Source organism: Pseudophryne corroboree, chromosome 2 (genome assembly GCF_028390025.1).
Source record: "Pseudophryne corroboree isolate aPseCor3 chromosome 2, aPseCor3.hap2, whole genome shotgun sequence".
Lineage (NCBI taxonomy): Eukaryota > Metazoa > Chordata > Amphibia > Anura > Myobatrachidae > Pseudophryne > Pseudophryne corroboree.
Window position 1 is genome coordinate 988,767,754 of NC_086445.1, and position 72,089 is coordinate 988,839,842.

General features: G+C 46.5%; 1 protein-coding gene across 1 annotated transcript; it reads left to right on the forward strand.

The window, feature by feature from the left end:
* The first annotated feature begins 2,978 nt into the window (after positions 1 to 2,978).
* Positions 2,979 to 18,808, forward strand: LOC135028690 (uncharacterized). The gene is made up of 6 exons (XM_063953796.1): positions 2,979 to 2,988; positions 5,472 to 5,497; positions 5,629 to 5,682; positions 15,901 to 15,922; positions 16,958 to 17,566; positions 18,702 to 18,808. The coding sequence occupies exons 1-6, from the start codon at positions 2,979 to 2,981 to the stop codon at positions 18,806 to 18,808; spliced, it is 828 nt and encodes a 275-aa protein (XP_063809866.1).
* The last annotated feature ends 53,281 nt before the right edge of the window (positions 18,809 to 72,089 follow it).

Consider the following 72,089-nt stretch of genomic DNA (forward strand, 5'->3'; position numbering starts at 1 on the left):
GGATATGACACCGGAATTCTCCTGGGAATCTGAAACTTATTGTCAGGATTTTCCCAAACTTTTTCAAAAAGAGCGTTCAGTTCATGATAGGGAGGAAACTTTACCTCAGGTTTCTTTCCTTTAAACATACAGACCCTTGTATCAGGAACATTAGGGTCCTCCGTGATATGTAACACGTCTTTTATCGCCACAATCATGTACTGAATGCTTTTAGCAAGTTTTGGATTTAATCTGACATCACTATAGTGGACACTGGAGTCAGAGTCCGTGTCGGTATCCGTATCTGCTAACTGGGTAAATGAACGCTTTTGTGACCCCGAGGGGGTCTGAACTTGTGACAATACATCCTCCACGGATTTTTTCCATGCCTGGCTCTGAGACTCAGATTTATCTAATCTCTTATTTAACAAAGCCACATTCGCATTCAAAGCACTCAAAACATTTACCCAATCAGGAGTCGGCGGTGCCGACAGGGTCACTCCCACAGCCGTTTCTTCTCCTACTCCAGTCTCCTCCTGGGAAGAGCACTCAGCCTCAGACATGCTGACACACAAACACACTGGGCATATAGGGGACAGACCCACAGTAAAGCCTGTCAGAGAAACACAGAGGGAGTTTGCCAGCTCACAGCCCAGCGCTTATCCTGGTTCTGAAATCCCTTATATAAAGCCTCAGACCCGTTAGAGCTTTTATAATTACATATACAGCACCAAAATAACTGTGCCCCCCCCCCCCGTTTTGCACCCTGTTACTTGTACAGCAGTGTAGAGGAAGGACCAGCGTCTCTGCAGCTCTGTGAAGAGAAAATGGCGCTGATGAGAGCTGTGAGGGCTAAGCCTTGCCCCCTTAATGGTGCGCTCCAGCCCCGCTAATTTTTTTAAATATTCATACTGGCGGGAGTTCGGACTTAAAAACCACATTGCCAGTCCATATTGAGGATTTTTATGCTGCCCAGCCCCCCCCCCCCCCGCGCCCTGCTCCCTGTAGTGCCGTCTGTGTGTGGGAGTATGGCGCGCAGCGTGGCCTCTGTGCGGTACCTCAAAGTTGTCACTGAAGTCTTCAAATCTTCTTCTACTCACCCGTCTTCTGGCTCTGTAAGGGGGGGTGACGGCGGGCTCTGGGTACGAGCATCTAGGCGTACCTAGCGTTCAGACCCTCAGGAGCTAATGGTGTCCTGTAGCCAAAGAAGCAGAGCCTTGAAACTCACAGAAGTAGGTCTGCTTCTCTCCCCTAAGTCCCACGAAGCAGGGAGTCTGTTGCCAGCAGTTCTCCCTGAAAATAATAAACCTTACAAAAGTCTTTTTCAGAGAAACTCAGGAGAGCTCCTCAGAGTGCATCGAGTCTCACTGGGCACAGAATCTAACTGGAGTCTGGAGGAGGGGCATAGAGGGAGAAGCCAGTTCACACCCCTTTTAAAGTCTTAAAGTGCCCATGTCTCCTGCGGATCCTGTCTATACCCCATGGTTCTTGAAGTGTCCCCAGCATCCTCTAGGACGTAGGAGAAATATTGGCTAAAATTATTATTATTATTATTATTATCCTTTATTTATATGGCGCCACAAGGGTTCCGCAGCGCCCAATTACAGAGTAATTGACCTTCAGGCTGTGTATATTCGGTGTATATGAAACATAAATGCATTCTGTGCTTAGACTTTGGTCCCATCACCATGATATCTCATTATGGTATGCAATTATTCAAAAATACGGAAAAATCCGATATCCAAAATACTTCTGGTCCCAAGCATTTTGGATAAGGGATACTCAACCTGTATATAAAATTACTAACGTTTACCTGAGGCTTCGCCCAGGTGGATATTATTTATTATTGCTCTGCGGAACTAATTAGTGCCATCTAATATTATGCTGTATATGTCATTTTGTACACATTGGGGGTAATTCCAAGTTGATCGCAGCAGGAATTTTTTTAGCAGTTAGGCAAAACCATGGCCCTCATTCCGAGTTGATTGCAGAGATTCATTGCATCGCAAACGGACCGAAAACAAGTAAACGCGCATGCGCAAAAGCGTAAATACGCATGCGCGAGCAGAGCGATACGACACTTGTGCAGAAATACAACAAAGAAAACTGCTCGTAACACAGAAACGAAAACGGGGAGTGGCGAAGGCGTGACAGAGGCGCGACTTCGCATTCTGACGACATGGGCGTGAAAGTGGGCGTCTAGTGTGGGAGTATGCAACTAGCAGTAGGCGTGTTTTTCGCAAAACTGCTTTTTCGCAATGAAACTTAACATAGCAAAGCCTCGCTATCTTGCTGCAGCAGCCGAGTAGGTCTGCAGTTACTCTGCATTTGCGAACTAGTGTTACAAGTGTGTATGCACTAATTACCTGTTAATTGGAGAGCACATTCATCTGTTGTCCAATTACTTGCTAAACACTGCTCTGCTGAAGTACTTCAAACAGCAATTCTAAGCACCTATAAATCTGTCACGCTGCCAAATATGGCTTTTATTTTTGTTCAAGTTTTGTTTTTTAAAAATTATGTTAAGTGCATTCTTTAATGTTTTAAATACTACAAAATGCAAACAACTGAAATTAACCAAACTTATAAACTACATCAGCAACATCTAAACTACATAAAATGTTACCTTTGTATATCCCAAATATCAGGACCAACATAATGCAGCATACACTTAACATAAAACTTTTATATTTGTTTTGAATATCTGTCAAGGTTTAAATTTCTGTCCTGTTGCCCATAGTAATACCAAACCTGAGTTGTGTGTTTTTTTGTAATATGGCAATTAAAGTGTGTTGCAAGTCAAACCTGTTGCATTTTTCAAGATGCAATTTTTTTTTGTTTTTTGTTTTTATTTTTTTCCTTGTTCCCCAAGTGTCTATATGCTTTGCTAAACTTTCAAGGACTAAGATTAACATAATGCATTAACTTAAATAAAGGACACATTTTTTATTTTAACAGTAATTTATTACTACTGTAATATATTTCGAGATCAAAACAACATGGCTACAGGTGAGTATCACAGGCAAAGATGGACCAAGCAGCAAGCAGATGGCATTGACACAAATGACATAGCAGAACTCAGTACTAGGGAAACTCCAGCTTCTGACAAAATAATATTTTGGGAAAAAAAATAATAATATGGTGTAAACACCCTGCCAGACAAATATATTTGGGGAACTGAGAAAGATTCATGAGCCACCACACACACACAACAATACACAGCACACTAGGATGAGGAAGATGGCTCTGGTGGACTTGGAAAAAAGCTCACAGGCTACAAATATCTCAAAAAACAAATAATACATTTCACTAAGAGGGAGTTAGCCATTCTGGCCACACAAGCCTACACAAAAAATACATAGAGACAACATGTAAAACATGGGTGCTGCCCATCTGGAGAGACATCACTTTCTTCTTTTTTTCCCCGCCTGATGCTGTTCTTCTTGGCTTGGTCTGCGGAGCGACCTTCGTGGGCCCTGCCCAGTGGGATCTTCTTCCTGGGCAGGGGCAGGGGAGGGAGCCGGTGTGGCTGGCTCTCTGCCACTGTGGGCAAGGGAGACAGCGATGGCCTGGAGCCCTTGCAAGATGTTATTTGCAAGGCTTTGGAATGAGGAGGCAAGTTGATCTTGTCCCTGCCTGATCTCTGCCAGACCTTGGCAGAGTTGAGCCACACCTTGCTCCACACTGGTTCTGTGCTCAGTGAGCCGGTCAGCTATCTGGCTTACCTCCCGGATCATCCTGTCCTGAAATGCATTTAGGCTCTCACCATACCTAGCAATTTCAAGCAGGATCCCTGGGATAGCAGAGGGTTGGGTGGGGGGGCCAGTTGGAACCTGGATAGGTGGGATTTGGGGTCCCACACTACCCGAGCCACTAGGTCCCTCCACCTCAGCCTCAGCCACATAACCCTCCTGTGCTGTGTTATGTGCAAAGCAAATAGAAGAATGTGTGGGAAAAAGAGTAGAAAAAAATAATATGAGACTTTTGTATTTTACAAAAAATCCAAAATAAAATATGTGTGTAAACTTACCTGGCAAGTCATGTGCCGTCAGGATTTCAGGCAGGTCCGTGTCCATATGAGACACTCCTTGCCCCTCCTCATAACTCACAGAGTCCATCGCTATCTCCTCCAACTCTGTATACTCCACAGCGACAGCTGGTCCTCCACCTGTAGCCCTTGAGGCATTCCACTCCGCAGCCCTCTTGCCCTTCAGGCGGGATTTGAAGTCGGCCCAACTACATATGTTTTGAAAAATAGGGGCAAGGTAGAGTATTAATATTTTTGGTAATAATATATAGGACACATGTTCTGCTTTTGTTTGCTATACACAACATCACATGTAACTACCTTTTGAAGACTACTTAGCACAGATAATGGACTGCCAAGATGCACTTACCGTCGTCTAACTTCCTGTGATGTTCGGACGATAGAGCCGACTTCATTCACAGAATGAGTGATGTCCCTCCAGATGCGTTCTTTCGTAGCAGCACCCATGTTTTTCGGTCCTCTATGTATTTTTGACATGGCCTGCATGACCAAAACACGCAACTCCCTCTTAGTGAATGGTGGCTGCCTTTTTTTACGTCTTGAAGTAGCCTGTGAGCTTTGGTCCTGTTGCTCCTCACCCTCTTCCTCGTCACTAGCAGCTTCTGTATGTTGTTGTTGTGTGGCTAATGCTGAATCTCCCTCAGTTTGCCCAGTATGTGTGTCTGGAAGGGTAACCCCACTTAACTGTTGGGTATCAGAAGCTGGAATGTCTCTAGTACTGAGTCCTGCTTCTTCAGAATCCGCAGAGGCGGATTCCAGCATTCGCCGCTGCAATGCGATACGTCTTTGTGCCAATTCTGCCTGCTGCCGCTGCAAGCGGTCCATCTCTGCTGCTAAAAACTCACGAGTAGCCATGTTGGTAATGACATGTTTGGACGCACAGGTGTGTAAGTTTTTATAGGTACGTGCGCAGCGTAAATTCACACAGGTGTAAATTATGCTAATAGTGTGACTGATTGTACTGCTTATTTAAGGGCCTGGTTTGCAAGCTGTGTGAGTGGGTGTATGATGAAAGTAGCTGGTGTGTTTTGTCAGAGAAGGTGGTCGTCTTTTGTACTTTGCAGAGTGAGTATTTTTTGCATTGTCAAGCATACAGATGTCCGTTTATTAGCTTATAGCATGTAGAGCGTAGTGCGCTTTTTTTGCGAAGTTTCGTTTGTGAGTATTTCTTCATTAGTCATTTGTAAAGGCAAGTATGTTTGGTGGTGCAATGGAGGTGGGTTTCTGTATTTGGGAGGATATATGTTTGTTATTTAAAAGGATTAGTATGACATATGTTTTTTTTTTAACCTGTACTTTACAGTGTGTATGTTATATTTGTTAGCCAGTTTTTTTGTGCTATTAGCCTCCTTGTGTGTCTCTTGTAGGTGTCAGTTATTTGGAGAAAGTATCCTTATTTTGTTTGTGGGCAATTAGCCATTTTTATTTTTGGATTTATCTGCAGCAAGTGACTTGCCATTAATTGAGCAGGTAAGTACCCTATCCCTGTGTTTTTTATTCTTTTTGGTAATTGTCTATATGATCTCTTAGCCTCCTTGTGTGTCTCTTGTAGGTGTCAGTTATTTGGAGAAAGTATCCTTATTTTGTTTGTGGGCAATTAGCCATTTTTATTTTTGGAATTATCTGCAGCAAGTGACTTGCCATTTATTGAGCAGGTAAGTACCCTATCCCTGTGTGTCCTGGAGTATGTGTGTGTAAAAAGTGTGTATCTTATGTTTTTTGGCACATTAATGTTTTTTTGAAATATGATTTTGGATGTTTCCAAGTTTTTATTATGCTCAAAGTAGGGCTGGTCTTGGCTGTAATAGCTACTAAAGGGACCCCTTTTTTAATATTTAGGATCTAATTATAAAACTCAGTTACATTATTCATACTTAGTTGTTATAATATATATTGTTGCTGTTATTATATGGGTATGTTTGTAATCTTTCAAACTTTTGTAATTGTGATGTTAACCTATGTTTGAAATACTTAGCTATTTTTTTTTTTCACTTTTGTTTCCAATTTTGAAATTTTGTCCCGTCATTTATTCCTGAAGAAATGTCGTATGCTCCTGCAGTAAGTTAACACCCATACACTTTGACTTTGATTATGGATGACAATGTGTGTTTTGAATAGAGATGAGCGCCTGAAATTTTTCGGGTTTTGTGTTTTGGTTTTGGGTTCGGTTCCGCGGCCGTGTTTTGGGTTCGAACGCGTTTTGGCAAAACCTCACCAAATTTTTTTGTCGGATTCGGGTGTGCTTTGGATTCGGGTGTTTTTTTCAAAAAACACTAAAAAACAGCTTAAATCATAGAATTTGGGGGTCATTTTGATCCCAAAGTATTATTAACCTCAAAAACCATAATTTACACTCATTTTCAGTCTATTCTGAATACCTCACACCTCACAATATTATTTTTAGTCCTAAAATTTGCACCGAGGTCGCTGTGTGAGTAAGATAAGCGACCCTAGTGGCCGACACAAACACCGGGCCCATCTAGGAGTGGCACTGCAGTGTCACGCAGGATGTCCCTTCCAAAAAACCCTCCCCAAACAGCACATGATGCAAAGAAAAAAAGAGGCGCAATGAGGTAGCTGTGTGAGTAAGATAAGCGACCCTAGTGGCCGACACAAACACCGGGCCCATCTAGGAGTGGCACTGCAGTGTCACGCAGGATGTCCCTTCCAAAAAACCCTCCCCAATCAGCACATGATGCAAAGAAAAAGAAAAGAAAAAAGAGGTGCAAGATGGAATTGTCCTTGGGCCCTCCCACCCACCCTTATGTTGTATAAACAAAATAGGACATGCACACTTTAACCAACCCATCATTTCAGTGACAGGGTCTGCCACACGACTGTGACTGATATGACGGGTTGGTTTGGACCCCCCCCAAAAAAGAAGCAATTAATCTCTCCTTGCACAAACTGGCTCTACAGAGGCAAGATGTCCACCTCATCTTCACCCTCCAATATATCACCGTGTACATCCCCCTCCTCACAGATTATCAATTCGTCCCCACTGGAATCCACCATCTCAGCTCCCTGTGTACTTTGTGGAGGCAATTGCTGCTGGTCAATGTCACCGCGGAGGAATTGATTATAATTCATTTTAATGAACATCATCTTCTCCACATTTTCTGGATGTAACCTCGTACGCCGATTGCTGACAAGGTGAGCGGCGGCACTAAACACTCTTTCGGAGTACACACTTGTGGGAGGGCAACTTAGGTAGAATAAAGCCAGTTTGTGCAAGGGCCTCCAAATTGCCTCTTTTTCCTGCCAGTATAAGTACGGACTGTGTGACGTGCCTACTTGGATGCGGTCACTCATATAATCCTCCACCATTCTATCAATGTTGAGAGAATCATATGCAGTGACAGTAGACGACATGTCCGTAATCGTTGTCAGGTCCTTCAGTCCGGACCAGATGTCAGCATCAGCAGTCGCTCCAGACTGCCCTGCATCACCGCCAGCGGGTGGGCTCGGAATTCTGAGCCTTTTCCTCGCACCCCCAGTTGCGGGAGAATGTGAAGGAGGAGATGTTGACAGGTCGCGTTCCGCTTGACTTGACAATTTTGTCACCAGCAGGTCTTTCAACCCCAGCAGACCTGTGTCTGCCGGAAAGAGAGATCCAAGGTAGGCTTTAAATCTAGGATCGAGCACGGTGGCCAAAATGTAGTGCTCTGATTTCAACAGATTGACCACCCGTGAATCCTTGTTAAGCGAATTAAGGGCTGCATCCACAAGTCCCACATGCCTAGCGGAATCGCTCCCTTTTAGCTCCTTCTTCAATGCCTCCAGCTTCTTCTGCAAAAGCCTGATGAGGGGAATGACCTGACTCAGGCTGGCAGTGTCTGAACTGACTTCACGTGTGGCAAGTTCAAAGGGCATCAGAACCTTGCACAACGTTGAAATCATTCTCCACTGCACTTGAGACAGGTGCATTCCACCTACTATATCGTGCTGAATTGTATAGGCTTGAATGGCCTTTTGCTGCTCCTCCAACCTCTGAAGCATATAGAGGGTTGAATTCCACCTCGTTACCACTTCTTGCTTCAGATGATGGCAGGGCAGGTTCAGTAGTTTTTGGTGGTGCTCCAGTCTTCTGTACGTGGTGCCTGTACGCCGAAAGTGTCCCGCAATTTTTCTGGCCACCGACAGCATCTCTTGCACGCCCCTGTCGTTTTTTAAAAAATTCTGCACCACCAAATTCAAGGTATGTGCAAAACATGGGACGTGCTGGAATTTGCCCATATTTAATGCACACACAATATTGCTGGCGTTGTCCGATGCCACAAATCCACAGGAGAGTCCAATTGGGGTAAGCCATTCCGCGATGATCTTCCTCAGTTGCCGTAAGAGGTTTTCAGCTGTGTGCGTATTCTGGAAAGCGGTGATACAAAGCGTAGCCTGCCTAGGAAAGAGTTGGCGTTTGCGAGATGCTGCTACTGGTGCCGCCGCTGCTGTTCTTGCGGCGGGAGTCCATACATCTACCCAGTGGGCTGTCACAGTCATATAGTCCTGACCCTGCCCTGCTCCACTTGTCCACATGTCCGTGGTTAAGTGGACATTGGGTACAACTGCATTTTTTAGGACACTGGTGAGTCTTTTTCTGACGTCCGTGTACATTCTCGGTATCGCCTGCCTAGAGAAGTGGAACCTAGATGGTATTTGGTAACGGGGGCACACTGCCTCAATAAATTGTCTAGTTCCCTGTGAACTAACGGCGGATACCGGACGCACGTCTAACACCAACATAGTTGTCAAGGACTCAGTTATCCGCTTTGCAGTAGGATGACTGCTGTGATATTTCATCTTCCTCGCAAAGGACTGTTGAACAGTCAATTGCTTACTGGAAGTAGTACAAGTGGGCTTACGACTTCCCCTCTGGGATGACCATCGACTCCCAGCGGCAACAACAGCAGCGCCAGCAGCAGTAGGCGTTACACGCAAGGATGCATCGGAGGAATCCCAGGCAGGAGAGGACTCGTCAGAATTGCCAGTGACATGGCCTGCAGGACTATTGGCATTCCTGGGGAAGGAGGAAATTGACACTGAGGGAGTTGGTGGGGTGGTTTGCGTGAGCTTGGTTACAAGAGGAAGGGATTTACTGGTCAGTGGACTGCTTCCGCTGTCACCCAAAGTTTTTGAACTTGTCACTGACTTATTATGAATGCGCTGCAGGTGACGTATAAGGGAGGATGTTCCGAGGTGGTTAACGTCCTTACCCCTACTTATTACAGCTTGACAAAGGGAACACACGGCTTGACACCTGTTGTCCGCATTTCTGGTGAAATACCTCCACACCGAAGAGCTGATTTTTTTGGTATTTTCACCTGGCATGTCAACGGCCATATTCCTCCCACGGACAACAGGTGTCTCCCCGGGTGCCTGACTTAAACAAACCACCTCACCATCAGAATCCTCCTGGTCAATTTCCTCCCCAGCGCCAGCAACACCCATATCCTCCTCATCCTGGTGTACTTCAACACTGACATCTTCAATCTGACTATCAGGAACTGGACTGCGGGTGCTCCTTCCAGCACTTGCAGGGGGCGTGCAAATGGTGGAAGGCGCATGCTCTTCACGTCCAGTGTTGGGAAGGTCAGGCATCGCAACCGACACAATTGGACTCTCCTTGTGGATTTGGGATTTCGAAGAATGCACAGTTCTTTGCTGTGCTGCTTTTGCCAGCTTGAGTCTTTTCATTTTTCTAGCGAGAGGCTGAGTGCTTCCATCCTCATGTGAAGCTGAACCACTAGCCATGAACATAGGCCAGGGCCTCAGCCGTTCCTTGCCACTCCGTGTGGTAAATGGCATATTGGCAAGTTTACGCTTCTCCTCCGACAATTTTATTTTAGGTTTTGGAGTCCTTTTTTTTACTGATATTTGGTGTTTTGGATTTGACATGCTCTGTACTATGACATTGGGCATCGGCCTTGGCAGACGACGTTGCTGGCATTTCATCGTCTCGGCCATGACTAGTGGCAGCAGCTTCAGCACGAGGTGGAAGTGGATCTTGATCTTTCCCTAATTTTGGAACCTCAACATTTTTGTTCTCCATATTTTAATAGGCACAACTAAAAGGCACCTCAGGTAAACAATGGAGATGGATGGATTGGATACTAGTATACAATTATGGACGGGCTGCCGAGTGCCGACACAGAGGTAGCCACAGCCGTGAACTACCGCACTGTACTGTGTCTGCTGCTAATATATAGACTGGTTGATAAAGAGATAGTATACTCGTAACTAGTATGTATGTATAAAGAAAGAAAAAAAAACCACGGTTAGGTGGTATATACAATTATGGACGGGCTGCCGAGTGCCGACACAGAGGTAGCCACAGCCGTGAACTACCGCACTGTACTGTGTCTGCTGCTAATATATAGACTGGTTGATGATAAAGAGATAGTATACTCGTAACTAGTATGTATGTATGTATAAAGAAAGAAAAAAAAAACACGGTTAGGTGGTATATACAATTATGGACGGGCTGCCGAGTGCCGACACAGAGGTAGCCACAGCCGTGAACTACCGCACTGTACTGTGTCTGCTGCTAATATATAGACTGGTTGATAAAGAGATAGTATACTCGTAACTAGTATGTATGTATAAAGAAAGAAAAAAAAACCACGGTTAGGTGGTATATACAATTATGTACGGGCTGCCGAGTGCCGACACAGAGGTAGCCACAGCCGTGAACTACCGCACTGTACTGTGTCTGCTGCTAATATATAGACTGGTTGATAAAGAGATAGTATACTCGTAACTAGTATGTATGTATAAAGAAAGAAAAAAAAACCACGGTTAGGTGGTATATACAATTATGGACGGGCTGCCGAGTGCCGACACAGAGGTAGCCACAGCCGTGAACTACCGCACTGTACTGTGTCTGCTGCTAATATATAGACTGGTTGATAAAGAGATAGTATACTCGTAACTAGTATGTATGTATAAAGAAAGAAAAAAAAACCACGGTTAGGTGGTATATACAATTATGGACGGGCTGCCGAGTGCCGACACAGAGGTAGCCACAGCCGTGAACTACCGCACTGTACTGTGTCTGCTGCTAATATATAGACTGGTTGATGATAAAGAGATAGTATACTCGTAACTAGTATGTATGTATAAAGAAAGAAAAAAAAACCACGGTTAGGTGGTATATACAATTATGGACGGGCTGCCGAGTGCCGACACAGAGGTAGCCACAGCCGTGAACTACCGCACTGTACTGTGTCTGCTGCTAATATATAGACTGGTTGATAAAGAGATAGTATACTCGTAACTAGTATGTATGTATAAAGAAAGAAAAAAAACCACGGTTAGGTGGTATATACAATTATGGACGGGCTGCCGAGTGCCGACACAGAGGTAGCCACAGCCGTGAACTACCGCACTGTACTGTGTCTGCTGCTAATATATAGACTGGTTGATAAAGAGATAGTATACTCGTAACTAGTATGTATGTATAAAGAAAGAAAAAAAAACCACGGTTAGGTGGTATATACAATTATGGACGGGCTGCCGAGTGCCGACACAGAGGTAGCCACAGCCGTGAACTACCGCACTGTACTGTGTCTGCTGCTAATATATAGACTGGTTGATGATAAAGAGATAGTATACTCGTAACTAGTATGTATGTATAAAGAAAGAAAAAAAAACCACGGTTAGGTGGTATATACAATTATGGACGGGCTGCCGAGTGCCGACACAGAGGTAGCCACAGCCGTGAACTACCGCACTGTACTGTGTCTGCTGCTAATATATAGACTGGTTGATAAAGAGATAGTATACTCGTAACTAGTATGTATGTATAAAGAAAGAAAAAAAAACCACGGTTAGGTGGTATATACAATTATGGACGGGCTGCCGAGTGCCGACACAGAGGTAGCCACAGCCGTGAACTACCGCACTGTACTGTGTCTGCTGCTAATATATAGACTGGTTGATAAAGAGATAGTATACTCGTAACTAATATGTATGTATAAAGAAAGAAAAAAAAACCACGGTTAGGTGGTATATACAATTATGGACGGGCTGCCGAGTGCCGACACAGAGGTAGCCACAGCCGTGAACTACCGCACTGTACTGTGTCTGCTGCTAATATATAGACTGGTTGATAAAGAGATAGTATACTCGTAACTAGTATGTATGTATAAAGAAAGAAAAAAAAACCACGGTTAGGTGGTATATACAATTATGGACGGGCTGCCGAGTGCCGACACAGAGGTAGCCACAGCCGTGAACTACCGCACTGTACTGTGTCTGCTGCTAATATATAGACTGGTTGATAAAGATATAGTATACTCGTAACTAGTATGTATGTATAAAGAAAAAAAAAAAAACCACGGTTAGGTGGTATATACAATTATGGACGGGCTGCCGAGTGCCGACACAGAGGTAGCCACAGCCGTGAACTACCGCACTGTACTGTGTCTGCTGCTAATATATAGACTGGTTGATGATAAAGAGATAGTATACTCGTAACTAGTATGTATGTATAAAGAAAGAAAAAAAAAACACGGTTAGGTGGTATATACAATTATGGACGGGCTGCCGAGTGCCGACACAGAGGTAGCCACAGCCGTGAACTACCGCACTGTACTGTGTCTGCTGCTAATATATAGACTGGTTGATAAAGAGATAGTATACTCGTAACTAGTATGTATGTATAAAGAAAGAAAAAAAAACCACGGTTAGGTGGTATATACAATTATGGACGGGCTGCCGAGTGCCGACACAGAGGTAGCCACAGCCGTGAACTACCGCACTGTACTGTGTCTGCTGCTAATATATAGACTGGTTGATAAAGAGATAGTATACTCGTAACTAGTATGTATGTATAAAGAAAGAAAAAAAAAACCACGGTTAGGTGGTATATACAATTATGGACGGGCTGCCGAGTGCCGACACAGAGGTAGCCACAGCCGTGAACTACCGCACTGTACTGTGTCTGCTGCTAATATATAGACTGGTTGATGATAAAGAGATAGTATACTCGTAACTAGTATGTATGTATAAAGAAAGAAAAAAAAACCACGGTTAGGTGGTATATACAATTATGGACGGGCTGCCGAGTGCCGACACAGAGGTAGCCACAGCCGTGAACTACCGCACTGTACTGTGTCTGCTGCTAATATATAGACTGGTTGATAAAGAGATAGTATACTCGTAACTAGTATGTATGTATAAAGAAAGAAAAAAAAACCACGGTTAGGTGGTATATACAATTATGGACGGGCTGCCGAGTGCCGACACAGAGGTAGCCACAGCCGTGAACTACCGCACTGTACTGTGTCTGCTGCTAATATAGACTGGTTGATAAAGAGATAGTATACTACTAATATTATATATACTGGTGGTCAGGTCACTGGTCACTAGTCACACTGGCAGTGGCACTCCTGCAGCAAAAGTGTGCACTGTTTAATTTTAATATAATATTATGTACTCCTGGCTCCTGCTATAACCTATAACTGGCACTGCAGTAGTGCTCCCCAGTCTCCCCCACAATTATAAGCTGTGTGAGCTGAGCAGTCAGACAGATATATAATATATATAGATGATGCAGCACACTGGCCTGAGCCTGAGCAGTGCACACAGATATGGTATGTGACTGACTGAGTCACTGTGTGTATCGCTTTTTTCAGGCAGAGAACGGATATATTAAATAAACTGCACTGTGTGTCTGGTGGTCACTCACTATATAATATATTATGTACTCCTGGCTCCTGCTATAACCTATAACTGGCACTGCAGTAGTGCTCCCCAGTCTCCCCCACAATTATAAGCTGTGTGAGCTGAGCAGTCAGACAGATATATATAATATTATATATAGATAATAGATGATGCAGCACACTGGCCTGAGCCTGAGCAGTGCACACAGATATGGTATGTGACTGAGTCACTGTGTGCTGTGTATCGCTTTTTTCAGGCAGAGAACGGATTATAAAGTAAACTGCACTGTCCTCACTAGTAAACTCTCTCCACTCAGTCTCTACACTTCTACAGTAACAGTACTCCTCCTAGTCAGCTCCAGTAAATCTCTCTCAGTCTCTTATAATCTAAATGGAGAGGACGCCAGCCACGTCCTCTCCCTATCAATCTCAATGCACGTGTGAAAATGGCGGCGACGCGCGGCTCCTTATATAGAATCCGAGTCTCGCGATAGAATCCGAGCCTCGCGAGAATCCGACAGCGTCATGATGACGTTCGGGCGCGCTCGGGTTAACCGAGCAAGGCGGGAAGATCCGAGTCGCTCGGACCCGTGAAAAAAAACATGAAGTTCTGGCGGGTTCGGATTCAGAGAAACCGAACCCACTCATCTCTAGTTTTGAATTTATGTTTTTTTAAAAATATTCTTACCTTCATTTTAAGTTGGTGATGTCGATTTTTGTGGTTGCTGAAGCCCTCCCACCCCAACCCACGGAACCACTCCCACCCCAACCGCTGCCAGCCCTCCAACCGCAACCGGCTCCTCATCAACCAAGGCAACGGAGGCGTGCTAGGCCACCAATTTTCCGTACCCGTGTCCTCCTTTTTGGCATGCCTGATGATGTGGTTTTGCGAAGATACAGGCTGCCACCTCATCTAATCCTAGACACTCTCTCCATAATAGAGAGTGATCTTGAACCTTCAATTCGGTATCCTACAGCAATAACACCATTGACACAATTCCTTGCTGTGTTACATTTTGTTGCCACTGGTTCATACCAGCATGTGGTGGGAGATCTGGTTGGCATGTCGCAGGGCCAGTTCAGTAAGGTCCTACGGCGTGTCAGCCAGGCTTTCATCAAGCGTGTTAAGCAATTTATTGCTATGCCTTTGGATCTTGGTGCCCTAGATGTGGTGAAGCGGCAATTTGAGGAAGGTGGTAGTCGCTTCCCACATGTTATTGGGGTTGTGGATGGCACACATGTAGCTATTGTGCCACCAAGACATAATGAAGAAATTTATAGAAACAGGAAACTGTTTCATTCTCTGAATGTAATGGTTGTTTGTGGGCCATCCCTCCAGATCCTGTCCCTGAATGCGAAGTTCCCGGGGAACTCCCATGATGCCTATGTAATTAGACAATCAGGGATATGGCAGAGATTAAGATCGAGGCAAGGACAAGACATGTGGTTATTGGGTGAGTTTTTATTTTTATTTTTATAACAATAATATTTTTCAAATATAATATTATACTTAAAATATTTTCTTCTCATCAAACAGGAGACCGTGGATATCCTTGCACCCCCTGGCTCATGACTCTTTACCGTAAGCCCAGGCCAGGACCACAGACGGCATTTAACTCCGCGCTTACTGCCACTAGACAGCTGGTGGAGCGCACAATTGGTGTCCTTAAAGGACGCTTTCGTGTGCTCCACCGCACTGGTGGCGACATCATGTATTCGCCGGAGATGGCAAGTAAAATAGTGGTCCTGTGCTATCCTCCACAACATCGCTGTAAGGAGTCGCGTGGAGCTTCCTCAAACAGAGGAATTGCCTGATGAGGAGCCAGGGGTTGGGCGGAGATACGGTGGGGGGAGTGTTTCCCGGAGGGGCAGTGAAGTAAGGGCACGCATTGTGCAAGAATATTTCAGGTATAGTTTATATTATTTTATACATTTTTAAGATAGAAAATCACTGTCTGTTTGTGTTAATTGTGCTATGATGTCATTAAGGTAGCTATTGAAAGCTCATTGTGTAATTGTTTTGGTGTGTGTGAATATATTCTTATTTGTTTATGTAAATATTCTAACATGTTAACCTTACAATGTGTGTTTTTGCTTTCATTTTTTTTAAGTTGGTACAAAATTTTAGTCAAATTTTTTTAATTTCCATTCTGTTTTCTTGAAATTATCCAACAACATATGATACTAAATGTTGAACACTTTGTGACTGTGCAGCTGATTGCTCATACAAAAAGTGGTGAGTACACTGGTTTTTTAATTTTTATCATAAAAGTGTGTGTGTGTGTGTGTGTGTGTGTGTGTGTGTAATTGGTGCGTTTATTGTCATACACTTCCGCGACTGCGTATTACCGCTCTAGCGAACACCCGTCTACTCTTCACAGCACTGCAGCCAGCAATAAAGTTTTGTCAATGCACACATCAATAAAGTTTATTTAAATGACAGCATATATTTTTGACCAATCACATGCCAACACACACTATAAATATATGGCCAAATAAGGAAAACGCCATTGCCATGATGCGTGCAGCACCTTTTACCAGGCGGGAGCTCCGCGTACTGGTAGCGGTGATGGACCGCCGCGTAGGCCGCGTAGGGCGCTTTATCCCAAATCGGGTTAAGCGCGAGGCCTACGCGGAGGCCCGCCACCTACTGAGGACTCGCGTCCGCAGCAGGCGGACCATCATCCAACTTGAGAGGAGATGGAGTGATCTCCGCAGGAGGACTCCTGAACTGTTGGCGGAGCTCCGCCAGCAAATACGCCAACTACGTGCACGCAGTAAGTTACATTACATAACACAGAGATTATTAGCATACACTGTGCAAATTTACACTGAGTGATAGTATGTAAATTGCCACACTGACTGAACTAGTTTAATAAATATGACAGTGTGTGTGGTTAGGGCAAGCAGTACTGACTGTAGCAAAGTGATTCTAAACAAGTGCATGTTGTCCTGAATTGCTACACAGGCTGGAAACTGTACCACATAACTTGATCAGTGGTGTCAATATAATAAGGTGGGTTGAATAGAGATCTGGTGATGTTGCCTATACCAATCAATATGACTCAATGGAATAGATTCAGTAATGAGCTTCAAAAATGTTATGTATAATCAGATTGGTTGCTATGGACAACATCAACAGATTTAATTTTTTACAAAAATATAAATTGTTAGCCCTGTGTCTTTTACATGGGACAGAACAGTGTAATTGTCAAATAGTGTTTATTAAATTTGACATGCAACACAAAATATAATACATATATCATTCTAGGACTACCACAACGGCAAGCTGCTGCAGGGAGGCAAGATCAGGCCCCTTCTCAGCCCCCCTCCCCTTCTCAGTCCCCCTCCCCTTCCCAGTCCCCCTCCCCTTCCCAGTCCCCCTCAGCTTCCCAGTCCACCTCAGCTTCCCAGTCCCCCTCAGCTTCCCAGTCCCCCTCCCCTTCCCAGTCCCCTTCTCAGCCCACCTCTCCTTCTCCTTCTGTGCCCCCTTCTCCTCCTTCCCAGTCCCCTTCTCCTTCTCCTTCTGTGCCCCCTTCTCCTCCTTCCCAGTCCCCTTCTCCTTCTCCTTCCAACTCCCCTTCTCAGCCCCCCTCACCCTCTATTGGCCAAACACTCTCTCCGCCCCCCTCGCCCTCTCAATCAAACCCACCCTCTGAAATAACATCCCCAATCCCTCCTCCTTCCCCCATCCAGCCTCCTTCCCCCATCCCTCCTCCTTCCCCCATCCCTCCTCCTTCCCCAATCCCTCCTCCTTCCCCCATCCAGCCTCCTTCCCCCATCCAGCCTCCTTCCCCCATCCAGCCGCCTTCCCCACCCAGTGAATGGGCAGAAGAAGCCCCTGAAGGAATTAGTGGGGTTCATCATGTTGCAGAGGAAAGTAAGTGTTTTAACATTTTAAAAATAATGTTTACCTACTTACACTTACAATGTCAAAACATGCACTGTTGTACTGTTGGAAATCTTGTACCAAGGAAAAATATTTGTGTTATTATTCATGGTCTACATGTTTCCTTGAAATTTTTGTGAGTGTCATTATATGTACAGTGTTTATGTGTGCAATGTTTTGTGTGTCCACTCTAGGTCGACACTCATTAGTTCGACAGGGTTGCCAGGACAACATGGTTTATATGTGCTCGGTTTTCAGGCTAACATTTATACCTGAGTGGAGTTTAGTATGTTGTTAGTCTTTTACACTTGTGCCTGTGTATTCATAATGTTTGCACTTTCAAATCACATGCTTCACTTTGTTAGCCAGCCTAACAACACAATGATTTGTGGTGTGAAAGTTAGACTCACAAAATGCTTATTGTATTTATCCAAACCTGTTTGACCTTATTTAGTATGGTCGGCTTTCAGGGAGTGTGGGCATGCTAGGATATGTTGTCCTTCTGAAGATGTTGATATGCAGTGTGATGATGCAAGGCCAAACACCCCAAAATTGAATTCTCTTCACTCCAGATGTGAATGAATGCCAACATGGTGTAACATTTACTAAGATGGTAGTTCTCTTTTACATGGGATGTTGCCCATAGCAACCAATAAGATTATACTTGTATTTTTTTTGTCCACTTCTACAAGATAATATGTATAATTTGATTGGTTGCTATGGTCAACGTCCCATCTTAAATAGAACTCCCGTAGTAGTAAATGTACCCCATGGTGTGGTACACTTTCTTTAAATAAACAAAAAAACATTGCTGAGCAGGCTTGTGTGTTGTTCTGCTACTGATTTATCCTTAAAACAGCCATGATGTAGTCACTTAGGCATTAAAGCAGGCCTGTCCAAACTGCGGCCCTCCAGCTGCTGAGAAACTACACATCCCAGCATGCCCTGACACAGTTTTGCATTCTCTGACCCCAAAACTGTGTCAAGGCATGCTGGTATATGTAGTTTCACAACAGCTGGAGGGCCTCAGTTTGGACATGCCTGCATTAAAGTGTGCTTTGTGCCCTGCTTGTATAATAGGTAATGTGAGTAAGTTAGTAATGTTTTCTTTGACTCTTCTTTTCAGATGCTGCAGTTGGAGATCCCACCAGTTTGCCTGCACTTTTATTACGCCTAAAAGCCAATTTAAGGGCTGTAATTGCCGACATAGAGGCAATCGAAAATTTGTTATAATTTTCTAATTTTCATTTTGTTCTCATTTTAATTTCTTTAAAATAAAAAAATAAAATAAAAAATTGTTGAAGTTAAGTGGGTGTTGTGTTTATTTATGCGTGGCGTGCAGAAATTGGTGACCTTAAACAGTTCACACATCTTACTTAAGATTAAATTCTTAAAAATACAACACCAAAAATTAAAAAAAAAAAAAAAAAACATTAGGAGGTTATGGATTCTAAATACATGAAAACACATTTATTCACACACTACACATATACACAATACTTCAAACATTTGCATTGGACCAGGAAAATTTCCCATATCTATATTTGTAAATTTTAAACATCAATGTTTATGGCCAATTATGGCTACAAAGTGTTCTTCTGGTATTCTTTGGAGACTTAATTGGTCAGGACCATTGTCATTAATTACACTAATTGGTTTCGTAATTGAGGAGGGCTTGTGGACTTTTAACAGAAAGGTGTAATTCCACTGAATAGGGAAAAAAACCCATTGTGGAGCGTTTGTCCGCAAAAGTGTGCACTTTTAAGATGGATGTGTAAATCTACTAAAACTTTGGATTTTTACGATGAAGTATGTGTTAATGCGATGGTTTCGCATTGCTGCGATGGTTGCGCATTGCTGCGATGTCATTTCGCATACGCCCACTTTGTGTAATACTGCGTACGAATTAGCAAAGAAACGTTGGGGGCGGAATTTCGCAATTTTGCCACATGTTCGCAATTTTGCACATACCTTGTGCGAACGAAAAAAATAGCGAACAACTCGGAATGACCCCCCATGTGCAGTGCAGGGGGGACAGATATAACATGTGCAGAGAGAGATAGATTTGGGTGTGGTGAGTTCAATCTGCAATCTAAATTGCAGTGTAAAAATAAACCAGCCAGTATTTACCCTGCACAGAAACAAAATAACCCACCCAAATCTAACTCTCTCTGCACATGTTATAACTATCCGTTCACATGGTCGACCATGTTATGGTCGACAGTCATTAGGTCGACCACTATTGGTCGACATTGACATGGTCGACATGGACACATGGTCGACACGTGAAAATGGTCGGCACATGAAAGGTCGACACATGAAAAGGTCGACATGGGTTTTTTAACTTTTTTTTCTTTTGGGGAACTTTTCCATACTTTACGATCCACATGGACTACGATTGGAACGGTAAAGTGTGCCGAGCGAAGCGGTAGCGGAGCGAAGGCACCATGCCCGAAGCATGGCGAGCGAAGCGAGCCATGCGAGGGAACGCGGTGCACTAATTGGGGTTCCCAGTCACTTTACGCAAAAAACGACACAAAAAAAGTTAAAAAACTAATGTCGACCTTTTCATATGTCGACCTTTCATGTGTCGACCATTTTCATGTGTCGACCATGTGTCCATGTCGACCATGTCAATGTCGCCCAATAGTGGTCGACCTAATGACTGTCGACCATAACATGGTCGACCATTCATACCGGAACCGTTATATCTGCCCCCCCTGCAGTGCATATGGTTTTGCCTAACTGCTAAAAAATTTCCTGCTGCGATCAACTTGGAATTACCCCCATTGATCACAATAAGGCCCTCATTCCGAGTTGTTCGCTCGCAAGCTGCTTTTAGCAGCATTGCACACGCTAAGCCGCCGCCTACTGGGAGTGAATCTTAGCTTATCAAAATTGCGAACGAAAGATTAGCAAAATAGCGAATAGACACTTCTTAGCAGTTTCTGAGTAGCTCCACACTTACTCGGCATCTGCGATCAGTTCAGTGCTTGTCGTTCCTGGTTTGACGTCACAAACACACCCAGCGTTCACCCAGACACTCCTCCGTTTCTCCAGCCACTCCCGCGTTTTTCCCAGAAACGGTAGCGTTTTTTCACACAATCCCATAAAACGGCCTGTTTCCGCCCAGAAACACCCACTTCCTGTCAATCACATTACGATCACCAGAACGAAGAAAAAACCTCGTAATGCCGTGAGTAAAATACCTAACTGCATAGCAAATTTACTTGGCGCAGTCGCACTGCGGACATTGCGCATGCGCATTAGCGACTAATCGCTCCGTTGCAAGAAAAAAATAAAGAGCGAACAACTCGGAATGACCACCTATGTCTTTGTAAACAGTAGTTGTAGTTTTGCCTTTAAGGATTAACACAAAAATATTTTTGGAGCTACTAACTCCTGAGCAAGCAATCTAAAGCTGCCTGTGGGAGAAGCAGCTGGTCCTGAGATCTAAGCCTGCAGCCCCCAGCGTTTTGTCGGGGTGTGCAATAAATGCATAGTAATATATATATATATATATATATATATATATACACTGCTCAAAAAAATAAAGGGAACAATTAAACAACACAATGTAACTCCAAGTCAATCACACTTCTGTGAAATTAAACTGTCTACTTAGGAAGCAACACTGATTGACAATCAATTTCACATGCTGTTGTGCAAATGGAATAGACAACACGTGGAAATTATAGGCAATTAGCAAGACACCCCCAATAAAAGAGTTGTTCTGCAGGTGGTTACCACAGACCACTTCTCAGCTCCTATGCTTTCTGGCTGATGTTTTGGTCACTTTTGAAAGCTGGCGGTGATTTCACTCTAGTGGTAGCATGAGACGGAATCTACAACCCACACAAGTGGCTCAGGTAGTGCAGCTCATCCAGGATGGCACATCAATGTGAGCTGTGGCAAGAAGGTTTGCTGTGTCTGTCAGCGTAGTGTCCAGAGCATGGAGGTGCTACCAGGAGACAGGCCAGTTCATCAGGAGACGTGGAGGAGGCCGTAGGAGGGCAACAACCCAGCAGCAGAACCGCTACCTCCGCCTTTGTGCAAGGAGAACAGGAGGAGCACTGCCAGAGCCCTGCAAAATGACCTCCAGCAAGCCACAAATGTGCATGTGTCTACTCAAACGATCAGAAACAGACTCCATGAGGGTGGTATGAGGGCCCGACGTCCACAGTTGGGGGTTGTGCTTACAGCCCAACACCGTGCAGGATGTTTGGCATTTGCCAGAGAACACCAAGATTGGCAAATTCGCCACTGGCGCCCTGTGCTCTTCACAGATGAAAGCAGGTTCTCACTGAGCACATGTGACAGACGTGACAGAGTCTGGAGACGCCAAGGAGAACGTTCTGCTGCCTGCAACATCCTCCAGCATGACCGGTTTGGCAGTGGGTCAGTAATGGTGTGGGGTGGCATTTCTTTGGAGGGCCGCACAGCCCTCCATGTGCTCACCAGAGGTAGCCTGACTGCCATTAGGTACCGAGATGAGATCCTCATACCCCTTGTGAGACCATATGCTGGTGCGGTTGGCCCTGGGTTCCTCCTAATGCAAGACAATGCTAGACCTCATGTGGCTGGAGTGTGTCAGCAGTTCCTGCAAGATGAAGGCATTGATGCTATGGACTGGCCCGCCCGTTCCCCAGACCTGAATCCAATTGAGCACATCTGGGACATCATGTCTCGCTCCATCCACCAATGCCACATTGCACCACAGACTGTCCAGGAGTTGGCGGATGCTTTAGTCCAGGTCTGGGAACAGATCCCGCAGGAGACCATCCGCCACCTCATCAGGAGCATGCCCAGGCGTTGTAGGGAGGTCATACAGGCACATGGAGGCCACACACACTACTGAGACTCATTTTGACTTGTTTTAAGGACATTACATCAAAGTTGGATCAGCCTGTAGTGTGTTTTTCCACTTTAATTTTGAGTGTGACTCCAAATCCAGACCTCCATGGGTTAATAAATTTGATTTCCATTGATCATTTTTGTGTGATTTTGTTGTCAGCACATTCAACTATGTAAAGAACAAAGTATTTAATAAGAATATTTCATTCATTCAGATCTAGGATGTTTTATTTTAGTATTCCCTTTATTATTTTGAGCAGTGTATATATATATATACACACACACACACACACACACACACACACACACACACACACAATTGTAAAGCTCAACGGAATTTGCTGCGCTATATAAGAAACTGTTAATAAATAATATATATGCAGTAATTTTTGGCTTGAAGTGCCTGCATGCGCCGAGTGTCAAGCATCTGGTTTTATCTTTATTGCTTCTCTCCCTAATGTCACATCAAGATCATACAGACCTCAGTTTCTTTCTAGGTTACTAAGCTATACAATAGTGAAAACACCATCCAAATTCATCCAGTAGTTTTTTGTGTGATGTCAGAATGAACAGACAGTCAAACAGACAAAAATTCAAAATATGTTTTTCCTGTCTCTAAGAGCGGCAATGGGCCCAGGTACTGAAGGGAGTGTAGCCAAATCCAGAACGGCGTGGCTACGTCACCTAAAAAAAAATAGGACTGGTTTTTCAGCCACACATGGGACACCGGTTGATGTACAGGGGGACTTTTATCCCCCTCAGCAGTGCTGCAAAAGGGGAAAATGTCCCCTTTCACGAATGACCTGCGCTGGGACCTCACCGGCCCCCTCCAGCAAGCTCGGACCCGTGTAATTAGTATCCACTCCTCCCCCACTGCCAGAGTATACAGACCACCAGTCGATGACTGTCGACCACCTGTCGATCACTGTATGTGGGAAGCAGTGTAGGATGCAAGTGGTAAAGGCGTTTGTGGAATGACATGGTCTCACGGAGGTGAGGGGAACATGTCCGTGTCTCACTGTGGCACTCTAACACAGTAACAAGATGGCGCTGCACATGCTCAGAAGTACATACTGCGGCCATCTTGGTTAGGAAATGAAGCCTCCCTAAGTGAGCCGAAATGGAGACAATACAGTACCATTCTCTTGGCTTCAACCGTTTTTATGAAAATACCTTACAAATCTTAAAAATCAAGCTAATATAAATTTCTATACATTTATTTTTATGTGCCAACCATTGCAGAGCTTTCTTTTTTTTTAATCTTGCTAATATCTGTTATAAGGCATTAGCCCCACCATGCGGAATCTTTGCTGAAAATGCAGCATAAACCAATTTAGATGAAAACTATATTGTGCTGAAAGTTACACAGGATACATAAATCACTCTGTGACACGTGAAAACCAAACCAGATACACCAGGGAATTCACAACATGGGTTAAGAAGAATTTTATTACTAATTGGGATATAAATCATTACAATGAGGTGAGATAAGAGCGGTAAGGGCACATATTAAAAGCACAAAACGTGATCCTAACTATGCCACTGTGTGCCATCTTCCGCCGGCGTAATTGTGCAGCGCACAAGCCTTGGAGCATGGCAGGCACATAAAATAAATGTTTATTTACAATTGCCTGTTCCGTGATTACTTTCACTGGGCCCATTTACTGTGACACGTTGTTACTCTCCAGAATTGTATTACGGTACATTGAGGCTTGATAAAGATCCTGTGTGGATTTCCATAGGAAAGAGGTCGACTGATAAATATAATATACTAGGTGCTTCATCGCGCCCTACGGGCGCTCTTCACACCGTTGCAAGGGGCTACGCCCCCTTAACCCTTGCATGCCTTTCTGGGGTTCAATATTTGTATTATATGGAGTATTACCTGCATTCCTTTGTTAGTGGTTAAATATTGCACAATGAAAGGGCGTGCGATGGTGAAGGAGGCGCAGCCCCTTGCGACGGCGTGAACAGCACCTGCAGGGCACGATGTACAGAATGTAGCGGGAGCGGGGGGGACTGCGGATGGTGTCTGTAGATGCTGCGGGTGGAGGGAAGGCAGAAGTGGGGGTGGGGCCCGGATGGGGAAGGTTCGGGAGGTGCTGCGCGTGGGGGAGGGGCAGAGGAGTGGGGAATGCAGATGGGGGAGGGGTCCGGAGGCACTGAAGGTGGGGGAGGGGCAGGGGTGCCACGGGTGGGAGAGGGGCAGGTGTGGGTATGTTGTGGATGGATGAAGGGTTCCGAAGGTGCTGTGGGATGGGAAGGGACGGGAGTGCCGGGGGTGGGGTAGGGGACCGCAGGCACCATGGGTAGGGTAGGGGCAGGTACGGGTGTTGTGGCGGATGGGAAAGGAGGTCCGGAGGTGCTGCAGGTGGTGGAGGGGCAGGTACGGGGGTGCCATTGGTGGGGGAGGGGTGGGTGAGGGGGGGACCGCTGATGGAGGAGGGTGTCTGCAGATTCTGCGGGTGGAGGGGGGCAGGTGTGGGGGGAGACATATAAGGGGGGTGAATGGTGGAAGGGGCCTGGAGGTGCTGTGGGTGGTGAAGGGGTGGAGGAGTGGGAGCCACGGGTGGTGTAGGGGGTCTGGAGACACAGCATGTGGGGGAGGGGTGGAGTGCCGCATGTGGTGGAGGGGAAGGTGTGGAGGTGTGGTGCATTGGGGAGAGGTCTGGAGGCGCTGCGGGTACTGTATATGCCATAAAAGGTAGTTGGAGGGTATGCAGTAACAGGGCCAGGACAGGGGTGACAGGGTCAGAACAGGGTTGACGGGGCCAGGACAGTGGTGACAGGGTCAGAACAGGGGTGATGGTGCCAGGACAGGGGTGACGGGGCCAGGACAGGGGTGACGGGGCCAGGACAGAAATGATAGGGACAGGATAAGGGTGACAGGGCCAGGATAAGGGTGAAAGGGCCAGGATAAGGGTGGCAGGGCAAGGCCAGGGGTGACAGGGACATGACAGAACACAGGGCACGGGAGAGATTGGTATTAGGGACAAAACAGTGGTGACAGACAGATGTGTCTTACCGGAGTCACTGCTGCTGGCTGCTGCTGTTCCTCTCCAACCTGTTGGGATCTGCTGCTGCTGGAGACTTGGCATGGCTGACTCTCTCAGGCTGGATTCCTGCTTCCTCTGCCCGTCCGCATCCCTCCCCCCCTCCTCAGTCACACACCGCAGACCTCGCGCAGCTGCCGGGCACTGTGGTAAGGTGAGACTGGAAATGAGCCCCAGGAGATGCTGCGGCTGGAGGGAGGAGGGGGTCATAGCATGCACGTGGCGCGGACCTCACGGCTTCCGGGCACTGTGGTAAGGGAAGACTGGGAGTGACTGGTTAGCTCCCAGGAGACGCTGCGGCTGGAGGGAAGAGTGGGCCAGAGCCTGCAAGCAGCTCGGATTTCTGCAGCACTACCCGCTGGCTAAAGTGTGTGAAGGAGCTGGGCGCACCTCGCTGCGGGTGGCAGTGCTGCAGCTAGCGGTGGGGTTGCTGGGGCTGGAGATAACAGAGGCAGTACGGAACCTGCACAGCGGCAGGTGCTTCACTAAACTGCAGCTAAGAAGCGTGGAGTGTGCCAGAAAGTGACGCTCCTCCGCACCAAAGAGACCATGCTGAGTATGCCGATGTGGGGGGTCAAGCACACAGTGAGCCGGTGCCCGTCTGTCTGTATGACATACCCCTCACACACCCCCATACCTCCCAAATGTCCCGATTTTCGCGGGACAGTCCCATTTTTTGGGGTCTGTCCCGCTGTCCCACCCGCGGGTCGCAGTGTCCCGCGGTGGTGGGGGGGATGGGGGGGGGGTCAGTTGGAAAGCTCCTGTACTCGCTGTTCTGCTTAGCAGTGCAGCGGTGAATAGTGGAGACAGAGGGAGAGGGGGCATCAGGGGGTACGGATTAAGGGGGGGTCCCAGCAGCAGAGCCGGATTAAGGGGGGGGGGGCACGGGGTACGTACCGTTGGCCCCACAGTTTTAGGGGGCCCCCTGGCTCGAGTAGCTCTGTTCCAGCTCAGAAGCTCCCCCGTCCTGCCAGCAACAGCAGCATTGTGCTACAGTCAGCACACGCTGCTGCGTATTGGCAGGTCTGTGGTGTTGCAGGGAGGCAGCAGTCTCCCTGCTTTCTTCTCCCTGTGCGGGTGTGTAGGGGGAGCGACCACCTCCTCTGGATTTAGCCCTAGCTGAGGGGCCAAAATCCCATCAAAAAAATAAAAATAAAAATCGAAATTTGCATAAGGGGGCGTGGCCGCCCGGAAGCGATTAGGCCACGCCCCCAACCCACAGCAGGCACAGCAATGAGATAGGGCTCCCCTGTCACAAGTGCCCTGTGCCCCCCGGACTCATAATCAGCCCCTGGGAGCATGCCAGCAGCTCACAGAGCGCTGGGCATGCTCCCTCACTGACGAAAACGGGGCCCTCCCGTGAAGCCACGCCCCCTTTTCGCCAAGTGTATTTCCCTCCTTCTGCCTGGAGAAAGCTCCTGCGTTAAGATGGGAGGTATGCACCCCTGCCTGTGCCATGCCCAATGCCCATGCTATCTGCTTCTGCTCCTAGTCTCCTGTAGATTTGGCCAGATCTCTGTGACTCATTTGACTAACTCCGCCCAGTGTTGTAACTCCGCCCAGCGTTAGCAAATGAATCACAAGGTCACAGAATAGGGCTATTATATAGGAGATATCATTTAAAATGTGCTGGCCTTGCTGATGGAAATCAGGAGACTGCACTGACACAGGCGAGGACCAATATAGAATGTCTGGCTAGTTGCATATAGAGCCACTAAGGAATGGTCATACTGTACTGGCAGATTCACATTCACCAGGCTCTAGAAAGACTTTACCATACAATTCTGAGTAGGGATCACAGCAAAAAAAAAAAAAAAAGAAAAGAAAAAGAAAGAGCCAGTAACTTTGAACCTGGACAAATCCATGTTGCACTGCAGGTAGAGCAGATGTAACATGTGCAGAGAGATTTAGATTTGGGAAGAGGCGTGTCCAGCTTTTGTGGGCTACTTGCAAAATCAGCCAGTATTTACCTTGCCTGAGAAAGAAAGAAAGAAAGAAAGAAAGAAAGAGATAATAGAAGCTTTTGCACCCCTTGTATTGTCCTGGTGCACAGTGGCTTGCTTATTTTGCTTTACTCCCAAGTCAGAATAAGCCTCAAAGTATGGGTATGATTTTTTTAATACTGGAAATATGTGTGTACATGCGGTGGTATATGGCAAAGTAGTATACACGCCAGAGGAATGTTTCTGACCTAACAAGCAGGCCAATGTCTTAGCCAGTAGTGTGGTTTATTGAGAATTGCAGGTACACCCATTATCACTGTGTTTGCACTGGTTACGTTATGAAGTAGAGCTTGTAGCAGGGTGGGGTTGCAGTATCCCCTCCCCCCACCCAACACAGTGACTGTAAACAAGATGCGAGTAGCGTGCACGATGCACGCTACTCGCAGTAATGCAGGTAAAACTGGCAAATATCTTGGAGCTAAGGGATAGACGTTGGTATCCCACTATGTCACTCTACACAGGAACAAGATGGCACTGCCCAAGCGCATCTAACTCCGTGGCCATCTTGGTTAGAAAATGAAGCATCCCTGGAGGAACTATATCGGAGTCTGTGCAGTAGCGTTCTCGCATTCTATCAATACCAACATGTATTTCAGGGCTCATTTGTGCTGGAACATACAGGAAAGAACACAAATTTTGCCTACAGGGGATTATTCTGAGTTGGAGATTGGGCAACAGTGGGATGCATAGGTCCATATACATCTTACACTCACAATTCACAGAATTGTGACTGAGGTAGATCTGAATGTAGATCCATGATATACAGCAGTCAGAAGGCTTATCTTTTGAAAGTGCTAGAATGCTGATTCAATGAGATGCTGTGACCGGACTGTCCCGTACGACAGCCCTCACCGCTTCACGCCCCGTCCCCAGTCACAGAATGGAGATTTAGGTCACAGCGGACCTGGCCACATAGGGGATTCCTGCTTACCATCAGTAACCGCCTGTTACTGACTCCACCCACTGCGCAGTGGGCAGGTACTACACTGCCACCACCAAACTCCTAACCTGCCGTGGCATCTGGAACCACAGTTCTGCTCTGTATGCGTCGACACGCCATCTTATCACACCTGTGTGGTGCTGACGAATCCCCACTAGTCGCTTGACTAGGCCTCTGCTGGTAGCTGGCGGAAGGCGGAGCTTGGAGATGCTGGGTACTCCCTGGACAGCCAGAAAATGGAGCTAGGTTTGACCTAGCTCTGTAGGTCACAAGATGAAGCGGTCGTCTTGAGGCAGATGATTTTTTTTGCTCAAATAGCCTTCAAAAAGACTCTTCCCTATTGCTAGGGGCAACAGCAATACAGCAAGATGTTACAGCAGAAAGTAGTTGGTATAATACAACTCTGGAGCTCACAGACCTCCTCTTTTTATACAGTAAAACCACACCGCATCTCAGGGGGTAGTTCCCCCCTGAGTCCTTTCCATCCAATCAGGATATCTTACAAAATATAAATAAATTATATTTTAAAAGGATATAAGTGCATGACGCAATTTCCTCCTTCCAGTCACACACAACGTTTGGTGCCATTTAAACTCTATTCCTTACCACCTGGGAGTTTACACTTTGCCATTGATACATTTATCACATAGCTTCAAAATACGGTTTGTATTTGATTTTCCAAACAAATGTTCCTCATCCTTTTCCTGTCACACACAAAGTTCTTGTAATTTAAACATAAATCTGCATCCTACATAATGCAGCCTAGGAAATCTTAGATCAAACTGTTGTTAAATGAAACCCACTAGTTTGCATTCAGAAAACACAATCTGATTAACATGTTCCTGTCTCATTCACATCTCCATGCAAACCCAGTTTTTGGGATTACAACAGGAAAGGCTGAAAAAACAAACAGTCTACTTCCCAAACCTTAGTTTGTATTTCAAAGAAAATGTTTGGCCCCCAAAAGGCATGCTAATTGACACTTACTTGTACATAGCAAGTCTGGAGCTAGGGCAATTACAATATGACTTGCTATGTACAAGGTGCTGAAGAACAATTATCAAAGCCCTTTAGAATCAAAATAACTCATACTGTACTTTTCTCAAAAGTGCCCTGTCCATGCAGTTCTATAACCGTGCAGTTCATAATTCTCCAACTACGCACAGTGGGGCAATATAACATATTAAGACACATTATTAAACATACATTTAGTCATGGTGCCTAGAGCCAAGTGTTCCTTTTTTAAAATGGCACCTAGTGCCCATTGTCCATTTAAAATGGCGTCTGACAGCTGGGGGTTAACCCCTTCAGTGCCGCCACTGCCATTATCCATGTGGAGGGGGGTCTCAGGTCACAGATGCGATAATGAGGGTCGGCAGCCCTAGCTCGCAGCTTCTCATTGGCTCCTAGAGCTGCTAGAGCCTAATTCATAAGTGTGGCTGCTCTATTGTATTTGTCTATCTGCATTGTTTAATTGATATTTCCATTTCCACTGTAGGGAATAGAGGATCCCATTTGATTTTTAAAGGAGAAAACAACAGATGTCTGCATTTAATTACATTTGTGGTTTTTTATGTATGTAATTATGTTGTAATCTGTAAATGTATTATTAGCTGTCAATACAATATTCTCTCCTGTGTATAACATTTCATTACATTATTGCATCAGATACAGATAGGGACATGCTGACTTTGCATTTACTACTAACACTCAAGTCTCATCTCTGTGCTATCTGTACACTGGGGGTCATTCCGAGTTGATCGCTCGCTAGCAACTTTTTGCTGTGCTGCGATCAGATAGTCGCCGCCTATGGGGGAGTGTATTTTCGCTTTGCAAGTGTGTGAACGCTTTTGCAGCCGAGCTGGACAAAAAGTTTGTTGCAGTTTCTGAGTAGCTCTGGACTTACTCGGCCGCTGTGATCACTTCAGACTTTTTGGTCCCGGAATTGGCGTCAGACACATGCCCTGCATACGCTTTGACATGCCTGTGTTTTTCCAAACACTCCCAGAAAATGGTCAGTTGTCACCCACAAACGCCATCTTCCTGTCAATCACCTTGCGAACGGCTGTGCAAATGGATTCTTCGTTAAATCCATTGCCCAGCACCGATCCTCTTTGTACTCATACGACGCGCCTGTGCATTGCGGGGCATACGCATGCGCAGTTTTGCCGAGATTTAACCTGATCGCAGCGCTGCAAAAAGTTGCCAGCGAGCAATCAACTCGGAATGACCCCCACTAGTCATACAGTAATGTGGGGGTAATTCAGAGTTGATCGCAGCAGCAAATTTCTTAGCAGTTGGGCAAAACCATGTGCACTGCAGGGGGGGCAGATATAACATGTGCAGAGAGAGTTAGATTTGCAAAAGCATCTCACAATGGCAATCACCCACCCCACAAATGGTCCAGACGTTCCTGCGTTGACCGGACCTCGCCCCCCAAACGCCGCCACAACACCCCTAAAACACAGATGCAACATCCCCTCCCAACCCGTGAAGTGCGGCTTCTGCACGTGCGCACACTGCACAGGGCATCAGCATGCAAATGCTGCCGAGCATTCCATGCTGAATTAGGCCCATAGTCTGTATGACAGGGGGAACTCACTCATGACATCAAGGTTAAAGGTGAATAACTTCCTTGTTAATGTTTTGCTAATTATTTCCTTAATAGATAAATCACAAATAGTAGACTTGTATTACATAATTTGACTTGCGTTTGTCAGGAACGGTTTCCAGATCATCCCAAGATTTTACCTTTATTCCTTCAACCTCTTTTCCTTCGGCAATAATTCTATTGTCTACGGTTTGTGAGTCATATTTATTGGGTGTGGATTTCTCACCTTCTTACATGATTATATCATAATTGAAATCACCATAGGGAGAGTAATCTACTGAGGGCGTGATTCACTTATCCAGATTCAACTAAATACTAGCAGGCATATTTATCAATATTATTTTTACTAAAACTATGCGAAAATAGATGCTTTTCACATTACTTATAGTACCACTGGAATGTACTAATGGGCAATTGGAAGAGAATTTGCAAAATTATCCTCCAAGCCCTTAATAATGCATTTATAAGTAGATCACATTTCTCATACTTGTAATGGGAAATGTGATCTGCTTAAATTTAGTACCCTTCAATTGTTAAAAAATACTGGAGGGAGACTTGTGATAATATCCCCATCTTCAGATGGCATTATGCAGGCTTCCTTCCGGTTCTACTGCTACTGCTCTGACAGGCTAAGCAGAGCCAATGCCTGTGATCAGTCTTATGTGTCTGAACAAACCACATCACTGGAGAAAATAAATAGTTGTTATATATTTAAAAAAAAAACTGCTGCACCAAGTATCGGTGTCCGGTGGGCTTCTTCTCCATGATCTGGTCAGCTGATCTGTGCCTGTGAACTGAGATGCACCAATCAGATGACCAGAGTCACAAAGCAGGAGCACAACGATCAGATGACCGGATTACAGTGTCGCTCACTGGAACACCGGAGGCAAGTGTTAGCTTAGTGGGAAGATGGGGCTCATGTGAATTTACAGTCTTTTGCAAAAAATACCCTGATAAGTGCTGGGAGAGGTTTCATTGGGAGAGAGTTTTCTTGCAACCTCTGTCCCTGTACAGTATGTGACATTTAAAACATCCTTGCTATGTAGTCAAATATCACAATGCGAACTTGGATGCATTTATCACATCTCATCCACATCTGAGATGCAGATTGTGATAAATATGCCCCTATGTAATGTACATTCTCAGTAGATATGTAGCCAATTATGAAGAGGCATGGGGAAGTTCCTACTGGTGCCACCACTGTGAGTCAGTGTCTTAAAGTCATTTTAATAATTAAAATATAAAAATAGATGGCTTGCCACCTTGCCCAGATTGCTCCTGTGGTCCCCTTTGCCCCACAAAAACACAGACTTGGGACCTGGAGGCAAACACTTCCCTTGCCACTTGCCTCATAAAATGATAAAAACACAGAACATGTATGGCTTAGATAAGAGAAGAGACAGATATGATATGAACATTCCAATGTATTGTATAACCCCTTATCACTGGGGGTTCCAACGAGGCAGTTACTGTACTTGATGAACCAAACCTGCTTCTTCTTAGTTTTTATTAGTGTCTACACCCAATAAAGAGACTATCACATGCTGTTAAAGGGTCAAATAAAAAGTGGTGATTTTATTATACTGGATCTCTTTCACAGGTCCTACAGGTTTACATTTATTAGTCCAACAAAACCATCAACTAGAAAGAATAACACTACTATATATATTAAAGAACCCACTCATACTAGTGTGTAGGCATCTCTAGTGGCTTATTGCTTCACCATTGCTATAATGGGTTCCTATAACGACGTATGTTAATCTACCTTTCCTAATTCATCTCCTAAGATTAGGTCCTCTTTACTTCCACTACGGTCGCTCTACACCCCCTAATCTAACTGATCCCAAACAACCTACTACTCTCTGCTGGTTTTCTAACACTTGTAATTCAAATCTAAAATAGTGGTAACAGAATATAGTGGTGGTACCCATACACATAAGTCAATAATAGTGTACTATGGGAACAATTTGCAGCCTACACTTGTGGGTTTAGTGACCACGATCACGTTGGTGCACATAAATATAGCAGTGACTCTGTGTTCCGGAACTGTTCCGATACTATTAGGATACTCTCTAAAGTAGGAATTAGAGATAAATAACAGGATTGGACCTTAGATCTGTGCAAATTTAAGATCCAGCATTTTATGTGTACAATAATGGGTTTAGGAGACATTGGCAGCAATGTGTAAATGAAGCCGATATTCTTCTTAGCTGGGTGTCTACTGACAATCCAACAGTAAAACAGTTTCTATTTCAGGGACCACGTTTATATTGTACTTTATAGTACAGTATATATTCTTGAAGGGTGTTCACTGAACCAGCTGCCTAAAGTCTCTGGCAGCTCTGTTAAAACATAGGGGCTCCTGAAAATACTATATATAGCTAATTAGTCAGCTGCTGTCAAATGTATTTTAGGGGGCTGCCAAGAACTAGCCTCCTCCAGTGTATCACTACAGAGTTAGCCTAGGTGCTGTGTAAGTGAGGATGGGTGGTGTGGTATCTGACTGTACAGCGCTCCCATGGTATCCTTCTGGAGATCTGTACAGCACTGGCTCTACTGGACAGCTCCTTCCACCTCCCATATACACCCCCTACATACACAAAGGACAAACTAAAGGAACATGTATATCTTTCCTGGTATCACATTCTATGGACAAAAGGTGCCAGCTTTTAAAAAACATTGTGGTTAATGGTGTAGTAATACCAGATAGGCTGCAGCCACACCGCTGACTAGAGGAATGATTTCAGTTGTATTTGAGATTTGCTCTATAGTTGAAGAAGAACAAATTTCCTTTGATGAATAGCAGCCAAGGGCAAGTGTATTAGTGTGAGTTGGCTGTGCTAGGACGATGCATTGAGAGGGCATATTTTAACTTCTAAAAACTCATAGTAAGACATATGGGTATAAGCATGGGTCAACCTAAAACACAACTTTTGCTGCATCAAAATGAGTTCATTTTATGTACAATAAAGTTTCTTTAGTGTCTCATAATATTTATTTTGTAACACTACATATCAGCCACACACACCAATGGCACAGTGCCCCCCAGTGGTCAATTAACAATTAATATACTGTAATGACATTTAAAAAAAAAAGTAGAATAATGCCCCTTTACACCCTTTACAGGGGGATGCACTTATAATATTAAGATTAACATGAATATCTTCTTTATTTTTCCTTAATTGATGACCTGCATATATTACATAATGTATGTGTTACTTATGTTTTTTTCAGGAACAGTTTCAAGATTATCTCAAGATCTCCTGTTGTTTTGGCTTCTTCCTTTAACCTCTGTTCTTTGCAATATTTACATTGTCTATGTAAGTCAAACTCATAGGGAGTGGCATTCCCACCCATTCCCACCCTCTTATGCAATTCTAGGATTCCTAAATGAAATCAGCTCAGGGGACAATACACTACAGAAGACACCTATACAAATGCCACCAAGTGCTACATTATATGCCCAAAAGTGTGTGCACACCCAAATATCACCCTATGTGCTTCATGACCTTCTTATTCCAAAACTACGACCATTAATGTGGAGATGGTCCACATTTTGTGTTATAGCAGTAACCGACTGCCGGATGTGTGAATTCTGTAGGGCTAATTTGTTTTTAACAATGACAACAACAAAGACACTGACCAGACACACAACAGTGAAGCAATTTAGGACCACTTTATGTGGTATTCTTTATGTCAGATATGGTTTAAGACGCTTGGGTATTTGTTGCAAGGATTTTAAACCAACTACCAATATGCTTCAGCGCTTCAACTCAGGAATGTATAACATGGAAGCTTCTATAGACGATGGAGACAGCTCAGATGAATTTGCTTATATCCATTTTACATAAAACCTTTGAAATTCAGTGTGCCATGTACTTTACCTCGCAGTATGCCATCTGCAATGCACTTTACTTCACACAGTGTGCCATGCACTTTACCTCACACAGTGGGGGTCATTCCGAGTTGTTCGCTCGCTAGCTGCTTTTAGCAGCATTGCACACGCTAGGCCGCCGCCCTCTGGGAGTGTATCTTCGCTTAGCAGAATTGCGAATGAAAGATTAGCAGAATTGCGAATAAATAATTCTTAGCAGTTTCTGAGTAGCTCGAGACTTACTCCTACACTGCGATCAGCTCAGCCCGTTTCGTTCCTGGTTTGACGTCACAAACACGCCCTGCGTTCGGCCAGTCACTCCCCCGTTTCTTCAGACACTCCTGCGTTTAATCCTGGCACGCCTGTGTTTTTCCGCACACTCCCAGAAAATGGTCAGTTTCCGCCCAGAAACACCCACTTCCTGTCAATCACACTCTGATCACTTCAACAATGAAAATTCTTCGTTCGGACGTGAGTAAATCTTCTAAGTTTTGTGCTAAATTACTTAGCGCACTGCGTACCATGCGCATGCGCATTTTTGCCTTAATCGCTCCGTTGCGAAAATCGGCAACGAGCGAACAACTCGGAATGACCCCCAGTGTGCTATCTGCAATGCACTATACTTCACACAGTGTGCCATGCACTTTACCTCACATAGTATGCCATCTGCAAAGCACTTTACCTCTCAGTAATTCCTTTGTTATTTATTAAATTGAGTAACTATTTAATATTTATATATGCATTTATTATTTTGAATTGTCTTAATAATCTTTTGTTTTGTTACCTTGATTTGGCCTCTTTATTTATGTAATAGAAGTACAAAGTTGGATGTTGTAAGATTATTTGTTTTATCTTTCCATCGAATAAATATTTCACAGTGAATACAAATGACCACAGATACAGTATATACAGTTGGCAATTTTCACTTGAGATTTTTCTTTAGAGGAAACATGAAAGTATAGTATCTTAAATTCACAACTCTAACTATAATATTTATAAAAATTCCAGTATTCTTTAAAAGCCAGCTTTGATCTGATAAATATCATTGTAAAGACCTTAAAGGCAGATTATATAAATAATTATATGTATTTTAATAAGACAAACAATAATGTTTGTTTTTATATATAAAAAAAAAAAAAAAACTTGAGTTGGGCTTTTTTTTGGGCTTTTTAGGATTGGTTTGGGCTTGTTTTGGGCTTATTTTTAAGTCATCGGTTGCTTGTTTTTCATTTCAGAGTTGGCAACACCGGAGGTCCGGGAGCTGTGGCCTGCCCCCGGAGACTGGCGTGTCTGCAGTGCCAGCTCCTACATGGAGACAGGAGCCGGGTTGCTGCTCCTAATGTTACGATGCAGCACCCGGCTCCTTTCACTGAGCAGGAGCCAGCACTTTGGTGTCACCCCTCAGCGGATGACACCTGGGTGCGGGCCGCACTCCCCGCACCCACCCTGTGACGCTACTGCCTTAATCCACTATTTAATGTCATATATGTAGGTTAAGAAGGTCTCATATGCAGGGCCGTAACTAGGTGTGTGGCAATGGTGCCTTATCCACAGCACGAAAGCACTGAGGGCGCACCATCTGGCAGCACAGCCGCATGACCGCTATCTATAGTAACTCACTGCCTCCTGCCACCTCACACCAGCCGTCGCTGCAGCAAGGTAGCGCCGCTGCCGGCTCTCCCGGCTCCCTGCATTCTAAAACTCTGGCGCTGTACGCAGGGACTGAGTTCAGGCAGGACAACTGAGCGTTGGCTCAGGTTTACAATAATATGTGGTGCAGCAGCCTGCGGCTCAGTCATTGGCTGGGCGTGCAGGTGAGTAGTACAAGGAGGATGGCTTGTGGAGCCAGCTAGCACCCAGCAGAGGTGTTTTACAGAGTGGAGGAGACATAGAGAAAGGAACTCTCATTTAGCAGTCCCAGAACAATGGTACACTGACACCTGGCGGTCCCAGAGCAATGGCACACTGACACTGAGCATTCCCAGAACAATGGCACACTGACATCTAGCGGTCCCAGAGCAATGGGACATTGACATTTGTAGAGCCCAGGGCAATGGCACACTGACACTCAGTGATCCCAGAACAATGGCACACTGACACCTAGAGGTCCCACAAAAATGGCACACTGGTACCTAGGGGTCCAGAGCAATGGCACACTGACAACTAGCAGTCCCCGAACAATGGCGCAGTGACACCTAGTGCTCCAGAACAATGGCACACTGACACCTGGTGGTCCAGAGCAATGGCGCACTTACACCTAATGGTTCAGTGCAATGGCACACTTACACCTAGTGCTCCAGAACAATGGCACACTGACACCTGGTGGTCCAGAGCAATGGCACACTGACACCTAGTGGTCCAGAGCAATGGCGCACTTACACCTAATGGTTCAGTGCAATGGCACACCGACACCTAGTGGTCCAGAGTAATGGCACACTGACACCTAGTGGTCCAGAGCAATGGCACACTACCACCTAGTGGTCCAAAGCAATGGCACACTTACACCTAGTGGTTCAGAGCAATGGCACACTTACACCTAGTGACCAGAACTGTGGCACACTTACACCTAGTGGCCAGAACAGTGGCACACTTACATCTAGTAGCCAGAGCAATGGCACACTGAAACCTAATGGTCCAGAGCAATGGCACACTGACACCTAGCAGTCCAGAGCAATGTCACACTGACACCTAGCAGTCCAGAACAATGAGGGAGTAGGTTATACCTGCATGGCCAGCCTGGCCCCCACTGGATCCCCCAGACAAACCTGGGGCAGGGTACATAGGACATGCCCAACTCGCCTCTCTGCACCCACACTATATAATTTTTTTTTAATATGGATAGATAGTGTACACTCCAGAATCTGCTCCAATAACCTAAAGGCAATGATGAATCAAAAATACCATAAACCAGGCACAAATTACAATGTTTTTAAAGTCTTTTTTTTTTTTTTTACAACTTTTCTTTTTTGATTATTGGTTTATGTTAAGTTGTTAAGACATAAATGTGATGTAATGCCTACAATATGATGTCAGTTTGTTGTATAACAAGATGTATTGCTCAGTGTAAATTAATTATGGAATGAAATGATAAATCTGTAGCAATATAAGGAAAAAGAGTGAGGAGTACATATGCAAATACACAGCACTGTATATTGTCACTATCGGATGAAAGTTATAATTACAGCATGCAATATGCGATGTCTGCAATGGATACCTGGCTGCAAGGTAAAATGTTAGTATGAGCTTATTGTTCTATAGATGAGAGCAGAACATGTGGGTTGGAGAGTCAATTTGGGCTATCACTGACACCTGGTGATCCGACAACAATGGCACAGTGACACTCAGTGGTCCCAGAACAATGGCACACTGACCCCTAGTGGTCCAAGAACAATGGCACCCGGACACCTAGTGGTACCACTGCAGTGGCAGCCTGACACTGAGTGGTCACCCAGCAATGGCACACTGACATCTAGTCAGTGCTGAAAGTGAGGTGGTACGGAATACCATTAAGAAATATGGTGGTGGTGCGCAGTACCACCAGCCCACCGCCAGGGCCGCGGGGTGCAGGATCTCTGTCGGCAATGAGCTAGAAACCCCTGACAATGAGCTGCAACACCTGGCAACGAGCAAGAAACCCCTGGCAATGAGCATGTAGGGCAGTAAGTCCTACTATAGACATTATGTGTGAAAGCGACACTGTAGGGGGCATTATGTGTGTAAGTTACACTAGTGGGGCATTATGCATGTAAGCAGCACAGGAGGGGGCAGTGTGTGTGTAAGCAGCACTGCAGGGAGCATTATGTGTGTAAGCGGCACTGCAGGAGCATTATACATGTAAGCGGCACTGCAGGGAGCATTATGCGTGTAAGCGGCACTGCAGGAGCATTATGCATGTAAGCGGCACTACAGGGGGGATTATGCCTGTAAGCAGCACTAAAATGCCATGGTGGGATGCCAAATGTACAATTACGCCACTGCATGGATAGTGTTACCCAGAAGTGCTGGGAACACCAGGAGAAGATGCATCTTTTGCCATGAAACCCCTGGCTGCAAGTAAATAAAAGCCTTACTGTGGGGCATAATTTAATTGAAAGGGGCATTTTTGTGTGTTGGACATAAAATTGTGTCAGCGGCATAACTGTGTGTGGCATAATATGTAATAGGTGATACAGTGTGTGGTATAATATGTAATAGGCATTACGGTGTGTGGTATAATGTGTAATGGGCATCAGAGCCGGCCTTAGGCATAGACAAACTAGGCAAATGCCTAGGGCATTTGGTATGCTTAGGGGCACCAGCAGCTTCTGCTGATTAAAATGATATGCGGCATGCCTATATTCTGTGTGTGACTGCGACTGTATCTGCATATGAAATGCTACATTGCGTGTATTACTGGAAATCACTGTAATATAGCATTTCGTATGCAGATACAGCCGCAGTCTCACACAGAATATAGGCATGCTGCATATCATTCTAATCAGCAGAAGCTGTTTGTGCACCCTAGCCACATAGTAATGCACATAAGATGCATTTTCATAAACAAAAGACGCCCGACGTTAGCAGAGCTGCCAGCTGACTCATGCCAGGCATCTACTGCAGAACTTGTGGTGGTGCTAGGGGGCACCAGCCAAAATCTTGCCTAGGGCATCATATTGGTTAGGGTCGGCTCTGATGGGCATTACGGTGTCTAGCATAATGTGTAATGGTCATTACGGTGTGTGGCATAATGTGGCCATGCCCCTTTTGTCATGTAGCCACTCCCCTAGTTTTGTGTGACTACGCCCCCTCATGACAAGTGACCACACCCAATTTTACTATCAGTACCACTAAGAAAAAGTTTCTACTTGCACCACTGCAAATAGTGGTCCCAGAACAATGGCACATTGACACTTAGCGATCATAGAGCAATGGCACACTGACAGCTAGCCATCCCAGAGCAGTGGCACATTGAATCTTAGTGGTCTCACAACAATGACACACTGACACCTGGTGATCCCAGATTAATGACACACTGATTATTGGCAGTCCCAAAACAATGGCACACTGACACTTCAATTGAACAAAACATTTGCCATTGGCTTTATTCTTACCTGGGCCTCATCCACTAAACAAACCCCACCACCTTTTCATACAATAACGACTCGGACAACTGAATTGCGATTTAAGGAGGTCACAGACAAATGTATTGATCGAATTAGAATTGGTACTCTAAGAGTGGGTAGCGAGAAAGCAGTGCGTGCCCTCGGCTACGGCCTCATTCCTAAGTTTGACCTAAACAACCAATGCTGCAGGACCGTAACTCCCGCCCTTGCACAATTTAGCTGAGCGGTATCACTTCCCACCATACTGGCATAGCAACGGGCCATACTTTAGATGATGACCGGGTCAGCGCATGAAGCAACGTCAAAATCGCCGCTTATCTGGGGGAAGTGCCGGCAGCGCATGAAGCCACGACAAAATCGCCGCTTATCTGGGGGAAGTGCCGGCCAACCGTTGTTATGCTACTACAGACCGCCGACTAGCACTGCTTGCCGGCAATGCCTGGTTCACAGAACCAAGGCCCGCCACCCGCTGCAATCCCATGCTACCTACTGACCGCTCTTAGCGATGTCCTCTATGAATATTGCTAGACCAGCCTGCCAGGTGCACTCCATCCTGTCTGAACATCCCTTCCTCCCCGAACCTTAATGCCGGATGCTCGGCAATCATGTCGCCTTCCCTCGTCATAAACCGAGCTACGGCCCTGTTCACTTTCCTTCTAACTCTCTCTAAGCCCGCCCATCCTTGTGCCCTTGGAACTATTTTTGACCTCGTGATCACTGTCATAGGCCACCGCCCTTTTATCCACTGCATATCTGCTTGTATTTCCCTGGTTAGCTCGATTCTTTTGTCTTTCCCTAGATCGTTGCCCCCTAGGTGTATGACTACCCTATCTGGTATACCTTTTGATTCAACGTTTTTCGTATCAGTTCCTGAAAACCGTTCCACCTGATTCCTATCCACTCCACCTTATGTGCATTGTTTGAGTTCTAGTTGGCGCCGCGGATGGCTGCCTCGGTGCTGCTCTGCCAAGCAGTCTTTGTTTTTAGTCTTACATGTATAATATGTCTAATATGTTGAGTCTATTGTACAGTTGCAATGTGCAGTATGAACTCATACGTGTAATGTTTGTAATGTATGCTATGTTTTTCCCCCTTCTTATGCTATGTATTCCCCCTTCATGTTGCTGCTTGGCGATGCATTGTACCACAAAGAATTCCTAGTGTACGTGAGTACACCTGGCCAATAAAGCTGATTCTGATTCGCTCCCCACCCCTGCACTATCTTCTCCGCTGCCCGATGTCTACTAGCCCAATAAATGTAAGAGTGGCCGATGATGCACACCCGCAAGGCCTTTGCTGGTCCTCCTGAAATGAAGAATTCCACATGCTTGTTACCTATTTTTTTAACAGCAAGCTCCGCAACGCATTGTAACACTAGAGGGTGAACTTTCAGGCGACCCATATGAAGGTGAAAACCACAAAACCTCTTTTGTTTGAGGACACAATTGGAAAGTCCTTCATTCCCCCAATGCGGTGGGCATTGGGTTTCAGGAAAGCCACCACGCATGCCCCCTACTCTTGCTTTTTGGCTCGCAGATAACCTTGTATGCTCCCAACTTCCACCGGCCTAAGCTTTTTATCGTGTTTGCTGATGACCCCTCGGCTGCTGCGCAGGTTGCTGCTCCTATTCTAAAAGAACCATATTCTGCGCTAGGTAACTGCAAAGCGCTAAGACCTTTCTTGAAAACGCTCTGGAACTGGAATTTGGTCAGCGGTGACCCGTTGCGATGCACTAGCCACTGGGGCCACTGTCCTTGTGGGCTCCTTTGCTCGTAAATGCTTGCTAGCGCCGCTGCGCACAGAGCTTCATCTTACTGCCTCTCCACTGTTACCCATCGCCCATGGCCCAACTGATCTGTCTTTGACCTGTGTATTTTGCAAAGAACCCTATCTTTTTGCACAGCGACGTTACCTGCAAGGAGGCCCGAATCTTTTGAACTCTTGGCGCTTGACACTAGTTACTCTACCCTGAACGCGCCAAAGAATGCGAAGGAGAAAGCAAGCCCTGTTTCGTACTCGTCTAACGCAATCCGCTCGACCACCCCAATTAAAGCCTTAAGCAGGGAACGGCCAATGGGACTCCGAGCGTCACCCGGTGATGCTTGCTCCCTCGCCCAACCCTTTAGCGCTTTTGATAACAAGGGCTTTGTGGGGTCTTCAGCCTCTTCCAGCTTTGAGAAGTATGCTATTCCTGCTAATGCCTTGGACATGGCCGCTTTGGAACGGCCTTTGCTATACCACTGCCAGACATATTCTAGCAATTCCTCAGCGCATGTTCTTACCAGCTCCTCCCTTGCCTATACGGAATGCCTGGCAATCACTGTAAGCTGCTTCGTATTTTGTCATCGTTCGTGGTGCTATGGCCCCTCGCGCTAACCTCGCTAGGCCGGCCTGATAATCTGCCAGATATAATCGAGTCACTGTAAGCCTTCCACGCAGGCGTCGGGCGCGAGCGCTCTAAATGTATCCCATTGAAACCTTGATAGCGCGTCTGCGATCTTGTTTTCCACCCCGGGTACGTGGCACGCTGTGAATTCAATATTCCTCTGTAAGCAGCGCAGCACTAGATGTCTTAAAAGATTCAGCACCTGGGGTGATTCCCCTCTCTGATTGCTTATTGCCTGGACCACCCCATGTTATCTAACCAAAACACTATGGTTCTGTCTGCTAGCTTGTCCGCCCACAATTCTACAGCTACTATTATTGGGAACAGCTCTAGAAGCAGCACGTTTTTTGTCCACCCAGCTTACTGCCATGCCTCTGGCCAAGGCTGTGCGCACAACTCGCCCTTGAAGTACGCCCCAAAGCCAATTGATCCGGAGGTGTCTGTGCAATTGCAACTCCATGTTAGGTACTGACTTGGGCAGCCACATTCGGACTCCATTGAAACCACACAGGAATTGCAAGCATACTCGCATGTCCTGCCTCTGCTCATTTGAGATGCGTATCAGGTAGCGTGCCCTGTATGTGAAATTCAACGACCCCAGCAGCGACTGAATCTGTTTAAGCGTGACTTTTTTCACTTTGGCACATTCCTGCAGTCTGCTTCTCAGCTTTCCCACCTTTTCCGCTGGCAACCGACATAGCCCTAACTGCGTGTCAATCTCTATGCCCAGAAACGTTAGCCTCATAGTGGGCCCCTTGCTCTTTTCCACAGCTATCGGGACCCCTAGAACCTGAAACAAAGCTTGCGTCGAGAACAAAAGCTCCCTGCACGCCTGGCTGTCCCTGGGGCCGACTAACAGGAAATCGTCCAAATAATGCACTACTCCTTTTTTGCCCATGCCGGCCCTTATGCACCATTCTAGGAATGAACTGAAGCATTCAAAATATGCGCAGGAAATTGAGCAACCCATGGGTAAGCATTTGTCTATGAAGTACTGAACCCCTATTCTAAATCCCATGCACCTGAAGGAAACCAGATTCGATGTCCACCTATGCCAGCAATGCCCCTTCCACGATGCCTTGCACGATCACCAACGCTTGCTCGAACGACTGGTAGGTGACACTACAATCCTGGGGGTCCAAAGCATCATTTACCGACCTTTCTTCTGGGAAGGATAGATGCTGGATCAGGCACAACTTTCCAGGTTCCTTCTTGGGTACTACTCCTAATGGGGAGATGCATAGACCATCAAGAGGTGGTGAGGGAAAGGGTCCGCACATGCGTGTCAGCTGTATCTCCGCCTCCACTTTAGCCCTGACCACCTCTGGAAAGTCAATCACTGATTTTAGATTTCTCTTAGCTACCGCTGATACTGGCTGCATTAATGGTAATGTGAACCTCTCTTTAAAACCCTTTCCCAGGAAGGCCACCTCCCCTTTGCGCAGGTAGCGGCCTAGCCATCGAGCAAGGGCATTAGTATTGACTGGGGAGAGTGCCTTGCTTAGCGCCCCCTTTCCCCCGCGGCTCGATTGCAATACTTGGCTGGGTGAGTTGTGTTACAGTACAAGCATGCGTGCCTATATCGGCAAGCTGCTCCTCTGTTGCACAGCGCGAAATTGAACACATAACACTTCCCTCTTGCCGCAATGTTGACACCTGGCTTTGGCAGAAAGGGCTGCCTGCACTCTGTTGCTTGCGTCGCCTGGTTGGTGACGTCTAGCCAAACTTCTACATCTTTTACCCCAAAACTAATCACTTTCATCCCCTCTTGATTCTTCCTAAACTTATCATCGTACTGCCTACACACTCATTCTCTGGCTGACATGTACATGCTATGGACCATGTGCATGTAGCGGAGGATGTTCATAGCTTCGCTTGGCCTGGATTCTACATAGCAAGCCATAAAAACATACATACCCTCCACCCAATGCGCATAATATCTCCACGCATATCTGCCGTTGGGCCCGCTGCCTTAGCTGCATCTAGGCTGCGCTTTGTGTCATTGCAAAGATGTCTGCAAACTTCCCCTTACGTAATCCATCTTTTACCTTCGGTCTAACCCTCCTCAAAATTGTAGTGTTGGCGCAGTGCACCATACTGTCTTGAGACTCTGCCCCTGTCTCCCCTTGCATTTTTATCGCATTCTTGCTACGCTTTTTACTACTATGCTTGCCTTTAAAGTACTTCCTGAACTCGCATCACCTTTTGGCTGACTAGATGAGTCGCTAGAATCGGTATATGAAGCACTACTGCTTGAGGAAGACTCATGCTCACCTGTTCCTGAAGTTGAGGGCGCCACAACGGCTTTCTTGTAGAAGCTTGTAGAGGGGGTAAGAAAAGTAACCGCAATTTGGTTAAGAGGTTGCTCTGGGCAGGGCTGTTGGGGGGGAGTTGGCAGGGGTTGGGCTCAGGGTTCGTGGTTTTGCTTGCGCTCGGCAAACCCTATGCCGCCATAGTATAAAGCCTGACCATGGGGTTGCTGCGTGCTAGGCACTGTAGGGGTGGGCGGGATACTTGGCTGAGGGGGGATGGTTTGGTTGCAGACCGTGGGGTACTGGCTTAAACCGGCGTAAGATGGCGGGAGATATACTGGATGCTGGTAACAGGAGGGAGGTGCTAGGGGGCCAGTAGTTTGCCCATTGTGAGTAGTGGGCTGGGGGAGGTGCTGGCCTGTCTGCCACCAGGGGGGGCATGCGTGGTAAGGTGCTGCCCCCACCCTGTGTCCTCTGCCCCTCCTGAGGGAGATAAAAGCCGGTCCTGCTGCGGGACTGAGGAGTGGGCCGCCTGCACTGAGGAGAGCTGGGCGGGAGAGCTGACTTAGCCCTATGCTGCTGGCCTGTGCTGTGCTTGGGGTTGTGGGGAGTGAGGGGTCTGGCGCCGGCAGGGGGACCAAGTCCACCGGAGCCCGTAGCATTGCTCATTGTGGCCTGGCGCAGTATGTGATGTGATCGTTCCGATGCGGAAGAGGAGGCACTGCAGCGTTCATGTCGCTGGGGTCCCGTGTGATGATCCCCGGCTCGGCCCCACTGCCCGCTAACCATGTCTGCAGGGGGAACCATGGCTCGAGCTGGCGGCACCCGGTCCGGCCGCATGGGTGTGCTACGGGCGGGAGTAGAAGAGGGACCAGCGTCTTGAATAAGGTGCCTGGGTGGGGGTGCCTGTCTCTGATTCCCCGCTAGTGGGTGGGAGGAGGTCGGCTTTGTAAGGAGTGTAGGGGGACTATGAGGAATAACAGCACAGATGGCCGGGGAAGCAAGTTCCCGCCGCCGGGGGTGGGTGGGAGCAATAACCTGGGCCCTGGGCGCACAAGCCTGCCCTATGTGTGCTTGTAGAAGGGGGGTATGAAAACGAAATTGATACGCAGCACTGCTTCCTGGACTGCGTCTTCCTGGATTCCGGCTACACAAAGAGAAAGCTGGCTGCCCTCCCTGACCTTTTGTATCCCCCCAGGTACCTCTCCTCCCCCTTATCCCAAAGGATGTTGCCCTGGGATTTCTCTCCCTCTGCACTTCCCTTCCCTCTCCTCCCCTTCCCTGGCACAGCACCAGGCTTCTCTCCATAAAAACCCAGGCCGCTTATTTATTCTCTTCCCTATTTGGTATTCAGATTCTTTAAAAATAGATAACTACATACATAATGTATTCCCTATAGGTGGAGTGTCTTTAGATGGTAATATTGCTATTTAATTTAACTAACTCACCTTTTAGGGAATGTAAGAAAAACAAAACATTATCAAACATAATCCGTTAATAACCCTTTATGGAAAGAGCACTTGCCTGGCATCCACATGTGACCAGTCTGAGGTGATTATCACCTCTATCAGCTGACAGTCTGCCTTAGGCTAGATTTACTAAAATGCAATCTTGTAAAATGCTGATTTTTTGGCAGTTTCTGTACAGGTTTGATTTGCTAAAGCCCAAATTGCCAGAATATCGTCATTTTACAAACAATATACTGAAATGTTTCCGTTTATTTCAGTAAAATTTGTGATTATGATTTAAAAACTAAATGTATTTTTTTTAAACTTCTTATTACAATAATTATTTTATAATAAAGTAACAGCAAATACAACAATGTTATATTCATTTTTTAATTGTAAGAAAGCTTAGTGCTAATATTGTACTAATACTAATATTATACCGGCTTGGGGCTGAAATGCTATTGGTTGGTATGTCGGCGGTCAAAATACCGACCGCGGCATCCCTATTGTTAGAATCCTGACAGGTATTGTGAAACAATTGTAACTAATCTCCTCTAACACTAACCCCCCCTTCTCACAGCCTAATCTTAACCCTCCCCCCCTGCAGTCTAACCCTAATCCTGCTGGGAAGGGGGGGTGCCTATCCCTAACTCCCCCACCCCGCAGCCTAACCCCACAGCCTAAACTTAACCTCCCCCCACGGCTTACGTCTCTGGCGGTCCGGTAGTCCATAGATTGGGATCTCGGCTGTCAGGATGCCGGCACCGGCATTGTGATCCTATTCAGGATGCCGCCACCGGCATTCTGTTCCGTGTCGGGATTCCGGCATCAGTATTTTTACAGCCGGGATCCCGACCATCGGAATCTTGACTGGAACCCATTATCCCTTATACTTACAGTAATTTCTAAACAAAGTTTAAAGTAAAATTAGAATTTACAGGACTTCTTTATAAACAAATGCAATTGCCGCGAGATTTGTTGCTTTCTCGCGGTGGCGCTATGTTGTTGTCACAACTGAGGGCCTGAGCTGACGGAAGGCAGCCTCAGTTGTAGGGGCTGAGATGTACCGGAACCTGGGAGGTTGTATCAGACCCCTGGACATGTAAGTAACATGAAGAGAAACCGCCCGAAGGCGTGACCACGACAACTTGAGTAAAAGTCAATGATATTTATTTATGACAAACTCCATGCATCACAGTAGCAGTAAAAAGTAACATAAAAATCAGCAGAGAAATAATAATACAGTTCCTGGGTACTACAGGGTGGCAGGGGCCACAGAGCTCTGGTGGTATGAGACAGTTCTTATTATCTGCAAGTTGGAAAGTCCTTACCAGGCTCAACTGTAGCAATGAGGAAAGCCCAGGGTCGTACCAGCTGGTGTTCCAGGGAAAGCTGGACTGCTGTAGATAAAATGCTGCTGTGGGTACTGGTTAGAACCAGACAGGTGTTGGCACGGAGTGGATACTGGCTGGAACCAGTTAAATAATAAATAAAGCTTGAGAGCGATGCAATGTAGATGAAATGTAGAATTTGAGAGCGGAGAAATAATAATACCGGTGGAGAGTGGTAAACTGCAGAAAGGACACCGGCCCTTTAAGAGAAGCTGTACACTGCTGGAAGCTGAGCTGGAAGCAGGTGATGTTGTAGCTGGAAACAGGTGAGTCCAGAATGGATCGGAGAGTCAGGCTACACCGCAGATGGAATGCTGGTGCGGGTCTCTATTAGAGATGAGCGGGTTCGGTTTCTCTGAATCCGAACCCGCCAGAACTTCATGTTTTTTTTCACGAGTCCGAGCGACTCGGATCTTCCCGCCTTGCTCGGTTAACCCGAGCGCGCCCGAACGTCATCATGACGCTGTCGGATTCTCGCGAGGCTCGGATTCTATCGCGAGACTCGGATTCTATATAAGGAGCCGCGCGTCGCCGCCATTTTCACACGTGCATTGAGATTGATAGGGAGAGGACGTGGCTGGCGTCCTCTCCGTTTAGACACTTGATTTACTAATTTTGGGGAGCATTAGGAGTACTCAGTAGTGTACAGTGCAGAGTTTTGCTGATAGTGACCAGTGACCACCAGTTTTATTTATAATCCGTTCTCTGCCTGAAAAAAGCGATACACAGCACACAGTGACTCAGTCACATACATACCATATCTGTGTGCACTGCTCAGGCTCAGGCCAGTGTGCTGCATCATCTATATATATTATATATCTGTCTGACTGCTCAGCTCACACAGCTTATAATTGTGGGGGAGACTGGGGAGCACTACTGCAGTGCCAGTTATAGGTTATAGCAGGAGCCAGGAGTACATAATATTATATTAAAATTAAACAGTGCACACTTTTGCTGCAGGAGTGCCACTGCCAGTGTGACTAGTGACCAGTGACCTGACCACCAGTATATAATATTAGTAGTATACTATCTCTTTATCAACCAGTCTATATTAGCAGCAGACACAGTACAGTGCGGTAGTTCACGGCTGTGGCTACCTCTGTGTCGGCACTCGGCAGCCCGTCCATAATTGTATATACCAGTGACCTAACCGTGGTTTTTTTTTCTTTCTTTATACATACATACTAGTTACGAGTATACTATCTCTTTATCAACCAGTCTATATATTAGCAGCAGACACAGTACAGTGCGGTAGTTCACGGCTGTGGCTACCTCTGTGTCGGCACTCGGCAGCCCGTCCATAATTGTATATACCAGTGACCTAACCGTGGTTTTTTTTTCTTTCTTTATACATACATACTAGTTACGAGTATACTATCTCTTTATCAACCAGTCTATATATTAGCAGCAGACACAGTACAGTGCGGTAGTTCACGGCTGTGGCTACCTCTGTGTCGGCACTCCGCAGCCCGTCCATAATTGTATATACCAGTGACCTAACCGTGGTTTTTTTTTCTTTCTTTATACATACATACTAGTTACGAGTATACTATCTCTTTATCAACCAGTCTATATATTAGCAGCAGACACAGTACAGTGCGGTAGTTCACGGCTGTGGCTACCTCTGTGTCGGCACTCGGCAGCCCGTCCATAATTGTATATACCAGTGACCTAACCGTGGTTTTTTTTTCTTTCTTTATACATACATACTAGTTACGAGTATACTATCTCTTTATCAACCAGTCTATATATTAGCAGCAGACACAGTACAGTGCGGTAGTTCACGGCTGTGGCTACCTCTGTGTCGGCACTCGGCAGCCCGTCCATAATTGTATATACCAGTGACCTAACCGTGGTTTTTTTTTCTTTCTTTATACATACATACTAGTTACGAGTATACTATCTCTTTATCAACCAGTCTATATATTAGCAGCAGACACAGTACAGTGCGGTAGTTCACGGCTGTGGCTACCTCTGTGTCGGCACTCGGCAGCCCGTCCATAATTGTATATACCAGTGACCTAACCGTGGTTTTTTTTTCTTTCTTTATACATACATACTAGTTACGAGTATACTATCTCTTTATCAACCAGTCTATATATTAGCAGCAGACACAGTACAGTGCGGTAGTTCACGGCTGTGGCTACCTCTGTGTCGGCACTCGGCAGCCCGTCCATAATTGTATATACCAGTGACCTAACCGTGGTTTTTTTTTCTTTCTTTATACATACATACTAGTTACGAGTATACTATCTCTTTATCAACCAGTCTATATATTAGCAGCAGACACAGTACAGTGCGGTAGTTCACGGCTGTGGCTACCTCTGTGTCGGCACTCCGCAGCCCGTCCATAATTGTATATACCAGTGACCTAACCGTGGTTTTTTTTTCTTTCTTTATACATACATACTAGTTACGAGTATACTATCTCTTTATCAACCAGTCTATATATTAGCAGCAGACACAGTACAGTGCGGTAGTTCACGGCTGTGGCTACCTCTGTGTCGGCACTCGGCAGCCCGTCCATAATTGTATATACCAGTGACCTAACCGTGGTTTTTTTTTCTTTCTTTATACATACATACTAGTTACGAGTATACTATCTCTTTATCAACCAGTCTATATATTAGCAGCAGACACAGTACAGTGCGGTAGTTCACGGCTGTGGCTACCTCTGTGTCGGCACTCGGCAGCCCGTCCATAATTGTATATACCACCTAACCGTGGTTTTTTTTTCTTTCTTTATACATACATACTAGTTACGAGTATACTATCTCTTTATCAACCAGTCTATATATTAGCAGCAGACACAGTACAGTGCGGTAGTTCACGGCTGTGGCTACCTCTGTGTCGGCACTCGGCAGCCCGTCCATAATTGTATACTAGTATCCAATCCATCCATCTCCATTGTTTACCTGAGGTGCCTTTTAGTTGTGCCTATTAAAATATGGAGAACAAAAATGTTGAGGTTCCAAAATTAGGGAAAGATCAAGATCCACTTCCACCTCGTGCTGAAGCTGCTGCCACTAGTCATGGCCGAGACGATGAAATGCCAGCAACGTCGTCTGCCAAGGCCGATGCCCAATGTCATAGTACAGAGCATGTCAAATCCAAAACACCAAATATCAGTAAAAAAAGGACTCCAAAACCTAAAATAAAATTGTCGGAGGAGAAGCGTAAACTTGCCAATATGCCATTTACCACACGGAGTGGCAAGGAACGGCTGAGGCCCTGGCCTATGTTCATGGCTAGTGGTTCAGCTTCACATGAGGATGGAAGCACTCAGCCTCTCGCTAGAAAAATGAAAAGACTCAAGCTGGCAAAAGCAGCACAGCAAAGAACTGTGCATTCTTCGAAATCCCAAATCCACAAGGAGAGTCCAATTGTGTCGGTTGCGATGCCTGACCTTCCCAACACTGGACGTGAAGAGCATGCGCCTTCCACCATTTGCACGCCCCCTGCAAGTGCTGGAAGGAGCACCCGCAGTCCAGTTCCTGATAGTCAGATTGAAGATGTCAGTGTTGAAGTACACCAGGATGAGGAGGATATGGGTGTTGCTGGCGCTGGGGAGGAAATTGACCAGGAGGATTCTGATGGTGAGGTGGTTTGTTTAAGTCAGGCACTCGGGGAGACACCTGTTGTCCGTGGGAGGAATATGGCCGTTGACATGCCAGGTGAAAATACCAAAAAAATCAGCTCTTCGGTCAGTTCGGTGTGGAGGTATTTCACCAGAAATGCAGACAACAGGTGTCAAGCCGTGTGTTCCCTTTGTCAAGCTGTAATAAGTAGGGGTAAGGACGTTAACCACCTCGGAACATCCTCCCTTATACGTCACCTGCAGCGCATTCATAATAAGTCAGTGACAAGTTCAAAAACTTTGGGTGACAGCGGAAGCAGTCCACTGACCAGTAAATCCCTTCCTCTTGTAACCAAGCTCACGCAAACCACCCCACCAACTCCCTCAGTGTCAATTTCCTCCTTCCCCAGGAATGCCAATAGTCCTGCAGGCCATGTCACTGGCAATTCTGACGAGTCCTCTCCTGCCTGGGATTCCTCCGATGCATCCTTGCGTGTAACGCCTACTGCTGCTGGCGCTGCTGTTGTTGCCGCTGGGAGTCGATGGTCATCCCAGAGGGGAAGTCGTAAGCCCACTTGTACTACTTCCAGTAAGCAATTGACTGTTCAACAGTCCTTTGCGAGGAAGATGAAATATCATAGCAGTCATCCTACTGCAAAGCGGATAACTGAGGCCTTGGCATCCTGGGTGGTGAGAAACGTGGTTCCGGTATCCATCATTACTGCAGAGCCAACTAGAGACTTGTTGGAGGTACTGTGTCCCCGGTACCAAATACCATCTAGGTTCCATTTCTCTAGGCAGGCGATACCGAAAATGTACACAGACCTCAGAAAAAGAGTCACCAGTGTCCTAAAAAATGCAGCTGTACCCAATGTCCACTTAACCACGGACATGTGGACAAGTGGAGCAGGGCAGGGTCAGGACTATATGACTGTGACAGCCCACTGGGTAGATGTATGGACTCCCGCCGCAAGAACAGCAGCGGCGGCACCAGTAGCAGCATCTCGCAAACGCCAACTCTTTCCTAGGCAGGCTACGCTTTGTATCACCGCTTTCCAGAATACGCACACAGCTGAAAACCTCTTACGGCAACTGAGGAAGATCATCGCGGAATGGCTTACCCCAATTGGACTCTCCTGTGGATTTGTGGCATCGGACAACGCCAGCAATATTGTGTGTGCATTAAATCTGGGCCAATTCCAGCACGTCCCATGTTTTGCACATACCTTGAATTTGGTGGTGCAGAATTTTTTAAAAAACGACAGGGGCGTGCAAGAGATGCTGTCGGTGGCCAGAAGAATTGCGGGACACTTTCGGCGTACAGGCACCACGTACAGAAAACTGGAGCACCACCAAAAACTACTGAACCTGCCCTGCCATCATCTGAAGCAAGAAGTGGTAACGAGGTGGAATTCAACCCTCTATATGCTTCAGAGGTTGGAGGAGCAGCAAAAGGCCATTCAAGCCTATACAATTGAGCACGATATAGTAGGTGGAATGCACCTGTCTCAAGTGCAGTGGAGAATGATTTCAACGTTGTGCAAGGTTCTGATGCCCTTTGAACTTGCCACACGTGAAGTCAGTTCAGACACTGCCAGCCTGAGTCAGGTCATTCCCCTCATCAGGCTTTTGCAGAAGAAGCTGGAGGCATTGAAGGAGGAGCTAACACGGAGCGATTCCGCTAGGCATGTGGGACTTGTGGATGCAGCCCTTAATTCGCTTAACAAGGATTCACGGGTGGTCAATCTGTTGAAATCAGAGCACTACATTTTGGCCACCGTGCTCGATCCTAGATTTAAAGCCTACCTTGGATCTCTCTTTCCGGCAGACACAGGTCTGCTGGGGTTGAAAGACCTGCTGGTGACAAAATTGTCAAGTCAAGCGGAACGCGACCTGTCAACATCTCCTCCTTCACATTCTCCCGCAACTGGGGGTGCGAGGAAAAGGCTCAGAATTCCGAGCCCACCCGCTGGCGGTGATGCAGGGCAGTCTGGAGCGACTGCTGATGCTGACATCTGGTCCGGACTGAAGGACCTGACAACGATTACGGACATGTCGTCTACTGTCACTGCATATGATTCTCTCAACATTGATAGAATGGTGGAGGATTATATGAGTGACCGCATCCAAGTAGGCACGTCACACAGTCCGTACTTATACTGGCAGGAAAAAGAGGCAATTTGGAGGCCCTTGCACAAACTGGCTTTATTCTACCTAAGTTGCCCTCCCACAAGTGTGTACTCCGAAAGAGTGTTTAGTGCCGCCGCTCACCTTGTCAGCAATCGGCGTACGAGGTTACATCCAGAAAATGTGGAGAAGATGATGTTCATTAAAATGAATTATAATCAATTCCTCCGCGGAGACATTGACCAGCAGCAATTGCCTCCACAAAGTACACAGGGAGCTGAGATGGTGGATTCCAGTGGGGACGAATTGATAATCTGTGAGGAGGGGGATGTACACGGTGATATATCGGAGGGTGAAGATGAGGTGGACATCTTGCCTCTGTAGAGCCAGTTTGTGCAAGGAGAGATTAATTGCTTCTTTTTTGGGGGGGGTCCAAACCAACCCGTCATATCAGTCACAGTCGTGTGGCAGACCCTGTCACTGAAATGATGGGTTGGTTAAAGTGTGCATGTCCTGTTTTGTTTATACAACATAAGGGTGGGTGGGAGGGCCCAAGGATAATTCCATCTTGCACCTCTTTTTTCTTTTCTTTTTCTTTGCATCATGTGCTGATTGGGGAGGGTTTTTTGGAAGGGACATCCTGCGTGACACTGCAGTGCCACTCCTAGATGGGCCCGGTGTTTGTGTCGGCCACTAGGGTCGCTAATCTTACTCACACAGCTACCTCATTGCGCCTCTTTTTTTCTTTGCGTCATGTGCTGTTTGGGGAGGGTTTTTTGGAAGGGACATCCTGCGTGACACTGCAGTGCCACTCCTAGATGTGCCCGGTGTTTGTGTCGGCCACTAGGGTCGCTAATCTTACTCACACAGCTACCTCATTGCGCCTCTTTTTTTCTTTGCGTCATGTGCTGTTTGGGGAGGGTTTTTTGGAAGGGACATCCTGCGTGACACTGCAGTGCCACTCCTAGATGGGCCCGGTGTTTGTGTCGGCCACTAGGGTCGCTAATCTTACTCACACAGTCAGCTACCTCATTGCGCCTCTTTTTTTCTTTGCGTCATGTGCTGTTTGGGGAGGGTTTTTTGGATGGGCCATCCTGCGTGACACTGCAGTGCCACTCCTAGATGGGCCCGGTGTTTGTGTCGGCCACTAGGGTCGCTAATCTTACTCACACAGCTACCTCATTGCGCCTCTTTTTTTCTTTGCGTCATGTGCTGTTTGGGGAGGGTTTTTTGGAAGGGCCATCCTGCGTGACACTGCAGTGCCACTCCTAGATGGGCCCGGTGTTTGTGTCGGCCACTAGGGTCGCTAATCTTACTCACACAGCTACCTCATTGCGCCTCTTTTTTTCTTTGCGTCATGTGCTGTTTGGGGAGGGTTTTTTGGAAGGGACATCCTGCGTGACACTGCAGTGCCACTCCTAGATGGGCCCGGTGTTTGTGTCGGCCACTAGGGTCGCTTATCTTACTCACACAGCGACCTCGGTGCAAATTTTAGGACTAAAAATAATATTGTGAGGTGTGAGGTATTCAGAATAGACTGAAAATGAGTGTAAATTATGGTTTTTGAGGTTAATAATACTTTGGGATCAAAATGACCCCCAAATTCTATGATTTAAGCTGTTTTTTAGTGTTTTTGGAAAAAAACACCCGAATCCAAAACACACCCGAATCCGACAAAAATAATTCGGTGAGGTTTTGCCAAAACGCGTTCGAACCCAAAACACGGCCGCGGAACCGAACACAAAACCAAAACACAAAACCCGAAAAATTTCAGGCGCTCATCTCTAGTCTCTATAGCAGAAGTCTGGAGACAGGAGCTGGAACCTGAAAGACATTCACAGAAGAGAGACAAACTGGAACTAGGTTTGACAACCAAAGCACTGACGCCTTCCTTGCTCAGGCACAACCTATTTATACCTGCAGCAAGGAAGGCATTGGCTAGGCAATTATGCAAATTAATAATACTGACAACAGATTGGTAGGAATGATCAGCTGACAGAATCCAAGATGGCTGCGCCCATGCAGACACTTGGAGGGAAGTTTGGATTGTAATCCATGTGGTCTGGAAAACAGTAATGGCGGCGCCGGCCACCGGAGACAGGAGATGCCAGGCTGACAGATGCACATCCGACCACGCGGACACAGCAGAGGCCGCGGCTGACGTAATCGCCACTCTGAATGCAGAAGCTCAGGGACGGCGGCGGAGGCCGCGGGAGACGCCATGCCAGATGTATAAGGCGTTACTGTGACTGCGTCCAGAGAGACAGGAGAGGATGCGGGAATGTGCACATCAGGATAACAGATGGGATCCGGTCCTGGAGCGCTGAGCCAGCCTTAGGAGGCATCTGATAGGTAAGAAATGGCGTCCAGATACCCGGATCGTGACAGCACCCCCCCCTTTAGGAGTGGCCCCAGGACACTTCTTTGGCTTTTGAGGAAACTTGGAATGGAATCTCCGGACCAAGGCAGGAGCATGGACATCAGAAGCATTGGTCCATGAACGTTCCTCAGGGCCATAACCCTTCCAGTCAATAAGATACTGAAGTTGACCGTAACGGTGACGTGAGTCCAGGATCTTGGCTACTTCATACTCAACGCCTCGTTGAGTTTGGACTTTCGGAGTTGGAGGAAGTGAGGAATGAAACCGATTCAAGATTAGCGGTTTCAACAGGGAAACATGGAATGTCCTGGGTATCTTTAAGAAGGGAGGCAACTGGAGTCTGTAAGCAACAGGATTGATGACTTGATCAATTTTAAAAGGATCGATGTAGCGAGGTGCAAACTTCATACTGGGAACTCTTAACCTCAAATTCTTCGTGGATAACCATACCCGAACACCCACCTTGAGAGCAGGAACTGCTCGACGCTTCTTATCCGCAAACTTCTTGTACCTGAACGATGCCTTGAGCAGAGCTGATCGTACGCTCTTCCAGATATTGGCAAACTGATGCAAGGTGATATCCACTGCGGGAACAGAAGTTGCTGGAAGCGGTTGGAACTCAGGGACTTTAGGGTGGAATCCAAAGTTGGTGAAGAATGGTGTTGAAGAAGATGAAGAATGATACTGGTTGTTATGACAGAACTCGGCCCAGGGAAGTAATTGAACCCAGTCATCTTGAGAGGAGGACACATAGATGCGGAGGAAGGACTCCAAGTCCTGATTCACCCTCTCAGTTTGACCATTGGTCTGAGGATGGTAAGCCGTGGAAAACTTTAGCTTGATTGGAGGGCTTGACATAAACTTCGCCAGAATTTGGCTGTGAATTGAACTCCTCGATCTGAGATAATTTCTTCTGGAAGACCGTGGAGTCGAAAGATCTCTTGTATGAATACTTGAGCCAACTTGGAAGCTGACGGAAGACCGGTGAGAGGAATGAAGTGTGCCATCTTGGTGAACCGGTCAACTACCACCCAGATGGTATTAAACTTGTTGCACATGGGCAAATCTGTAATAAAATCCTTCGACAAATGGGTCCATGGTCGACAGGGAACAGATAGTGGAACCAGTTGCCCCGCAGGCGACTGGCGGGATACTTTATGTTGAGCACACTTTGGGCAAGATGCAATAAACTCCAAAACGTCCTTTTTCAGAGTTGGCCACCAATAGGACCTAGAGATAAACTCCAGGGTTTTTTGGATACCTGTATGTCCGGCAAAGCGGGAAGCATGGGCCCAATGCATGAGCTTCTTCCTTAGTGTCGGCTTCACAAAACTTTTCCCTGATGGGGGCGTAGAGTCCATCCCTACCGTGGAGAATGCCAACGGACTTATAATAGGATGCTTGTCTGAAGACTCTGACTCATTTTCTTGCTCCCATGAGCGGGAAAGGGCATCGGCCTTGCGATTCTGAGAGCCCGGACAGAACTGGAGTTTAAAGTCGAACCTGGAAAAGAAAAGTGCCCATCTGGCCTTACGAGGGTTGAGACATTGTGCGCCTTTCAGATATAGAAGGTTCTTGTGGTCTGTAAGGATGGTGATTGAATGAGAAGCTCCCTCCAACAGATATCTCCACTCCTCTAGAGCGAGCTTGATGGCTAGCAACTCCTGGTCGCCAATGGCATAGTTGCGCTCCGCTGGGGAGAACTTCCGTGAGAAGAAACTGCAAGGATGTAAATGGCCATCTTTAGCCCTCTGAGATAACACCGCTCCTACTCCAACGGAGGAGGCATCCACCTCTAGGATGAAAGGAGAGTCGATGTCAGGCTGTTTCAGGACAGGCTGTCACGATCCGGGTATCTGGACGCCATTTCTTACCCATCAGATGCCTCCTAAGGCTGGCTCAGAGCTCCAGGACCGGATCCCATCTGTTATCCTAATGTTCACATTCCTGCATCCTCTCCTGTCTCTCTGAGACGTTGTCACAGTAACGCCTTATTACATCTGGCATGGCGTCTCCCGCGGCCTCCGCCGCCGTCCCTGAGCTTCTGCATGCAGAGTGTCAGAGTGGCGATTACGTCAGCCGCGGCCTCCGCTGTGTCCGCGTGGTTGGATGTGCACTTGTCAGCCTGGCGTCTCCTGTCTCCAGTGGCCGGCGCCGCCATTACTGTTTTCATTACCACATGGATTACAAACCAAACTTCCCTCCAAGTGTCTGCATGGGCGCAGCCATCTTGGATTCTGTCAGCTGATCATTTCCTCCAATCTGTTGTCAGTATTGTTAATCTGCATAATTGCCTAGCCAATCCCTTCCTTGCTGCAGGTATAAATACACTGTGCCTGAGCAAGGAAGGCGTCAGTGCTTTGGTTGTCAAACCTAGTTCCTGTTTGTCTCTCTCCTGTGATTGTCTTCCAGGTTCCAGCTCCTGTCTCAAGACTTCCACCATAGAGACCCGCACCAGCATTCCACCTGCGGTGTTGCCTGACTCTCCAATCCATTGTGGATTCATCTGTTTCCAGCTACAACATTACCTGCTTCCAGCTCAGCTTCCAGCAGAGTACAGCTTCCCTTAAAGGGCCGGTGTCCTTTCTACACTTTACCACTCTCCACCAGTATTATTATTTCTCCGCTCTCAAGTTCTACATTTCAGTTCATATTTCATCGCTCCCAAGTTCATTTATTATTTAACTGGTTCCAGCCAGTATCCACTCCGTGCTAACAACAGTCTGGTTCCAGCCAGTATCCACAGCAGCTGTTTTACCTTCAGCAACCCAGCTTTTCCTGGAACACCAGCTGGCACAATCCTGGGTTATCTCCATTGCTACAGTCGGGCCTGGTAAGGACTTTCCATCTAGAAGATCATAAGAACTATCTCACACTACCAGTGCCCTGTGGCTCCTGCCATCCTGTAGTACCCAGGAACTGTATTTATTATTTGCTGACTTTTACGTTTTCTTTTACTGCTGCTGTGTTGCGGAGTTGTCATAATAAACATCATTGACTTTTATCTAAGTTGTCGTGGTCACGCCTTCGGGCAGTTATTATTCATGTTACTTACATGTCCAGGGGTCTGATACAACCTCCCAGGTTCCGGTACATCTCAGCCCCTACAACTGAGGCTGCTTCCCATCAGCTCAGGCCCTCAGTTGTGACAGTAAGCACTGACCTAATGAATCCAGCCGGAGACCAGGATCAAGCGGCCAGGCCGATGCAAGAACTGGCAGCCCGACTAGAACATCAGGAGGCTGCACAGGGCCACATCATCCGCTGTCTCCAGGATCTCTCTACTCGGCTGGATGGGATTCAGACAACTCTCCGTGGATCGGGAGCATCTGGTGCGTCAACCACAGTGACTCCAGCTATAACCCCACCCACCTTACCCATTTCTGCTCCACGTCTTCATCTTCCAACGCCAGCAAAATTTGACGGATCTCCAAGATTCTGCAGGGGATTTCTCAACCAGTGTGAGATTCAGTTTGAGCTACAACCTGGCAATTTTCCCAGTGACCGTACAAAAATTGCCTACATCATCTCTCTTCTCAGTGGCTCCGCCCTTGACTGGGCATCACCGTTATGGGAGAGGTCCGACACCCTGCTATCTTCTTACACTGCATTCGTGTCAACATTCAGGCGCATCTTCGACGAGCCAGGCCGGGTAACCTCAGCTTCATCCGAGATTCTCCGTTTACGCCAGGGGTCACGTACTGTAGGACAATATCTGATACAGTTCCAGATCCTGGCATCCGAACTGGCATGGAACGACGAGGCCCTGTATACTGCATTCTGGCATGGCTTATCTGAGCTTATTAAAGATGAGTTAGCTACCAGAGACTTACCTTCTAAGTTAGATGAGCTAATCTCACTCTGCACGAAAGTTGATTTACGTTTCAGAGAGAGAGCAACTGAGCGTGGAAGATCATCTGCTCCAAAATCTTCTGCTCCTCCTCCTCGTCAACTGTCACCATCTAAAGATGAGCCCATGCAAATTGGCCGTTCCCGTTTAACTCCTGCTGAGCGCCGAAGACGTCTCTCTGAGTCTCTTTGTCTTTACTGTGCAGCTCCGTCTCACACCATCAATGCCTGTCCCGAACGTCCGGGAAAACTCCAAACCCTAGCTCGCCCAGGAGAGGGCCGGCTAGGAGTAATGATCTCCTCTCCATCTCCTCATGATTGTAATCTCCCAGTCTCGCTTCAAGTTGCTCAACGTTATCGGAACGTCATTGCTCTCCTTGATTCCGGAGCAGCTGGGAACTTTATTACTGAAGCCTATGTTAAACGGTGGTCCCTACCCACCGAGAGACTTCCTTCCTCCTTTTCCTTAACTGCCGTGGATGGCAGTAAAATTTTTGATACTGTTATTGCTCTAAGGACTCTACCAGTTCGTCTGAGAGTGGGAGTTCTTCATTCCGAACTTATTTCACTTTTAGTGATTCCAAGAGCCACACATCCTGTGGTCCTGAGCCTTCCATGGCTCCGTCTTCACAATCCTACAATTGATTGGACGACTACGCAAATCCTGGCATGGGGTTCCTCCTGTGCAGAGACATGTTTGTTTAAAGTATTGCCTGTCTGTTCTTCCTCCCCCAGGTCGTCTGATGTTCCACCTCCTCCATATCAAGATTTCACGGATGTGTTCAGTAAAGCTTCTGCTGATATCCTTCCTCCTCATAGAGAATGGGACTGCCCGATTGATCTCGTTCCAGGGAAGGTTCCACCTCGAGGCCGAACTTATCCGTTGTCTCTGCCTGAGACGCATTCTATGGAGGAATACATTAAAGAGAACCTAGCAAAGGGGTTCATTCGACCTTCTTCTTCCCCAGCCGGCGCAGGCTTCTTTTTTGTAAAAAAGAAAGATGGTGGTCTGCGGCCGTGCATCGACTACAGAGGTTTGAACGACATTACCATCAAGAACCGTTATCCTTTACCCCTGATTACTGAGCTCTTTGACAGAGTTAGCGGAGCTACCATCTTTACAAAGCTGGACTTGCGAGGTGCATACAATCTCATCCGGATCCGTGAGGGTGACGAGTGGAAGACCGCCTTTAACACCCGTGACGGACATTATGAGTACCTCGTCATGCCCTTCGGATTGAGCAATGCTCCAGCTGTCTTCCAGCATTTTGTCAATGAGATTTTCAGAGACATTCTATACCGTCATGTCGTGGTCTATCTAGACGATATCCTCATTTTTGCCAACGATTTAGAGGAACATCGTTTTTGGGTTAAAGAGGTTCTGTCCCGTCTCCGTGTCAATCATCTCTATTGCAAATTAGAAAAATGCGTCTTTGAAGTCAAGTCCATTCCGTTTCTAGGGTACATTGTGTACGGTTCCGGACTAGAGATGGATCCTGAGAAACTACAAGCAATTCAGAATTGGCCGGTACCCTTAACCCTCAAAGGGGTCCAGAGGTTCTTAGGGTTCGCCAATTATTACCGAAAGTTTATACGAGACTTTTCCACCATTGTGGCGCCTATTACTGCTTTCACCAAGAAGGGTGCTAACCCGTCCAAGTGGTCTGAAGAAGCCATGCAAGCTTTTCATCTTTTAAAACAGAGGTTCATCTCTGCGCCTGTCCTGAAACAGCCTGACATCGACTCTCCTTTCATCCTAGAGGTGGATGCCTCCTCCGTTGGAGTAGGAGCGGTGTTATCTCAGAGGGCTAAAGATGGCCATTTACATCCTTGCAGTTTCTTCTCCCGGAAGTTCTCCCCAGCTGAGCGCAACTATGCCATTGGCGACCAGGAGTTGCTAGCCATCAAGCTCGCTCTAGAAGAGTGGAGGTATCTGTTGGAGGGAGCTTCTCATTTAATCACCATACTTACAGACCACAAGAACCTTTTATACCTGAAGGGCGCACAATGTCTCAACCCTCGTCAGGCCAGATGGGCACTTTTCTTTTCCAGGTTCGACTTTAAACTCCAGTTCTGTCCGGGCTCTCAGAATCGCAAGGCCGATGCCCTTTCCCGCTCATGGGAGCAAGAAAATGAGTCAGAGTCTTCAGACAAGCATCCTATTATAAATCCGTTGGCATTCTCCACGGTAGGGATGGACTCTACGCCCCCATCAGGGAAAAGTTTTGTGAAGCCGATGCTAAGGAAGAAGCTCATGCATTGGGCCCATGCTTCCCGTTTTGCCGGACATACAGGTATCCAAAAAACCCTGGAGTTTATCTCTAGGTCCTATTGGTGGCCAACTCTGAAAAAGGACGTCTTGGAGTTTATTGCATCTTGCCCAAAGTGTGCCCAACATAAAGTATCCCGCCAGTCGCCTGCGGGGCAACTGGTTCCACTATCCGTTCCCCGTCGACCATGGACCCACTTGTCGATGGATTTCATTACAGACTTACCCATGTGCAACAAGTTCAATACCATCTGGGTGGTAGTTGACCGGTTCACCAAGATGGCACACTTCATTCCTCTCACCGGTCTTCCGTCAGCTTCCAAGTTGGCTCAAGTATTCATACAAGAGATCTTCCGACTCCACGGTCTTCCTGAAGAAATTATCTCAGATCGAGGAGTTCAATTCACAGCCAAATTCTGGCGAAGTTTATGTCAAGTCCTCCAAGTCAAGCTAAAGTTTTCCACGGCTTACCATCCTCAGACCAATGGTCAAACCGAGAGGGTGAATCAGGACTTGGAGGCCTTCCTCCGCATCTATGTGTCCTCCTCTCAAGATGACTGGGTTCAATTACTTCCCTGGGCCGAGTTCTGTCATAACAACCAGTATCATTCTTCATCTGCTTCAACACCATTCTTCACTAACTTTGGATTCCACCCTAAAGTTCCTGAGTTCCAACCGCTTCCAGCAACTTCTGTTCCCGCAGTGGATATCACCTTGCATCAGTTTGCCAATATCTGGAAGAGCGTACGATCAGCTCTGCTCAAGGCATCGTTCAGGTACAAGAAGTTTGCGGATAAGAAGCGTCGAGCAGTTCCTGCTCTCAAGGTGGGTGATCGGGTATGGTTATCCACGAAGAATTTGAGGTTAAGAGTTCCCAGTATGAAGTTTGCACCTCGCTATATCGGTCCTTTCAAGATTGAACAAGTCATCAATCCTGTTGCTTACAGACTCCAGTTGCCTCCCTTCTTAAAAATACCCAGGACATTCCATGTTTCCCTGTTGAAACCGCTGATCTTGAATCGGTTTCATTCCTCACTTCCTCCAACTCCGAAAGTCCAAACTCAACAAGGCGTTGAGTATGAAGTGGCCAAGATCCTGGACTCACGTCACCGTTACGGTCAACTACAATATCTTATTGACTGGAAGGGTTATGGTCCTGAGGAACGTTCATGGACCAATGCTTCTGATGTCCATGCTCCTGCCTTGGTCCGGAGATTCCATTCCAAGTTTCCTCAAAAGCCAAAGAAGTGTCCTGGGGCCACTCCTAAAGGGGGGGGTGCTGTCACGATCCGGGTATCTGGACGCCATTTCTTACCCATCAGATGCCTCCTAAGGCTGGCTCAGCGCTCCAGGACCGGATCCCATCTGTTATCCTAATGTTCACATTCCTGCATCCTCTCCTGTCTCTCTGAGACGCTGTCACAGTAACGCCTTATTACATCTGGCATGGCGTCTCCCGCGGCCTCCGCCGCCGTCCCTGAGCTTCTGCATGCAGAGTGTCAGAGTGGCGATTACGTCAGCCCCGGCCTCCGCTGTGTCCGCGTGGTTGGATGTGCACTTGTCAGCCTGGCGTCTCCTGTCTCCAGTGGCCGGCGCCGCCATTACTGTTTTCATTACCACATGGATTACAAACCAAACTTCCCTCCAAGTGTCTGCATGGGCGCAGCCATCTTGGATTCTGTCAGCTGATCATTTCCGCCAATCTGTTGTCAGTATTGTTAATCTGCATAATTGCCTAGCCAATCCCTTCCTTGCTGCAGGTATAAATACACTGTGCCTGAGCAAGGAAGGCGTCAGTGCTTTGGTTGTCAAACCTAGTTCCTGTTTGTCTCTCTCCTGTGATTGTCTTCCAGGTTCCAGCTCCTGTCTCAAGACTTCCACCATAGAGACCCGCACCAGCATTCCACCTGCGGTGTAGCCTGACTCTCCAATCCATTGTGGATTCATCTGTTTCCAGCTACAACATTACCTGCTTCCAGCTCAGCTTCCAGCAGAGTACAGCTTCCCTTAAAGGGCCGGTGTCCTTTCTACACTTTACCACTCTCCACCGGTATTATTATTTCTCCGCTCTCAAGTTCTACATTTCAGTTCATATTTCATCGCTCCCAAGTTCATTTATTATTTAACTGGTTCCAGCCAGTATCCACTCCGTGCTAACAACAGTCTGGTTCCAGCCAGTATCCACAGCAGCTGTTTTACCTTCAGCAACCCAGCTTTTCCTGGAACACCAGCTGGCACAATCCTGGGTTATCTCCATTGCTACAGTCGGGCCTGGTAAGGACTTTCCATCTAGAAGATCATAAGAACTATCTCACACTACCAGTGCCCTGTGGCTCCTGCCATCCTGTAGTACCCAGGAACTGTATTTATTATTTGCTGACTTTTACGTTTTCTTTTACTGCTGCTGTGTTGCGGAGTTGTCATAATAAACATCATTGACTTTTATCTAAGTTGTCGTGGTCATGCCTTCGGGCAGTTATTATTCATGTTACTTACATGTCCAGGGGTCTGATACAACCTCCCAGGTTCCGGTACATCTCAGCCCCTACAACTGAGGCTGCCTCCCGTCAGCTCAGGCCCTCAGTTGTGACACAGGCGCAGAGATGAACCTCTGTTTTAAAAGATGAAAAGCTTGCATGGCTTCTTCAGACCACTTGGACGGGTTAGCACCCTTCTTGGTGAAAGCAGTAATAGGCGCCACAATGGTGGAAAAGTCTCGTATAAACTTTCGGTAATAATTGGCGAACCCTAAGAATCTCTGGACCCCTTTGAGGGTTAAGGGTACCGGCCAATTCTGGATTGCTTGTAGTTTCTCAGGATCCATCTCTAGTCCGGAACCGGACACAATGTACCCTAGAAACGGAATGGACTTGACTTCAAAGACGCATTTCTCTAATTTGCAATAGAGATGATTGACACGGAGACGGGACAGAACCTCCTTTACCCAAAAACGATGTTCCTCTAAATTGTTGGCAAAAATGAGGATATCATCTAGATAGACCACGACATGACGGTATAGAATGTCTCTGAAGATCTCATTGACGAAATGCTGGAAGACAGCTGGAGCATTGCTCAATCCGAAGGGCATGACGAGGTACTCATAATGTCCGTCACGGGTGTTAAATGCGGTCTTCCACTCGTCACCCTCACGGATCCGGATGAGATTGTATGCACCTCTCAAGTCCAGCTTTGTAAAGATGGTAGCTCCGCTAACTCTGTCAAAGAGCTCAGTAATCAGGGGTAAAGGATAGCGGTTCTTGATGGTAATGTCGTTCAAACCTCTGTAGTCGATGCACGGCCGCAGACCACCATCTTTCTTTTTTACAAAAAAGAAGCCTGCGCCGGCTGGAGAAGAAGAAGGTCGAATGAACCCCTTTGCTAGGTTCTCTTTAATGTATTCCTCCATAGAATGCGTCTCGGGCAGAGACAACGGATAAGTTTGGCCTCGAGGTGGAACCTTCCCTGGAACGAGATCAATCGGGCAGTCCCATTCTCTATGAGGAGGAAGGATATCAGCAGAAGCTTTACTGAACACATCCGTGAAATCTTGATATGGAGGAGGTGGAACATCAGACGACCTGGGGGAGGAAGAACAGACAGGCAACACTTTAAACAAACATGTCTCAGCACAGGAGGGACCCCATGCCAGGATTTGCGTAGTCGTCCAATCAATTGTAGGATTGTGAAGACGGAGCCATGGAAGGCTCAGGACCACAGGATGTGTGGCTCTTGGAATCACTAAAAGTGAAATAAGTTCGGAATGAAGAACTCCCACTCTCAGACGAACTGGTAGAGTCATTAGAGCAATAACTGTATCAAAAATTTTACTGCCATCCACGGCAGTTAAGGAAAAGGAGGAAGGAAGTCTCTCGGTGGGTAGGGACCACCGTTTAACATAGGCTTCGGTAATAAAGTTCCCAGCTGCTCCGGAATCCAGGAGGGCAATGACGTTCTGATAACGTTGAGCAACTTGAAGCGAGACTGGGAGATTACAATCTTGAGGAGATGGAGAGGAGATCATTACTCCTAGCCGGCCCTCTCCTTGGCGAGCTAGGATTTGAAGTTTCCCGGACGTTTGGGACAGGCATGAATAGTGTGAGACGGGGCTGCACAATACAGACAGAGAGACTCAGAGAGACGTCTTCGGCGCTCAGCAGGAGTTAAACGGGAACGGCCAATTTGCATGGGTTCATCTTTAGTTGGTGACAGTTGGCGAGGAGGAGGAGCAGAAGATTTTGGAGCAGATGATCTTCCACGCTCAGTTGCTCTCTCTCTGAAACGTAAGTCAACTTTTGTACAAAGTGAGATTAGCTCATCTAACTTGGAGGGTAAGTCTCTGGTAGCTAACTCATCTTTAATACGCTCGGATAAACCATGCCAGAATGCAGCATACAGGGCCTCGTCGTTCCATGCCAGTTCAGATGCCAGGATCTGGAACTGTATAAGATATTGTCCTACAGTATGTGATCCCTGGCGTAAACGGAGAATCTCAGACGAAGCTGAAGTTACCCGGCCTGGCTCGTCGAAGATGCGCCTGAATGTTGACACGAATGCAGTGTAAGAAGATAGCAGGGTGTCGGACCTCTCCCATAACGGTGATGCCCAGTCAAGGGCTGAGCCACTGAGAAGTGAGATGATGTAGGCAATTTTTGTACGGTCACTGGGAAAATTGCCAGGTTGTAGCTCAAACTGAATCTCACACTGGTTGAGAAATCCCCTGCAGAATCTTGGAGATCCGTCAAATTTTGCTGGCGTTGGAAGATGAAGACGTGGAGCAGAAACGGGTAAGGTGGGTGGGGTTATAGTTGGAGTCACTGTGGTTGACGCCCCAGATGCGCCTGATCCACGGAGAGTTGTCTGAATCCCATCCAGCCGAGTAGAGAAATCCTGGAGACAGCGGATGATGTGGCCCTGTGCAGCCTCCTGATGTTCAAGTCGGGCTGCCAGTTCTTGCATCGGCCTGGCCGCTTGATCCTGGTCTCCGGCTGGATTCATTTGGTCAGTGCTTACTGTCACAACTGAGGGCCTGAGCTGACGGAAGGCAGCCTCAGTTGTAGGGGCTGAGATGTACCGGAACCTGGGAGGTTGTATCAGACCCCTGGACATGTAAGTAACACGAAGAGAAACCGCCCGAAGGCGTGACCACGACAACTTGAGTAAAAGTCAATGATATTTATTTATGACAAACTCCATGCATCACAGTAGCAGTAAAAAGTAACATAAAAATCAGCAGAGAAATAATAATACAGTTCCTGGGTACTACAGGGTGGCAGGGGCCACAGAGCTCTGGTGGTATGAGACAGTTCTTATTATCTGCAAGTTGGAAAGTCCTTACCAGGCTCAACTGTAGCAATGAGGAAAGCCCAGGGTCGTACCAGCTGGTGTTCCAGGGAAAGCTGGACTGCTGTAGATAAAATGCTGCTGTGGGTACTGGTTAGAACCAGACAGGTGTTGGCACGGAGTGGATACTGGCTGGAACCAGTTAAATAATAAATAAAGCTTGAGAGCGATGCAATGTAGATGAAATGTAGAATTTGAGAGCGGAGAAATAATAATACCGGTGGAGAGTGGTAAACTGCAGAAAGGACACCGGCCCTTTAAGAGAAGCTGTACACTGCTGGAAGCTGAGCTGGAAGCAGGTGATGTTGTAGCTGGAAACAGGTGAGTCCAGAATGGATCGGAGAGTCAGGCTACACCGCAGATGGAATGCTGGTGCGGGTCTCTATAGCAGAAGTCTGGAGACAGGAGCTGGAACCTGAAAGACATTCACAGAAGAGAGACAAACTGGAACTAGGTTTGACAACCAAAGCACTGACGCCTTCCTTGCTCAGGCACAACCTATTTATACCTGCAGCAAGGAAGGCATTGGCTAGGCAATTATGCAAATTAATAATACTGACAACGGATTGGTAGGAATGATCAGCTGACAGAATCCAAGATGGCTGCGCCCATGCAGACACTTGGAGGGAAGTTTGGATTGTAATCCATGTGGTCTGGAAAACAGTAATGGCGGCGCCGGCCACCGGAGACAGGAAATGCCAGGCTGACAGATGCACATCCGACCACGCGGACACAGCGGAGGCCGCGGCTGACGTAATCGCCACTCTGAATGCAGAAGCTCAGGGACGGCGGCGGAGGCCGCGGGAGACGCCATGCCAGATGTATAAGGCGTTACTGTGACTGCGTCCAGAGAGACAGGAGAGGATGCGGGAATGTGCACATCAGGATAACAGATGGGATCCGGTCCTGGAGCGCTGAGCCAGCCTTAGGAGGCATCTGATAGGTATGAAATGGCGTCCAGATACCCGGATCGTGACAGTTGTGTTGTTGGAAGGTATCCTTCCATCAGTCAAACAATTGTTTACAAATAAAAAATGTTTTCAGTATTTGTCGCTCTGTCGATTTGTCGCGTTGTCGCTGTGTGGCCTAAGAGCTTCATTTTTTGATACTAAATAACTGTAAGATTTGGCAGCTTCACCTTGAGAGCTGTGGAAGATATTTAGCGTACAATCAAACAAACTTTTTCTTTTATACGGGATCCGGTCAGGATCCCAACTGTCGGGGCCCTGTCAAACGAAATACAGATGCCGGAATCACCACAATGCTCGGGAATGCCTGAGCCGGCATCCTGAAAGGGATCACAATCCCGGCGGTGCGTGGGGGGGGGGGGGGGGGTCAGGTTTAGGCTACGGTGGGGAGAGTTAAGGTTAGGTTGTGGGGAGGGGATGTTAGGTGTAGGCTGTGGGCGGGGGGGGGGTTAGGCACCCCCAGGAAGTTAGAGTTAGGGAAGAGGGGGATTAGTTTAGGCACCATCGGGGAAGGTTAGGCTGCTGGGGGGGGGGGGGGGTTTAAGGTTTGGGCTGCTGTATGGGAGGGTTAGGAGGGGAGGGTTACCATACTTACCCGACCCCTGGCGGAATTTTAACCATTGGGATATCAGCCCCAACCCTTTTATATATACACATTGAGTGAGCAAAACAATAACTATCTTAGATAACTAGATCGTTATAACTATCAATAACTATCATATATTCATCTAAACTGATGAATATATAAGGAATACAAATGACAGTATAATGATATTAAGAACAATAGTATTTATTAATTATGTAAAGGTGGCAATATTATTTATCAAGAATAATAATAATAATAATAATAATAATAAGGCAATACTACTTTTATTTACAATGAGAAACAATGCGTTATATCGCTGGTGATAGAGGAACATTTTACTATAGTCTTAGTTGTAACGTGGTCAAATGTGTTTGTGATACAGTGCTGTGATTGGACAGTCCCTTATTAACCTAACAGGAGAGCTACAGTATACAGTGTTCTGGGACCGTCCTGATAATTATTTCAACTTCAATCAATATAAAGAAAAATCATTTGCTCTCACGGTGAGCTAAATTATAAAATAGGAATGGCTAAAAGACAGTGACAAAGTAATTTATTTTAATAAATAGTACAATATTTATTAATGTCATCAAAAACATACAGCTACTGTCCTGGATAAACAAATGACATAATAAAACATTTCTCTAGTGCTGGCAATAATTGTAAGAAAGCTTAGTGCTAATATTGTACTAATACTAATATTATACCGGCTTGGGGCTGAAATGCTATTGGTTGGTATGTCGGCTGTCAAAATACCGACCGCGGCATCCCTATTGTTAGAATCCTGACAGGTATTGTGAAACAATTGTAACTAATCTCCTCTAACACTAACCCCCCCTTCTCACAGCCTAATCTTAACCCTCCCCCCCTGCAGTCTAACCCTAATCCTGCTGGGAAGGGGGGGGTGCCTATCCCTAACTCCCCCACCCCGCAGCCTAACCCCACAGCCTAAACTTAACCTCCCCCCACGGCTTACGTCTCTGGCGGTCCGGTAGTCCATAGATTGGGATCTCGGCTGTCAGGATGCCGGCACCGGCATTGTGATCCTATTCAGGATGCCGCCACCGGCATTCTGTTCCGTGTCGGGATTCCGGCATCAGTATTTTTACAGCCGGGATCCCGACCATCGGAATCTTGACTGGAACCCATTATCCCTTATACTTACAGTAATTTCTAAACAAAGTTTAAAGTAAAATTAGAATTTACAGGACTTCTTTATAAACAAATGCAATTGCCGCGAGATTTGTTGCTTTCTCGCGGTGGCGCTATGTTGTGTTGTTGGAAGGTATCCTTCCATCAGTCAAACAATTGTTTACAAATAAAAAATGTTTTCAGTATTTGTCGCTCTGTCGATTTGTCGCGTTGTCGCTGTGTGGCCTAAGAGCTTTATTTTTTGATACTAAATAACTGTAAGATTTGGCAGCTTCACCTTGAGAGCTGTGGAAGATATTTAGCGTACAATCAAACAAACTTTTTCTTTTATACGGGATCCGGTCAGGATCCCAACTGTCGGGGCCCTGTCAAACGAAGTACAGATGCCGGAATCACCACAATGCTCGGGAATGCCTGAGCCGGCATCCTGAAAGGGATCACAATCCCGGCGGTGCGTGGGGGGGGGGGAGTCAGGTTTAGGCTACGGTGGGGAGAGTTAAGGTTAGGTTGTGGGGAGGGGATGTTAGGTGTAGGCTGTGGGCGGGGGGGGGGTTAGGCACCCCCAGGAAGTTAGAGTTAGGGAAGAGGGGGATTAGTTTAGGCACCATCGGGGAAGGTTAGGCTGCTGGGGGGGGGGGGGGGGGGGGGTTAAGGTTTGGGCTGCTGTATGGGAGGGTTAGGAGGGGAGGGTTACCATACTTACCCGACCCCTGTCGGAATTTTAACCATTGGGATATCAGCCCCAACCCTTTTATATATACACATTGAGTGAGCAAAACAATAACTATCTTAGATAACTAGATCGTTATAACTATCAATAACTATCATATATTCATCTAAACTGATGAATATATAAGGAATACAAATGACAGTATAATGATATTAAGAACAATAGTATTTATTAATTATGTAAAGGTGGCAATATTATTTATCAAGAATAATAATAATAATAATAATAAGGCAATACTACTTTTATTTACAATGAGAAACAATGCGTTATATCGCTGGTGATAGAGGAACATTTTACTATAGTCTTAGTTATAACGTGGTCAAATGTGTTTGTGATACAGTGCTGTGATTGGACAGTCCCTTACTAACCTAATAGGAGAGCTACAGTATACAGTGTTCTGGGACTGTCCTGATAATTATTTCAACTTCAATCAATATAAAGAAAAATCATTTGCTCTCACGGTGAGCTAAATTATAAAATAGGAATGGCTAAAAGACAGTGACAAAGTAATTTATTTTAATAAATAGTACAATATTTATTAATGTCATCAAAAACATACAGCTACTGTCCTGGATAAACAAATGACATAATAAAACATTTCTCTAGTGCTGGCAATAATTGTAAGAAAGCTTAGTGCTAATATTGTACTAATACTAATATTATACCGGCTTGGGGCTGAAATGCTATTGGTTGGTATGTCGGCTGTCAAAATACCGACCGCGGCATCCCTATTGTTAGAATCCTGACAGGTATTGTGAAACAATTGTAACTAATCTCCTCTAACACTAACCCCCCCTTCTCACAGCCTAATCTTAACCCTCCCCCCCTGCAGTCTAACCCTAATCCTGCTGGGAAGGGGGGGTGCCTATCCCTAACTCCCCCACCCCGCAGCCTAACCCCACAGCCTAAACTTAACCTCCCCCCACGGCTTACGTCTCTGGCGGTCCGGTAGTCCATAGATTGGGATCTCGGCTGTCAGGATGCCGGCACCGGCATTGTGATCCTATTCAGGATGCCGCCACCGGCATTCTGTTCCGTGTCGGGATTCCGGCATCAGTATTTTTACAGCCGGGATCCCGACCATCGGAATCTTGACTGGAACCCATTATCCCTTATACTTACAGTAATTTCTAAACAAAGTTTAAAGTAAAATTAGAATTTACAGGACTTCTTTATAAACAAATGCAATTGCCGCGAGATTTGTTGCTTTCTCGCGGTGGCGCTATGTTGTGTTGTTGGAAGGTATCCTTCCATCAGTCAAACAATTGTTTACAAATAAAAAATGTTTTCAGTATTTGTCGCTCTGTCGATTTGTCGCGTTGTCGCTGTGTGGCCTAAGAGCTTTATTTTTTGATACTAAATAACTGTAAGATTTGGCAGCTTCACCTTGAGAGCTGTGGAAGATATTTAGCGTACAATCAAACAAACTTTTTCTTTTATACGGGATCCGGTCAGGATCCCAACTGTCGGGGCCCTGTCAAACGAAATACAGATGCCGGAATCACCACAATGCTCGGGAATGCCTGAGCCGGCATCCTGAAAGGGATCACAATCCCGGCGGTGCGTGGGGGGGGGGAGTCAGGTTTAGGCTACGGTGGGGAGAGTTAAGGTTAGGTTGTGGG

Coding starts and splice junctions, on each gene's coding strand:
- LOC135028690 (XM_063953796.1), top strand. Junction 5,498..5,628: donor ACTTGCCATTAATTGAGCAG/GTAAGTACCCTA, acceptor GTGGGCAATTAG/CCATTTTTATTTTTGGAATT. Junction 15,923..16,957: donor GATTGCTCATACAAAAAGTG/GTGAGTACACTG, acceptor ATATCATTCTAG/GACTACCACAACGGCAAGCT.